Genomic DNA, 72,089 nt, shown 5'->3' with positions numbered 1-72,089 from the left:
GGAGCAGAGTGTGCTCCATGTTGGGAGTAGGAGTACCTGCAGGTAAGAACAGATCACAGCGAGTATCACTACTTACACCCGCTGTGATCGTCCTGTCTATAACAGAGATGGTGCGACTGTATATAGCGCTCGCATCCCTGCTCTGCACTGTACTCTGGGCCGGCCACTCGTTCATTCATATTTTCCTCAGAGCTGTAATTGGCTGCAACCATCCGGCCAATCACAACACTGGGTGGAAAGTATGAACGGCCAGTGATGTGAATAGAACATCACTCAGAGTACAGAGCAGAGGTGTGAGAGCTGTATAGAGCCGCTCCACATCTCTGCTATATTATGGACGATCGCATCAGGTGTCAGACTGACAACCGGAGTGATATGTCTATAGTACAGGTACTACTACTCCCAGCATGGAACAGTGTGTTCCATGCTGGGAGTAGTAGTACTACATAAAAAATTTGAAAAAAAGAGAAAAAAAGTTAAACACACACACACTTTATAAAAAAAAAAATATTAAAATTTTGTTATAAAACATATACATTTAGTTAAATACATTTTTATATCCCTACTGCATCCTACTTGCCAAAAAAGGCAAATTCCACACAAAGGTAAAAACGCCAGAAAAAACGCCAAAATGCAGGGAAAACTGTGGCAGTTTTTCTGGCGTTTTTATGCCACAAAAATCGCAGTGGAGTCCTAACCTAAGGCTAAGTTTCCACTTGGTTTTTTTTCTGGCAGTTTTTGGAATACTGCCACTGCAGTTTTTGAGCCAAAGTTAGAAGTGGATCCATAAGGGAGGAGAAGTGTAAGTTCTTCCTTTATGTGTCCTATTCCTTTTGAATACACATCTGGCTTTGGCTCAAAAACTGCAGTGGCAGTATTCCAAAAACTGCCAGAAAAAAAAAAAACAAGTGGAAACTTAGCCTAAGAGTAGGACACAGAACGGGATGCATAAAAAAAAAAAAAAAAAGTACAAGAAATAATAAAAAGAAAGAAATATAAACATGAAAAGGAAAAAATAAAAAAATAAAAGCTAAAAATGTATTTTAAAAAATAAAATAAAATTAATAAAATGTAAGTAAAAAAATATAATAAAATAAAACAACAAGAATCCGAACATTATTCACATGAAGAGTTTTAATCCAAAATAAATATTTAAACCATGGGGATGTAAAGTGTTGAGTGTATATATCCATTTAAGCTTTTTGTTTAAGTATTCTCTCCCCGTCTCCCCCTCTCCTAAGTGGGGGGACATGGTCAATAATACGAAACCTCAATTGGCTAATGATGTGTCCTAAATCATGAAAATGTTTTGCCACAGGCAAATCAAGTTTCCCCATCCTGATGCCCATTAAGGCGGATTCTGCATTCATTCATTGTTTCACCTATATAGTACAATCCGCATGGACACTATAACATATAGATAACATAAGATGACCTACACGTGCGCCTATCTTTAATGGTATATTTCTAGCCGGTAAGTGGGTGATGGAGTGTGTCTCATTTAACTATACTGTTACAATGACTGCAGTCCAAACAGGGAAAATTTCCCCTTTTGGACCCCAGCCATGTTTCTTTTTCAGTTTTTTTCAAATACCTTTGTCGGACTTAACCAAATGGTCTTTATAATTACAGCCCTTCCGATATGCCATTACAGGAAGATCATCAAGCATGGTTGATCGTTTCACAATATCCCAATTTTTCCTGATGATGTGAGCAATTTCAGAACTATGGGTTGAATAAGTGGAGACAGTCCAAAAATAAAACTATCCATTATTAGTGTTGAGCAGCATAGGCCATATTCGAATTCACAAATATTCGCGAATATATGGACGAATATTCGTCATATATTCGCTAAATTCGCATATTCGCGTTTTATTTTCGCATATGCAAAAATCAGCATATACGAAAATTAGCATATACAAAAATTAGCATAAACGAAAATTTGCACGCCAGTCTCACACAGTAGTATTAGAGCCTTCTTTACACCACACAAGCTGGAAGCAGAGAGGGATGATCACTGTGATGTGTACTGTGATAAAAAAATAAAATAAAAATTTAATAAAAAAATATGAATATTTGTAATTACGAATATATAGTGCTGTATTCGCGAATATGCGATATTCGCGAATAAAATTTGCGAGCAACACTATCCATTATATCCCTGAAAACACACTGCAGCCACTCTAGGTATGACATGTTTTTTCAGGCATTTTCAAATATAATGTATTGGGGCACAGTATTTTACAGTATTATATTCAGCAGCATAGTATGTGTTGGAATGGAAATCAGGGGCACCACAAGTGGTGGAATTTTAATCGGGCACCAAATTTGGCAGTATTGTTTTCAGTTGCATAGTATGTGGCTATATTGTTTTCAGGGGCACAGCATGTGGCAGTATTGTATTCAGGGGCACAGTGTGTGCCATTATTTTTAGGGTCCCAGAATCGAGAAGTATTATATGCATGGTCACAATCGCATAAAAGAGGAAAGGAAAAGTGCGGAGCGCTCACCGTTCCGGTATTCGGCAGACATGACCAGGTGAATCCAGGACCGCTTCGATCTATATGGAGACCCGGTGATCAGACATCCACTTCAGTATATGCAGGAGAGTGGCAGGTGGAACGGGGGAGTTCAGTATGTGCCAAAATTATATTAAAGGGTAGCTCTCATCAAATAAACTTTTGATATATTTTAGATTAATGAATGTTGAATAACTTTCCAATAGCATGTTATTGAAAAATATGCTTCTTTCTATTGTATTTTTCCCGATCAGTCCTGTCAGCAAGCATTTCTGACTCATGCTGGAGTCCTAAACACTCAGAGCTGCCAGCCTGCTTTGTTCACAGCCAAACAGGCAGTGAACAAAGCAGGCTGGCAGCTCTGAGTGTTCTCCTTTGTGAACAAAGCAGACTGGCAGCTCGTAGTGTTTAGGACTCCAGCATGAGTCTGAAATGCTTGCTGCCAGGACTGGTAGGGAGACCCCTAGTGGTTATTTCTTCAAAGTGGAAAATTAAATAGAAAGAAGCATATTTTTAATAACATGCAATTGTAAAGTTATTCTGCATACATTAATCTATAATATATCAGAAGTTTTTTTGATGAGAGGTACCCTTTAAGGGGCACTATTTGGGGCAGTATTTTATGTAGGGGAAGAAGTTATCCAGGGAGACAGGGCCCAAGCTGAACATTTGCATCAGCACCCATGAACCTTTAGCTTTGGCGCTGCCCCCATATACCTTACTGAGGTCAAAAGTTTGTCATTTTGACCTCTGTTCGGGAAAATGTTGTGGGGTCTGCTGGAAGTAATAGCGTTGTCCTCTGTGCTATTCCATTGAGCTTCATCCCATAAAGATTTTTTTTAAATACCACGCAGTATATATGGTTTTACTATGGGACACTATGTAGGTCTGATAGACACTGCTTAATGCAGTGTGAAAGGAGCCTTAGACTTAAAGGGGTTAGCCAGCAGTAGTTTTTTTCTTTTTCTAGAACAATGCTAATACTACAGTATGTAAAAAAATAAATCTGTACTCTCCAACGCTCCAGTAGTGTCCCCCGGTGTCCTGCTCCGGTCCCTGGTGTGATCTTCCTACTGAAAGAAAGCTAGACGCCTGGGAGCAGGACACCGGAGGCACAGCGGGAGCATTGGTGGTGAGTACAAGGTTTTTTTTTTTATATATATATTCTTTAGTTGGGGCACTGTTCTGAAAAGTGGCATGGTAAAAATATGAAGAAAAAAAAATTCCATGCGTATACCAAGGTATAAGCTTGGAATTTTTTTTCCCTAATATTGTGACATAACCAAGTGGCAACATTCATGATGTGACTAACGTTTAGAGGGGCGCAAGTACAAAAAGTGCCTAAGGCAGCATGAACGCTAAATATGGTCCTGCACATATTACTCTATACAGTGTTTGGGTGGGGGGTCACCATTTACTGTATATTACTGTATATTGTGACATGTCACAAACCTGTACACTGTAGTATTTGTATCCCCCCCCTGCACTATATTATACAGTGTACAAGAGGGTAACACATTTCTACTACAGTGGTCCCTCAGCATACGATGGTAATTCGTTCCAAACGACCCATCGTTTGTCGAATCCATCGTATATTGAGGGATCCGTGCAATGTAAAGTATAGGAAGCTGTACTCACCTGTCCCCGTCGCTCCAGACCAGGTCCTCACCGCTCCCGATGCTGTCCCAGGGGCTCCCGATGCTGTCTCGCTGCTCCGGTGTCTTCTTCGCGATCCTCCGGTGTCTTGCGCATCTTCTGCAGGGTCCGGGCCTCGCTTTCTGGTGACGTTATTACGCAGCTGCACCGGCGCGGCATGCGTAGTGACGTAATAACGACGCCGGAAAGCAAGGCCCGGACCCTGGAGAAGATGCGCAAGACACCGGAGGATCGCGAAGTGGACCCGGAGCAGCGGGAATAGGTAAGTGAACCTGCCAGGGATGCTTAAACTGCTATCCGACAGCAGCTTAAGCATTTTGCGCTGTTGGATAGCAGTTAATGCGATGGCCCCGACATATAAAAGCATCGTATGTCGATGCTGACATCGACATGCGATGGCCTCTGAGAGGCCATCGTATGTCGAATTTATCATATGTCGGGGACATCGTAGGTCGGGGGGTTACTGTATATGCAATAACATATCACCTGGTGGGGTATGATAGATGTGCATATATAATCACAACAATGCTGAAGAGGGCCAGGAAACGATAGGGGACAGATTGGCCTGAGGGCAACATAAACACAAAATACTCTAATAGTGCCCTTCCAAGACTAGACTCTGATCCATCCTTGTATCTATCTTACTGTTTCCCAATCAGGTTGCCTCCAGCTGTGGCAAAACTACAACTCCCAACATGCCCAGACAGGAAAAGGTTAAACCGGCATGTTGGGAGTGGTAGTTTTGCAACAAATGGAGGTAACACTGATATACAGAAATATATCTATCTATCTATATGTATATATATATGTATATATATATATATATATATATATATATATATATATATATATACACACACACACACACACATACATACATAGAGTGGTCCCTCAACATACGATATTAATTAGTTCCGGGATGACCATTGTATGTTGAAACCATCATATGTTGAATGCATATCTCTATGGAAACCTGGTAATTGGTTCTAGAGCCCCGGAACCATTGTATGTTGAGTACATATCTCTATGGAAAACTGGTAATTGGTTCTAGAGCCCCGGAACCATTGTATATTGAGTACATATCTCTATGGAAAACTGGTAAATTGGTTGAAAGACGACCATTGTATGTTGAGTGTGTGTAGGTCCATATGATTAAAATGATACCCAACTTATATAAGTTTGATTTTGTTTTACTTCTGTAAAAAATTTTAACTGTTTGCACTAAAACTGTATGTTTAAAAATGTCCTCTACTGACCTTTTTTTTTCCCCGTATACTGGGCTAAATGAGGGCGCATTTTTTGCGCCGTGGTCTGTAGTTTTTATCGGTACCATTTTTGTTTTGGTGGGACTTTTTGATCGCTTTTTTATTTACCAAAAATGGCCGATTTTCGACTTTGGTATTTTTTGATGTATACGCCATTGACCGTGCAATTTATTTTTATAGTTCGGACATTTGTGCACGCAGTGATACGACATATGTTCATTTTTATTATGTTTACATAGTTTTTGTACAGAATTTGGGAAAAGGGGATGATTTGAGCTTTTAAAGAAGGGGTTAATGTGGTTTTTTTTTTTTAAATGTTTTATTAACCCCTACAGGACCCATGACGTAACGGTACGTCCCGACACCCTGGGTCTTAAGGACCAGGGACGTACATTTACCTCATGGGCAGTTCTAGTCCCCGCCGTGCGCCGGGCGGGGTCGGAGCGGGATGCCTGCTGAAATCATTACGGGTCTATAGTGACCCGGAATAGAAGGGGGATCGCGGGTGTCTAAGACACCCAGGATCCCCCTGAAGCGATAGGAGTGAGGTGGCAGGATTGCCACCCCTCCTATCCCTGCTATTGGTGGTCTAGACGCGACCACCAATAGCAGATCGGGGGCGGGGGGGTTTACTTTCGTTTTCCCCGTCCTGCCCTCCCACAATAGGCTGGGCAGGACGAGGAAACGACGGGGACCGGCCCTGAAGATCCACTTACCGATCCGGGCGGGCGACTTAGGCTGCGGGCGATGGAGATCGGCGGGCGGCGATGACGTGCGGCTGGATCCGACGGAAGCCGGTGAGTTGCCTAGCAACATCTGGAGGGTACAGTTTGAGACCATTATACAGTGGTCTCTAACTGTAGCCCTCCAGATGTTGCAAAACTACAACTCCCAGCATGCCCAGACAGCTGTTTGGGCATGCTGGAATATGTAGTTTTGCAACAGCTGGAGGGCTACAGTTTGAGACCACTATATAGTGGTCCCTAAACTGTAGCCCTCCAGATCTTGCAAAACTACAACTCCTAGCATGCCCAAACAACTGTCTGCTGTCAGGGCATGCTGGGAATTGTAGTTTTGCAACAGCTGGAGGACCTCAGTTTGGAGATCACTTTGCAGTGTTCTCTAAAACTGTAGCCCTCCAGATGTTGCAAAACTGCAAATCCCAGCATGTCCAAACAGCAATCAGCTGTCTCGGCATGCTGGGAGTTGTAGTTGCGTACATCCAGCTATTGCATAACTACATCTCCCAGCATGCCCTTCGGCGATCAGTACATGCTGGGAGTTGTAGTTTTGCAACAGCTGGAGGCACACTGGTTGGAAAATACTGTTAGGTAACAGAACCAAACTGAAGGTTTTCACACCAGTGTGTCTCCAGCTGTTGCAAAAGTACAACTCCCAGCATGAACGGTCTGTCAGTACATGCTGGGAGTTGTAGTTTTGAAACAGCTGGAGGTTTGCCCCCCCATGTGAACGTACAGGGTAAATTCACACGGGCAGGCTTACAGTAAGTTTCCTGCTTCAAGTTTGGGCTGCGGCAAATTTTTCGCCACAGCTCAAACTTCTAGCGAGAAACTCACCGTAACCCGCCAGTGTGAATGTACCCTAAAAACACTACACTAATACATAATAAAGGGTAAAAGACTACATATACACCCCCTTACACTGTCCCCCCCAATAAAAATGAAAAACGTATTGTATGGCAGTGTTTCCAAAACGGAGCCTCCAGCTGTTGCAAAACAACAACTCCCAGCATTTCCGGACAGCCACTAACTGTCCAGGCATGCTGGGAATTTAGCAATAGCTGGAGGCACCCTGTTTGGGAATCACTGGCATAGAATACCCCTATGTCCACCCCTATGCAATCCCTAATTCAGTCCTCAAATGCGCATGGCGCTCTCTCACTTCGGAGCCCTGTCGTATTTCAAGGAAACAGTTTAGGGCCACATATGGGGTATCTCCGTACTCGGGAGAAATTGCACTACAAGTTTTGGGGGCTTTTTCTCCTTTTACCCCTTATGAAAAGGAAAAGTTGGGGCTACACCAGCTTGTTAGTGTAAAAAAAAAAAAAATTTTACACTAACATGCTGGTGTTGCCCTTTACTTTTTATTTTCACAAGCGTTAAAAGGAAAAAAAGACCCCCAAAATTTGTAACGCAATTTCTCCTGAGTACAGAAATACCCCATATGTGGGCGTAAAATGCTCTGCGGGCGCACAACAAGGCTCAGGAGTGAGAGCACACCATGTACATTTGAGGTCTAAATTGGTGATTTGCACAGGGGTGGCTGATTTTACAGCGGTTCCGACATTAACGCAAAAAAATAAATACCCACATGTGATCCCATTTTGGAAACTACACCCCTCACGTAATGTAATAAGGGGTACAGTGAGCATTTACGCCCCACAGGTGTCTGACAGATTTTTGGAACTGTGGTGCGTGAAAATTAAAAATAAAATTTTTCATTAGCACAGCCCACTGTTCCAAAGATCTGTCAAACGCCAGTGGGGTTTAAATACTCACTGCACCCCTTATTAAATTATGTGAGGGGTGTAGTTTCCAAAATAGGGTCACATGTGGGGGTTCCACTGTTCTGGCACCACGGGGGGCTTTGTAAACACACATGGCCCCTGACTTCCATTCCAAACAATTTTTTTCCCAAAAGCTCAATGGCGCTCCTTCTCTTCTGAGCATTGTAGTGCGCCAGCAGAGCACTTGACGTCCACACATGGGGTATCTCCATACTCAGAAGAGATGAGTTTACAAATTTTGGGGGGTCTTTTCTGCTATTAACCCTTGCAAAAATTTGAAATTTGGGGGGAAACACACATACATATGCAAAAGTCGTGAAACCCCTGTGGGGTATTAAGGCTCGCTTTATTCCTTGTTACGTTCCTCAAGGGGTCTAGTTTCCAAAATGGTATGCCATGTGTTTTTTTTTTTGTTTTTTTTCCTGTTCTGGCACCATAGGGGCTTCCTAAATGCGATATGCCCCCGAGCAAAATTTGCTCTCAAAAAGCCAAATATCACTCCTTCTCTTCTGAGCATTGTAGTTCGCCCATAGTGCACTTCAGGTCAACTTATGGGGTACCTCCATACTCAGAAGAGATGGGGTTACAAATTTGGGGGGTCTTTTCTGCTATTAACCCTTGCAAAAATTTGAAATTTGGGGGGAAACACACATTTTAGTGAAAAAAAAATTTTTTTTTTACATATGCAAAAGTCGTGAAACACCTGTGGGGTATTAAGGCTCACTTTATTCCTTGTTACGTTCCTCAAGGGGTCTAGTTTCCAAAATGGTATGCCATGTGTTTTTTTTTTTTGCTGTTCTGGCACCATAGGGGCCTTCTAAATGCAACATGCCCCCCAAAAACCATTTCAGAAAAACATACTCTCCAAAATCCCCTTGTCGCTCCTTCCCTTCTGAGCCCTCTAGTGCGCCCGCCGAACAATTTACATAGACATATGAGGTATGTGCTTACTCGAGAGTAATTGGGCTACAAATATAAGTATAAATTTTCTCCTTTTACCCCTCCTTCACTTTGCTGCTATTCCTGTGAAACGCCTAAAGGGTTAAAACGCTGACTGTCATTTTGAATACTTTGGGGGGTGCAGTTTTTATAATGGGGTCATTTGTGGGGTATTTCTAAGATGAAGACCCTTCAAATCCACTTCAAACCTGAACTGGTCCCTGAAAAATAGTGAGTTTGAAAATTTTGTGAAAAATTGGAAAACTGCTGCTGAACTTTGAAGCTCCCTGGTGTCTTCCAAAAGTAAAAACATGTCAATTTTATGATGCAAACAAAGTAGATATATTGTATATGTGAATCAAATTTTTTTTTATTTGGAATATTTCCTTACAAGCAGAGAGCTTCAAAGTTAGAAAAATGCAAAATTTTCAAATTTTTCATCAAATTTTGGGATTTTTCACCAAGAAAGGATGCAAGTTACCATAAAATGTTACCACTATGTTAAAGTAGAATATGTCACGAAAAAACAATCTTGGAATCAGAATGATAACTAAAAGCATTCCAGAGTTATTAATGTTTAAAGTGACAGTGGTCAGATGTGCAAAAAACACTCTGGTCCTAAGGTGTAAAATGGCATGGTCCTTAAGGGGTTAAACTTATTTTTTTACATTTATTAGTTGGTTCCCTTAGGGGACTTATAGGGTATGTTCATGTTACAGTGTGTGAACGGAATCTTGGCTCGTTGAATTCAGCGAGGGGAGATTCAGACTGGAAGCCGGCGGCGGCAGTAGGACCGCACGGCACTGAACTGTCACCATTAACGACTATGCAGTGCTCGCGGACTTCCGCGCAAAGAATAAACATGTTCTTTCTTTGCGCGGAACAATTTCAGCAACGGAATTGTCTGCCGCTGAAATTCCGCAGTGTGAACGAGTCTCGCGGAGACCCATTCACACTAATGTTAAGTTCACACCGCGGAATTCCGCCCGCAGAATTCCGTAGTGTGAACATACCCTTAGGAGGAATCATCAGATTCCTCATACAGATCAATGGAGTTCTATAGATCTGTGTTGTCTGTGCTCATATCTTTAAGTTTAATATAGTGGCCCTGATTTACTAAGAGTGGCGTGGAGTTTTCCTTGTGGATTTTTCAGATGTATTTACAAATTTTGTCACGGTATTTACAGATTTTTTTTAAATTTTTTTTTTACACACATGCTCTGAGCTCTTGGGTTCTCTCAGCTCAAATCCACCACATTTTCTGTGGAAACCTTAGTAAATATGTTAGGAAGTTTTTTTTTTTTTTTTTATGTCGGGCACATGCCACTTTTTTTTTTGCGATCACGCCTATTTTTCCAATGGCCAAGCCCCTTTTTTGAGTTTTCTGAGCAAAATGGAGAGTTTTTACATGGGTTTTACATTTTTGGGGCAGATTCTGGTACAGACACAATTTGTGGCGCAATGCACCAAACTCTGGCACACAGCCCAACAAAACAGGTCAGGTTTAGGCTAGGATTCCACTTGGTTTTTTTCTGGCAGTTTTTGGAATACTGCCACTGCAGTTTTTGAGCCAAAGCCAGAAGTGTATTCAAAAGGAATAGAACATATAAAGGAAGGACTTACACTTCTCCTCCCTTATGGATCCACTTCTGACTTCGGCTTAAAAACTGCAGTGGCAGTATTCCAAAAACTGCCAGAAAAAAAACCAAGTGGAAACCTAGCCTAATAATAGTAAATCATTAACAATGTATCATTTCTACCATAAAGTGCTCTGAGTAAAAACCAACTTTCTTATGAATTTCCGCCCACAAATAATTTTTAGGTTTTGCAGTACATTTTGTGGTAAAATGAGGTGTCATTACAAAGCACAATTGGTGATGCAAAAAACAAGCTCTCATATGGGTCTGTACGTGGAAAAAGAGAGGTATGACATAGACAGAAGTGTCAGCAGAGAGCACTGTGGTGAGACAGAAAAGAACTACACATCTTCCTATGGAGCAGCAGCTGATAAGTACTGGAAGGATTAAAGGGGTATTCCAGGCCAAAACTTTTTTTATATATATCAACTGGCCCCAGAAAGTTAAAGGGGTACTCCGCCCCTGGCATCTTATCCCCTATCCAAAGGATAGGGGATAAGATGTTAGATCGCCGCGATCCCGCTGCTGGGGACCCCGGGGATCGCCGCTGCGGCACCCCGCCATCATTACTGCACAGAGCGAGTTCGCTCTGTGCGTAATGACGGGCGATACAGGGGCCGAAGCAGCGTGACGTCATTGCTCCACCCCACGACATCATGGCCTGTCCCCTTAATGCAAGTCTATGGCAGGGGGCGTGACGACCACCACGCCCCCTCCCATAGACTTGTATTGACGGGACATCAATGCAGCCTTACTCGAGAGAAATTGGGTTACATATTTTGGGGGGCTTTTTCTCCATTTATCCCTTGTAAAAATAAAAAATATGGGTCTACAAGAACATGTTAGTGTAAAAAATTAAGATTTTGAATTTTCTCCTTCACTTTGCGGCTATTCCTGTGAAACACCTAAAGGGTTAACAAACTTTCTGAATATCATTTTGAATACATTGAGGGTGCAGTTTTTTACTATGGGGTCCATTATGGGGTATTTATAACATAAAGACCCTCAAATTCCCTTCAAAATTGAACTGGTCCCTGAAAAATTCAGATTTAGAAATTTACTCTGATTTCTTCCAAAAGTAAAAACATGTCAACTTTATGATACAAACATAAAATAAGAATATTGTATTTGTGAATATATATATATATATATATATATATATATATATATATATATATAATTTATTTGGTATGTCTATTGTCCTTACAAGCAGAGAGCTTCAAAGTTATAAAAATACTACATTTTCAAGTTTTTCATGCAATTTTTGAATTTTTCACAAAGAAATTATGCTAGTATTGACAAAAATTTGCCACTAACATAAAGTAGAATATGTCAGGAAAAAAAAACTCTCTCTAAATCAAATTCATAAGTACAAGCATCCCAGAGTTATTAATGCTTAAAGGGACTGGTCAAAATTGCAAAAAAAGCTCTGGTCCTTAGGGCCAAAATGGTCTCGGTCCCCAATGGGTTAAGTAACATCAGACGATTACACACAAGGTTTTATTCTAGTTTTCTCATGCTTTGTACAGGTTCCAGCCACCTATTTCTCAGCCTTTTCTAGGCAGATTCCCCATTCACATCACGTTTCAAGCATTTGAATGGGGCCTAACCTGCCCGCAGATGTGACGGGTTAATCAAACAAAAAAAAGGGGGGGAAACGCACTTCAAAAACCCATGCGTTGTTGTGGTGCGGTTTTTGGCCTCCCGTGACCCCAGCCTCATTTAGCATTCAGAGTCCGTCGTGGCCCGGTGTCTGTGGCCTCACGTACTCTCTCTCTTGTCAGCCCCGCAGTGTGGGAAGAGCCGTCTTCGTGTCCACGCTCGCGCCCGTCCTCCTCCCGCCTCCTCCGGAGCCGCGCTCTGGGCGTACCTTATATAGGCGGCTGCTCGGCGGTGCCGTCCCCACCCCAGCTCCCGTCCTGTGTCTCTGTCCCGGAGATTGTCAGCCACTACTCCCGCAGCCATGTATCGCTATCTGGGGGAACTCGTGTCCCGGAGCGGCGGTGTCCTAGCCGACACGGCTCTACCGGCCGCCGCCACCAGCCCTCTTCTCCGCCGCTACAGCCAGGCCGTGGATAAGGAGGACGACCCCAACTTCTTCAAGATGGTGGAGGGGTTCTTCGACCGTGGCGCCGGTATCGTGGAGGACAAGCTGGTGGAGGACTTACGGACCCGGGAGACTGAGGAGCAGAAGCGGAAGCGGGTGAAGGGCATCCTGCGGATCATCAAGCCATGTAACCACGTCCTGAGCGTCAGCTTCCCCATCAAGAGAGACAACGGCGACTGGGAGGTGGTGGAGGGCTACCGGGCCCAGCACAGCCAGCACCGCACACCCTGCAAAGGAGGTGAGTGACGCCGCAGCTGCTGCACAACTTCCCGGGCACCTACACTGTACACCGTGCCCAATGTGTAGACTGCCAGCTCCTCAGCCCAGGTTTATACTATAGCTCCTGGAAAGTTGGGTAAGCTCCCCTACAGTCAGGGGTAACACTGCAGCTTACCATTGAGGTAGGTCATGTTTTAGGTAGGCTCACGCGCTGCAGATTTTTACTTCCTTACTAAAGTGAAGTAGACAAGTCAGTGTGTGAACACATTTCTGTCTGGATACTGAGAAGTCCCATGGTGATGCCCTGTGCTAGCTCCTCAGGAGAGAAGCATATTATAGAGCTCTCCATTTATTTGACATGCTGCTTTTCTCTTGTTGTGAATGAGCACTACAATACCCAGTGAGCTACAGTGTTGCCTGTCTAATTGGGATGTTGTTTGTTGGAACCTAAAGAGTTTGGACGTGGTGAATGGTTGCAGTACTGAGGTCTTCTTCTAATGTTGGATCTTCAGTAGTGGAGCCCAAATCTCAGTATTTATGGGTACAAAGATAAGTAATGTCTTTGTATATCCCTTTGTCCCTGCCCCCATCCCAACAGAGAGCCCTTCATTGATGGCTTCTCCCACCAAGATCGATTAACATGCCAATAGGGATATAGCCGCTGGATGGGGGAGATCCTGCCGCTGCCTATATACACATGTGAATGGTTACACAGCATTAAGGCCTGCACAGTGTGTGTGTGTGTGTGTGTGAAATAAAATAAGAAATATATATCAGTGTTTCCCTACTTGGGTGCCTCCAGCTGTTGCAAAACTACAACTCCCAGCATGCCCGGACAGCCAAAGGCTGTCCGGGCATGCTGGGAGTTGTAGTTTTGCAACAGCTGGAGGCACCCTGGTTGGAAAACACTGATATACACTCACACTCAGGCTTCATTGGCCCTCAGGACACCAGGTGCATTGTCTGGATGTGTCAGGCATCCAGTCTCAGCTGTCAGTGTCCTAGTCTATGGGTGGGGGAAGGTGGTCAGTCATTTCCTATCCTGCTCATATTACTGGCTCTACTGACCCACTGAGGCTGAAACACCTCTGTTATAAACGGGCGTCATAAAAATCTTGAAAAAACGGCCGTTAGAAAATCCCATTATAGTCTAATAGCTGTTTTAACCCGTTATCACCCGTTATTATTAACGGTTGTTATTTTGTGACTGTCGATAGTAACAGGAAAAATAGTGCATGCAACATTTCTTCCGTTCATTCGCCCGTCCCAAAATAACGGCCTATAACGTGGTAAAGCGGCTATTAGAAAAATCCCATAGACTATAATGGGATTTTCTAATGGCCGTTAGGGATTTTTTTTTTTTTACGACCTATTTTCAAGGTTTTTATGACGGACGTTTATAACGGAGATATTTTTATAGTGTGAAAGCAGCCTAGGAATATGACTGCAAGATGATGGGGAAGCTTGTCAATACCAATGGGACTGTGTTCCCCAATCTTTAGCTCTCCAATCGGTTGCTTAAATACAACTCCCATCATGCCCTGAGAGCTCTCGGCTACTAGATGATGTGAGTCCTCATACTGCTGGCTGTTTGTACTCTTGACAACTATGCTTAAAAAAATATAGAATATATTGACGATATATTTGTATCTCTGTAAAAGCCCTGCGTTTCTTTCTGGCGTTTCCACCAGCTGTGTGTGACCATAGTCATTGGGGAAGATTTATCGAGCTGTCTTATAGTAAGATTCTCAGAGCGCAGATTTCCTTATACCTGAGAAATGAAAGCTGAGCTGTGATAGGTCCTATAGACAACAGAGCATCTTATTAGAAGACCACTTGATAAATCTCCCCCAACATCTTGCTGGATGAAGGAAATGCGGATTAGACTGGGGGGGTTCTGATTCATACAGACAGGCACGAGTCCCAGTAACTTCAGTGGCCCATATAGTTAGTCAGCTGCCAGTGACTATGGAGAAGATCCTGTAAGACCTGTGCTGAGGAAAATTCGACCAGTTGCCCATTGCAACCAGATTGCTTCTTTAATTTTTGGAATATTAAAGAAGCTATCTGATTGGTTGCTATGGGCAACTAGTCAACATTCCCTCAGCACAGGTCTTGATGACTCTTCCCCTAGGTTCGGGTCATTTCCCGCAAGTATATGCGTTTGTACACTATCTGAGCCAGAAACTTGTGTGAGACTACAGCATTCAATCTAAAGGTTCTGTGGAAGTCCCATGTAAGTCTCAAGCTTAGCAGCAGCGCAAAAGATGAAGAAAAAAAAAAATCCTGCCGCTCGAGCCATCATTGGTGTTGTGCTTTAAGTAGAGTGAAAGCATGTATGTTTTTGTAGGAAGTGACCCAAAATGTCTCTGGCTCACTGCATTTGGGCTATTTCAGTCAGTAGGGCTTGTGTGTGTGTGTGTATATGTCAGAATTATTTTTTGATAGTTGACCATCCTATAAGTGTCACGAACGGCACCATCTACATATTATGGGGTGACTGTAAATGAGGTACAATCACACTGTAGGCTCTCTTTCAAGCCACCAGTGACTAATTCTGTTGCTTTGCAGGTTTGAGGCTTAAAGCGTACCAATCAGATCCAACAAAAACATTTTTAATATATCACTCAGTACCTAATCCTGACCATGTACATCTAATTTGTGTCTAGCACCTTTATTTTTTTCACTTTTTTAAATTAGCTCACTAGTCTGAATTCCTCTCTGCCCCCTCCCTCAGTATGCTGTCTGTTCACATCTCCCGTAGCATTAGCAAAACTACAACTCCCACCTTGTCCTCACTGACAGTAGCGGGACACAAGGTGACAGTGGGAGGATTTTTCCTCCAACTATGAGCCCTGCGCTCACATCTGTCAATCAATCAAGGAAGTGTGTCCATGACATAGGTGATGATGCATGGACACAGCAGGACTAGTATATGCCCAAGCAGGCGGGGGGGGGGGGGGGGGGGGGGCAGTTGTTTGACTGGCTTTTTCAGTATGAAATACGGAAAATTTTCTAATGAAAGCAATTGCAAAACCTATTTGTTTGGCATGCCTTACAACAAACCTAAAGTTTTTGTATCTGACAGACCATTTAAGGTTTAGTCACCCCAGGAAAGTTCTGTGTGAAGGTGGTATGGTCCCCACATTGTGCTGCTTACCTCGAAGTCATTGTATTCCTGTGCAGTTTGTACTGGTATTACCGACATAGGGGAGATTACACACACACACACACACACACACACACACACACACACACACACACAAAATTTATATATATATATATATATATATATATATATATATATATATATATATATATATATATATATACCGTATAAGCCGAGACCCCTAATTTCAACCCAAAATCCCAGGAAAAGTTATTGACTCGAGTATAAGCCTAGGGTGGGAAATACCTCATCCCCCCCGTCATCATCCAGACCCGTCATTAACATCCTCATCATCATCCCCTTGTCATCATCCCACACATCCCCCCTTCATCATCCCCTTATCATCCCACACATCCCCCCTTCATCATCCCCTTATCATCCCACACATCCCCCCTTCATCATCCCCTTATCATCCCGCACATCCCCCCTTCATCCCCTTATCATCCCACACCCCCCCCCCTTCATCATCCCCACACCCCCCCCTTCATCATCCTCTTCTCATCATTCGCCCTCAGTGGTCTTCAACCTGCGGACCTCCAGAGGTTTCAAAACTACAACTCCCAGCAAGCCCGGGCAGCCATCGGCTGTCCGGGCTTGCTGGGAGTTGTAGTTTTGAAACCTCCGGAGGTCCGCAGGTTGAAGACCACTGCGGCCTTCAACATCATCCAGCCCCCCTCTCACCCCCTTTAGTTCTGAGTACTCACCTCCGCTCGGCGCTGGTCCGGTCCTGCAGGGCTTTCCGGAGAGGAGGTGGTCCGGTGGGGAGGTGGTCCGGGCTGCTATCTTCACCGGGGGCGCCTCTTCTCCGCGCTTCCGGCCCGGAATAGAGCCGTTGCCTTGACAATGACGCAGAATTACGTTGGCAATGAACGCACCTCTGCGTCGTTGTCACGGCAACGTGACTATTCTGAGGCCGGGCCCGAAGCGCTTAGAAGAGGCCTCCCCGGTGAAGATAGCAGCCCGGAACCAGTATCCCACCGGACCACCTCCTCTCCGGACAGCCCTGCAGGACCGGACCAGCACCGAGCGGAGGTGAGTACTCAGAACTAAAGGGGGTGAGAGGGGGCTGGATGATGTTGAAGGCCGCAGTGGTCTTCAACCTGCGGACCTCCGGAGGTTTCAAAACTACAACTCCCAGCAAGCCCGGACAGCCGATGGCTGCCCGGGCTTGCTGGGAGTTGTAGTTTTGAAACCTCTGGAGGTCCGCAGGTTGAAGACCACTGCGGGTGGGGGAGTTCACTCGAGTATAAGCCGAGGGGGGTGTTTTCAGCACGAAAAATCGTGCTGAAAAACTCGGCCTATACTAGAGTATATACGGTATTACAGATATAGGGGAAATCACCATTGTCAAGAGGAACTGATGACAATGGAGAAAATCTCTGTACAGTACTGTGGAATATGTAAGTGCTATGTAAGTAACAGAAAAGAATGCTTGCTGAAAGGTGACACTGCATGTGACTGATCCATGACATGTGTTGGTTGCACATATTCTGTGATACGTGAAACATGACTCCTGCAGGCTGAAGCAGTGCGACCAGCTGTTCTATAGGGTTTTTGCCTGTTGGGGATGGTGAACCCCTGCATGTGTGCCGAAAAAAGTGTATTATTAGAAAGTAAAAAAGAAATAGGTCCTGATTGGAATCTGATAAAGGACTGTAGGGGAGCTGGCATTTATGATAGTAGTCTACAATATTTCCTAATGTAGTAACTGGTGAAAATTCTCATCACATTTTTTTTTTATTACACAGAAGTATGCTACATATAATACCATGAGAGGCTGGAATGAGTTTTCCGCCATCGTTGTCTTAATGGGGTACTCCGGCCCTGAGACATCTTATCACCTGTCCAAAGGATAGGGGATAAGATGTCTCACCGCCGGGGTCCCGCCACTGGGGACCTCCGGCCGTCACGCCCCCACCCGTAGACTTGCATAGCAGGGGCGGGGGGTGATGTCACACGGGGGTGGAGTCGTGACGTCACGATACTCTGGCCCCGTGGTCGCCATCCGGCTGTTTGTGAGCTGGCACCGTGGCTTGCAGCTCAAACAGTGAGACATCTTATCCCCTATCCTTTGGATAGGGGATAAGATGTCTCCGGGCCTGAGTACCCCTTTAAGGGGTTTGCTCACTTTTGCATTTGTTTATTGCTCTATGCTTCTCAGCAGACAGGAGGTGACGGTAGGGGAAGCAGGGATGGGTGTGACAGGAAGTTACAGCTACCAGCCAGACATGTCAGCTGATAATGGAAGATCTGTGCAGTATGGCTAATATTATATTAGTAAGTTGCTTTATTACAACATGCACACGTTGTTTCTTTTGCTGGACAACCCCTTTAAAACTCTGGTACTAAGTTATCAGGGCCGAACCACCAGATGGTTTCATGTAATGTCAGTCAGGTGCCAAAAAAAGGGGTACTCCACCCCTAGACATCTTATCCCCTATCCAAAGAAAAAAATGTTCCTAATGCTGGGCAGCGGAGTACCCCTTTAAAGTAACTTTCACACTGCTGCTATGCTTAATCCTGTTAAGGGTCCTTTAGGCTTTTTTTTTTTTTTTTTTTTTTGAGCAGTTTCAGACTTGATTACCAAATATGGAGACTGTCTCATTCTTAAGTCACAAACAAACAGTTTGTTTATGATATCTATTTGAAAGTTATAGCATTTCCAGATAGGTTTCTGTTAAACCTTTTGGCTTTATTATTTGTGCAGTGTGTTGTTACACTTATTGCAGGGACAGTAGTGTCAGGAATTCAAAGACCAGCAAAAACTAGAATCCATGTGATGCTGAGTCCTGTCTTGACCCCCACACCCTGCAATAGACACAACCAGAGATCTTGTTTGTACTACGTCAGCTCTCATTGATGCCGATCCAGGACAGCCAAGTGGCTCCTAATGACATCAGCCAGGCACTATTAGCCAGTAAGGCTAGTGTGTATCTGCCATCATCAGGAGCTAGCAGGCAGTGCTTCACTGGCGACTATTAACAACTGTCACAGCTGATATTAGGATCTAAAGCGCACCTCCTTAAATGTAAGCCACACAGGTCTATCGCACAATGAGCGTTAAGCACCCATAAGCCTACTGCCAGTTCACTGGTTGTCCTTCTTTGGGCCACTTTCAGTAGCTGGCCACAGTTATTATGAATCGCAAGCTTCAAGCACTTGCCATAATCTAATACTTAAAAATCCAGTTCCCACTTGTACTTATCAGAATAGTGAGTTATCGCTGCATCCAGAAGTGCTGCTTGTAAGAGTGCCCTAATACATTACTAAAGTGTTATTGGTCAACTTTTAGATGATTTATATTTAAAGGTGTTCTCTGAGCCTAAAAATGATCTCCTATTGTGCTGGGGCCATCATGAAAATACTAAAACATAATCCACTACAAAGGAGTAACTCTGCACTGCAACTACTTTCCATGACCCACCTCCAAATTCCAGCCACCAGATGTCCCAATTACCGCAGCAACACATAAGGGTAGAGACTGGTGGTGCTCCCTCACAAGAAAGACGTCCGTAGATATCGTACACCTCAAAGAAATATGAAGAGGGCACTCACCCAAATTCAGCTTGCTTCAGAGTTCTTTATCAATTCAGGAGTACAAAAAGTGCAACGGACATATACACGGATGGACAAGCAAGCCCTGAAAGAACCCCCACCGCCCCTTGCTTGTCCATCTGTGTATCTGTCCGTTGCACTTTTTGTACTCCTGAATTGATAAAGAACTCTGAAGCAAGCAGCTTTTGGGTGAGTGCCCTCTGTTTCCCCCCTGTAAAATCTTCCAGTCCCCCATTAAACGATTTGGCTGTTGCTTCCGAGAAGGACATGTCTCGGCAGTGACGGCCCTCTCAGCCAATCGATGAGGCAAGATGCTGCTGCCGTCCCTGCTGAGATGAGTCGGTCTTGGAAGTAGTGGCCAAAGCATTTAGCAGGGAACTTCACAGGGGGTCCCCAAGGAGGGAGCAAGGTAGGTGAGTAAATGTGCTAAAAAAAAACACTTCTAGCTTAATTTAATAGAAGTATAAAAATCCTTACTGTTCTGACTCTTCTCAGTAGGTACAGATGCCATCTGTTACACGTAGCTGCCTGCACCGATCTCAGCCAACAGATGCAGGAGCCTTACACAGCTATCAATATCCCATAACCTCTGTATGTTTTTTGGGAAATGACGGATAATAATCAAAACTTGTGCAGGGAAAGAGGTGTAGTTGCCTTTTAGTGGTCGTTTATCAGCCTAAATCTATAAAAACCTATAACGCTTATTTTTCCTGCACACTGTGCTTGTATGTATTCTGGGCCCTAGATCTAGGTTTAACAAACGGTCTGTCTTATTTGCTCTTAGCAACCGATTTTTTTCAGATGACTGATTGGCTGTTAATGGCAAATAAGAAAGTTTGTCTGTTTTCATAAATCTGGGATTTGTATCTATTAGGGCTGGGCGGTATGACCAAATCTGCGTATCACGGTATTTTTGTAACTCTCGGCGGTTCCATGGTATATAATGGTATTTCCTCCTCCCCCCCCCCCCCCCCAACAAAAATGATCAGCCCAGCGCTGCGCTATTCTGCCCCCCCCCCCAACAAAAATGATCAGCCCAGCGCTGCCCCATCAGTGTAAATACTCACATGTCACCCGCTGCCCTCCTCGTGCTTTTTGTTGCCGCCGACGCAGACATGGGTAAACAAAATAAACTCGCGCATGTTCCGACGTCTGCCTTACGCTAGGGACGGGAACGTCGGACAGCCCTCAGCCTATCACCGGCCGCAGCGATGTTCCGCCTCGGCCGCTGATAGGTTGAGCCCACTGTCGTGTAAGAAGCTCTGGGCGGCTTCTTACATGACAGTGGGCTCAGCCTATCAGCGGCCGAGGCGGACCGACGGTGATAGGCTGAGGGCCCTCCGACGTTCCATTCACTAGGAAGCAGATGAGGCCGGTACTGGACCAACGGGAGGTGAGTTAAAGTTTATTTTGTTTTTTACAGCCTGGGCATAGGGATACCACACAATATAGAGCAGTGGTCTTGAACCTGCCAACCTCCAGATGTTGCAAAACTACAACTCCCAGCATGCCAACGGCTGTCCGGGCATGCTGAGTTGTAGTTTTGCAGCATCTGGAGGTCGGCAGGTTGAAGACCACTGGTATAGTGTCAGCGCCATCGGCCGCAACAAACATGAGGAGGGCAGCGCATGCGGGTGACATATCAGTATTTACCCCGATGGGGACAGCGCTGGGCTGATAATTAATTGGGGGGGGGGGGCAGAACAGCGCTTGTGGGCCACATATGATGAATTCCCCGATGTGGGGACAGCGTTGGGCTCATTCATTCCCGAGGGGGAGGGGCCCAACCGGTACTGCGGTATGGGTTACAATTCATATAGTGCAGCACAAAAATGTTGGTATTCGGTATGAACCGGTATACTGCCCAGCCCTAGTATCTAGTCTTGGCATTTCACACATACGTTGCCATCTTAAGTCTAGCAGTGCCGTAAAAATAAGGGCATCTGTTACCCATTTGCCACACTTTCTTTAAATATTGCTAGTGCAGCTTGTTTTTCCATGGTAGGAATGCAGATTGTTCTGTTACATTTCCTGTCTGAGGGAGTGGTAAAATGTAATCCAAGTATTTTAGTGTTCAGTGGAAAATGTTGTGTTATAAAAAAAAAAAGGGGGAAAAACAGTGAGTCATACAGTGAGTCATGAGCTGTACAGAGATTGAAAGGGTTATTGTTGGCTGCACTGTAGATTTAAGTTTTTGTAGTCAGGGCGTGTAAACTGGCCATTACAACTTTTTTTATTTTTTTACTGCGTGTGCACACTGTCTTGTAGTAGTATTTATATGTAGAGATGAGCGAACTTACAGTAAATTCGATTTGTCACGAACTTCTCTCTCGGCAGTTGATGACTTTTCCTGCATAAATTAGTTCAGCTTTCCGGTGCTCCGGTGGGCTGGAAAAGGTGGATACATTCCTAGGAAAGAGTCTCCTAGGAATGTATCCACCTTTTCCAGCCCATTGGAGCACCTGAAAGCTGAACTAATTTATGCAGGAAAAGACATCAACTGCCGAGCCGAGAAGTTCGTGACGAATCGAATTTACTGTAAGTTCGCTCATCTCTATTTATATGCTATAAATTTACTGCCCTCTCTTCCTGCCCCAGGGCTTCCCCCTTGGAGTATGCATAAAAGGCACATTTTTGGTGTTAGTAACTTTGTAACATAGTGTAATAATGTTGTTTTTTTTCCTAGGTATTCGTTACAGTACGGATGTCAGTGTGGATGAAGTGAAAGCCTTGGCGTCTCTTATGACATACAAATGTGCTGTTGTAGGTAAGCATTATAATCATTGAAGCCATGGCATTGATCTTCACTGTTTACATTGTCGCATACTAGGAAAAGGCTGGACACCGTGTATATACCAACAGTGCTATTTACACTTCTGTATAAAGCATTTCCAAGCAGCCACCACGGATCTATAGTCACTAGAAGAAAGTGGATAAGAGCTGCCAGGTTTTATTTTAAGTGCCTCTCTGGTTTAACAGCTCAAAGAAATTGGTTCAATATTTCTTTTAATAGGTCTGTAATAGACATCAGTATGTGTTTTTATAATATATGCGCCTACTAAACAGTACACACAGTGCATGATACCCAGCTCTTATTCATCACATAATTCAGCAGCTCTGAAGGGGACCAAGCTGCTTTCAGTTACTGGCTAATATAGTACTATTTTAGTATTTATTGTCTAGAGATAAGAGTGCTGTACTGTCTTTGGTCCTTCCATTGACAATGAATGGAATAGCTGTTAAAGGGGTATTCCAGGAAAAACATTTTTTTTTATACATATCAACTGGCTCCAGAAAGTTAAACAGATTTGTAAATTACTTAAAAAAAACAAAAACAAAAAAAAAAAAAATATCTTAATCCTGTCAGTACTTATGAGCTGCTGAAGTTGAGTTGTTCTTTTCTGTCTAAGTGCTCTCTGACACCTGTCTTGGGAACTGTCCAGAGTAGAAGTAAACCTCTCCTACTCTCTGCTCTTTTTCTTGCCCTCCTGTGCTGAGTATCTTGTCCCTGTTCCCAATACTTCTGGTTATCCCAGTACTTATGGTGATGGCGTATCGACATGATTGCTAAAGCCTATGCATTGTCTACAGCAGTCACATGTCAAAACAGTTTTTGTAAAGATCTACAGCTGTAAACTGAATCTGGCCTGGGTAGTTTTCCTATTTTACTTTTATATTCTATTCTGCATCTTTGATTTTAATGTGAATCTGCAAAATCCACAACACAAGGATTTACACTTACACTTCCTTGCTGAAATTAGCAACGGAAATCTGTAACAAATACTTGCTTTTTCCACAGAAAGGAAATTAATATGCTGTGAATAAAATAAAAAAAAACAAAAATAAAAAACTGGTTAACTTCCTTGTGGCAAATTTCAACAGCATGAGAATAAGATTTAACATCTTTGCTGCTATTTAATTTTGCTGTGGATTTTTTATCCACATATCTAGAGGGAAAATCTGCAATACTTAAATGGGCACTGTCATGAAATAAAAAAATGTATATGTTGTAGGGATCGACAGATATTGTTTTTTTAGGGCCAATACCGATAATCGGTGCAGGTTAGGGCCGATAGCCGATAACTTATACCGATATTCCGGTATAAGTTATCGGCTATTTACCCCCCCCTGCGACACCGCTGCAGATCATTGATTTAAAGCGGGCGCTTTAAATCAATGATCTACAGTGGCTTTTGTGGGGCCATAGGCTGCCGCCACCACCCGCTTCTCTCCCTCTACCTGTCAGGGTGGTCCGGGCCATCCATCCTTCCTTCCTGTTGTGTCCGGGGGCATTCCGGGTGAAGAGTGAACCGGTCCGGGCTGTCCTTCTTCTCCGGCGGTCATCTTCTCCACTCCGGGCAGGCTCCGGCCTAGTACACTGCATAGACGCCGCTGCGCAGTGACGCCCGTGCGCAGCGACGCACCTGACGTCACGGCGTAGCAGCGTCTATGCAGTGTACTAGGCCGGAGCCTGCCCGGAGTGGAGAAGATGACCGCCGGAGAAGGACAGCCCGGACCGGTTCACTCTTCACCCGGAACGCCCCCGGACACTACAGGAAGGAAGGAAGGATGGATGGCCAGGACCACCCCCATTACGGGTAAGTTTAATTTTTTTATTGACTCGGAGGGTGGGGGAGGGGCCCGACCGGTATAGCGGTATGGGCAAAAATCCATACCGGTATACCGCCCAGCATCACGGTGGGGGGTGCGACGCGGTGCAGTGGGTCGGGGGTGCGGTGCGGCGGGTCGGCGGTCGCGGTGCGGTGGGGGAGGTGCGGGGGGCATTATCGGCAAGGTAATTGCCGATACCGATAATGCCCAAAATCGTAATTATCGGCCGATAATATCGGCCATACCGATAATCGGTCGATCCCTAATATGTTGTGGTACTTAAGTACTACAACATATCTCTAATATACTTTAATTAAAAAAAGTGATTTTAAAACAGTTTAAAATCACTTTTAAATTCGGCCACTAGGGGTCGCCCTCCTAGTGGCCGGATGCATTCGGCAGTGACGTCACTAGTGAATTTCGACTCATTGAAGCCTGGCAATGAGTAGGAATTCACTCACTGTGGTGCTCGCTCCCGCCTGTCAATCAAACAGGCGGGAGCGAGCGCTGAGAACAGAAGAACGCATTGGCTCTGTTAAATAGCCGGTAACTCATACCGGAATATCGCTATAAGTTATCGGCTATCTGCCCTAACCTCCACAGATTATCGATATCGGTCGAGATGAGCGAACTTACAATAAATTAGATTCGTCACAAACTTCTCGGCTCGGCAGTTGATGACTTATCCTGCGTAAATTAGTTCAGCCTTCAGGTGCTCCGGTGGGCTGGAAAAGGTGGATACATTCCTAGGAAAGAGTCTCCTAGGACTGTATCCACCTTTTCCAGCCCATCGGAGCACCTGAAAGCTGAACTAATTTATGCAGGAAAAGTAATCAATTGCCGAGCCGAGCAGTTCGTGACGAATCAAATTTACTGTAAGTTCGATCATCTCTATTGGCCACATGAACAGTGGTTATCCTAAATAGGCAGTCGCTTTTTATGAACAGGTTTATTAAAACCTGTGTAGATGGAGTGGTGTAGTTGCCCTTAGTAACCAATCAAATGGCTTCTTTCATTTTTAAAAAAGCCTCTGAAAAATGAAAGAATCAATTCAATTTGCTTCTATACGAATCTGCACCAATTTTGATAAATCTCTGGAGTCTTTTTGGGACCAAAAAGTGCTACCTATTAGATAAGGGACACCAAAGATATTGACTGTTTTGTAATTGACATTTAGCTATATCTCCACTCTTACAGATGTGCCTTTTGGAGGAGCCAAAGCTGGCGTGAAAATAAATACCAGAAATTACTCTGTAAGTGTTCTTTGTTTTTGTTGAGATATATATATTCATTTGAATATGAATATTTAATTTTGTTTTTCTTACTGTTTATGTGAAATAGGATGCAGAACTTGAAAAAATCACAAGAAGATTTACTATAGAACTTGCCAAGAAAGGATTTATTGGTAAGTTAAATGGGCACTGTCAGATAGAAAAACTCTGTATATGTTGTACAACTTGGCAAAACAATAGTTTTTCTAATATACTTCTTTAAAATAATTTTCACATTTTATTAAAGAAAACTGCCTTTGAAAAATCCCACCGTAGGGGTCCCCATACCTCCTGGGACACTGAGTCCCACAGCAGCATGAGCATGTCCAAGGGTCATGGACACAAGATGGCTGATTGACAAGACTGCAGTAGAAACACAGCCTGCAGCAACACTGCTTTAACAGTTTTACCAAACATGTGCCTCCAGCTTTTGCAAAACAACTCCGAGCATGCCTGTGGATATCTGGGCATGCTGGGAGTTATAGTTTTGTTAAAGTTGTAGGCAAACAGCTGAAGGCAACACTGCTGTAAAAAAAAGTTATCCAAACACTGTACCTCCAACTATTCCAAAACTACAAGTCCCAGCATTACAGGACTTCCTAAGGAATGACACACATGATTACATGAAGATGTAAGTTATACACTCGCCATATTGCCTTTGGTAGAAAACAGGCAATCTCCAATAATCATTGTGTGTGTTTGTGTACAGCATGAAACCAGAGAGGAAAGGGTTACAAAGCGGGGCTTCCAGGCTCCTAAGAGCAGTGAGTCAGCAAAATGAGGGGAGGAGTTAGCACAACATGTCCCATCCCTTTGAGACAACTGAAGACATTGAGCAGCTTTAATATGCTATATTTTTTTTTTTTTTTGTATGTGAAATATGGGTGATGGAGACATAAAATTATATGTACATGATCAGGTACTGAGTAACAGATCAGTTTTTTTTTTGTTAGATTGAACAGGTACGCTTTAATATACAAATCATTAAATCTAATACAAGTTCACTTTTAGGTGTAATTCAGGGAATTTTTTATTCTTCTATTGTGCCTGGGCTTCTGCAGTTAAGAAAATAAACATTGACTTCCTGTCACTCCCCTGGTGCTGCTGGTATCGCGGTCTTGTTCTCAGGTTCGGTCATCTTCCTGCTACTGGGGCCCGACACATCACACTGTCACTCAGGTAATTACTGGTCACAGCAATGTCCCGCCTCGGTTAGTGATAGGCTGAGAGACAGTGTAATGTATCTGGCTCCTGAAACCTGGAAAAAGACCGGCGCTAAAAACATTACACTGCCACCAGCCGAGGCAGGACATTGCTGTGGTTGCCAATTATCTGAGCAGCTTAAAAGCAGGAAAAAGAATGCATCAGAGGACAAGACAGAGATACCAGCAGCAGGAGGTAAGTCATTGTTTATTTAAATTGCAACCGCCCGGGAGAAGAAAACATTTCTCCGGAGTACACCTTTAGGGTATGTTCACACCACAGGATGTCCGCACAGAAAATCTCAGTGCAGACTGCTAGGACCGCATGGGAATGCGCCATCTCATAGACTGCAATGCATGCCACGCGGAGTCTGCAGAAAGAATGGACATGTCAATTCTTTCTGGAGTTTCCGTGCCAGAAATTCAGATGTGTACACAGTGCAGCAGAATCCCATTGAAATCAGTGGGACTCAGATGCTGAGGAATTACACTCGGAAATTCTCACATGTGAACATAGCCTAAAGGTCAGGGGGAGATTTATTAAAACCTGTGCATAGGATTACACGGCTGGATAACCTCTTTAACAACTACCTGGTCTTTTGCTATATAATTTATTTAAAGGAGAACTCCAGAACATAAAAATTCTCCCCCCATAGTGCCGGCAGTAAAAAATGAAAGATGTACATACCTTCCTCCGCTCCCCCGGGGCCTCCGATAACCGGCTCCGGTCTCCACCGTGATCCACTTCCTGGTTGCAGGTGGTCGGAGAGTCTTACTGAGCTCACCCAATCACCGGCTGCAGTGAAGTCCCGACTCGGACGACGATAGGCTGAGCAGCAGTGAGACGTTTCCGGCCCTGGCCGCAGGTGCCGGTGTAGTGAAGAATTTTGTGTCCTGAAGAGTTTTCACACTGCCGCTCAGCCTATCGCTGGCCGAGTCAGACTTCGCTGCGGCTGGTGATTGGCTGAGCACAGTATGATTCATCCGACCACCGGCAACCAGGAAGTGGATCGTGGCAGAGACCGGAGCTGGTAACTGGAGGCCCCGGGGGAACGGAGGAAGGTATGTACATCTGTATTTTTTTACTTCCGGCACTATGGGCGACAATTTTTATATTCCGGAGTTCTCCTTTAAAAAGTATACCTTAGTTCCAAACAGATGCTTAACAGCCATTTCTAGTAAATAATCATATTGGGGATCCTACATCTGTTTACATCCTATAAAACAATAGGCCACTCTATATAATAACTTTTATACCAAGAAAAACAGAGACAAAATGACCATTTGGAGTAAAATAATCTTTATTTTAGAAAACCATTTTTACAATCGCTTACAAATATCACAAATCACAAAGAATTGGTTTGGTGAGAGAATCTGCAATACTGTATAAAGTGCACACAGGACAGCCAAAGGCTGTCCGGGCATGCTGGGAGCAGTAGTTTCACAACAGCTGGAGGCCCCCTGGTAGAAAAACCCTGAACTAAGTGTAAAAGTAAAAAGGAAGAAAATAAAAAAACCTTTTGCTCACCTAATCCCGGTCCCTGCAGATGTCGTTCCCCTCCGTGCGCTCTGGTCACTGCTCTATTCATCTTACAGGACCTTTCCCTTTTCAGCCAATCACAGGCCGCAGTGGTGTAAAGCCTGTGATTGGCTGAAGGGGAAAGGGCTTGTTCTGCAGCAAATACACTAGGTTTGAAATCTGCCCGGCAACCCTAGTGTATTCTGCTGCAGGACAAGACAAGGTGAGAAGGGGGGGGGGATGAATGTGACATAGGGGGGAATGTGACATGGGGGGGGGTGTGACAGGGGGGAGGGGAATGTGACATGAAGGGGGGAGGAATGTGACAAGGGGGGGATGTGACAAGGGGGGGGGGGGGAATGTGACAAGGGGGGGGGGAATGTGATATGGGGGGGGATGTGACAAGGGAGGGGGAATGTGACGGGGGGGAGATGTGGAATTTCAATGCAAAAAATTGCACCGCTTTTGGTACAAATTTCCAGACGGAATCATACCGCTAGGGAGGTTAATAGAGCCAGTTTATTTAACTGTTGCACTTGCACTGGTCCAGATCGGGGAATAGTTTACATGTTACCCCTATAGAGCTAGGAAATAGTCATATACTGGACTGTCATAGCATAGCTCTTCCCCAATGTACAAACCTGATATGAGTTATACCGCATAAGCACCTTTCTCCTGTGTGCACTTTATCTAGTGTTGTGGATTCTCTCACCAAACCCCAATTTAAGATTTGATATTGGTAAGGGATTTTAAAGATGGTTTTCTATAATAAAGATTATTTTACCCCAAATGGTCATTTTGCATCTATAGTTTTTCTTGGTATAAAAATAAAGTATATGGTTTCTATACTGTAATATGTGCATTTTATGTAGGGCCTGGTATTGATGTTCCTGCCCCTGATATGAGTACTGGAGAAAGGGAGATGTCTTGGATTGCTGACACCTATGCTAACACAATTGGGCACACGGTGAGTGTTCAGTTTTTCCTTATCCTTCCTCTGATTTACCACTGTTCACTTTATTAACCCGTCTAGGACACAGGGCGTACAGGTATGTCCTGGTACTAAAGGACCCAGGGCGTACCTGTATGCTCGTGGGAATTCCTGGATGCCTGCTGCATGTCAGTGTCCGGCGGGGGGGGGGGGGGGGGGGGGTGTTAGGCGGTCCTGATTCAGATCTGAGGTCTGTGGCGATTACGGGTCTCCAATGACCCGGAAAATAAGGGGGATTGGGGCTGTCGAAGATGCTCCCGACGATCCCCCTGAAGGGATAGGAGTGAGGTGGACCCCTCCTATCCCTGCTATTGGTCGGTCAGAAGCAACCAACCAATAGCAGATTGGGGGGGTGGGGTTAAAGTTTGGTTCCCCCTGTTTTGCCCACCCACGGTAGTCCAGGCAGTACGGGGGAGCTGTGCTGGGACCGACGCCTGGTCACCTACTGGCGGCGGGCGGCGCCAGTGCGGGTGTACCCTAAAAACACTACTCGAACACAAAATAAAAGGGTAAAACACTGCATATACACCCCTTACACTGTCTTCTTTCGTACGGCAGTGTTTCCAAAACGGAGCCTCCAGCTGTTGCAAAGCAACAACTCCTAGCATTTCCGGACAGCCACTGACTGTCCAGGCATCCTAAGAGTTCAGCAACAGCTGGAGGCACCCTGTATGGAAATCACTGGCATAGAATATTATTGGTTGCGCAGACAATCGTAATGTTTGCATCAGAGTCCACTCCTATGCAAATCCCTAATTTAGACCTTAAATGCGTACGGCGCTCTCTCACTTCGGAGCCCTGCCATATTTCAAGGAAACAGTTTAGGGCCACATATGGGGTATTTCCGTACTCGGGAGCAATTGTTACATTTTGGGGGTCTTTCTCCTTTTACCCCTTATGAAAAAAGAGAAGTTGGGGTCTACACCAGCCTGTTAGTGTAAAAATAGTATGGTGTTGCCCCATACTTTGTTTTCACAGGAGATAAAAGGAAAAATTACCCCCAAAATTTGTAACACAATTTCTCCGGAGTACGGAAACACCCCATATGTGGACGCAAAATGCTCTGCGGCGTACAACAGGAGTGAGGGTGCACTATATAAAGTTGAGGCCTAAATTAGTGATTTGCACAGGGGTAGATGATTTTACAGCGGTTCTGACATAAACGCAAAAAAAAAATACCCACATGTGACTCCATTTTGGAAACTACACTCCTCACGGAACGTAACAAGGGGTATAGTGAGCCTTAACACCCAACAAGTGTTTGACAAATTTTTGTTAAAGTTGGATGGGAAAATGAAAAAAATTAATTTTCACTAAAATGCTGGTGTTACCCTAAATCTTTCATTTTCGCAAGGGAAAATAGGGAAAAAGCCCCTCAACATTTGTAACCCCATTTCTTCTGAGTAAGAACATACCCCATATGTGGATGTTTAGTGCTCTGCAGGCAAACTACAATGCTCAGAAGAGAAAAAGCGCCAATGGGCTTTTGGAGAGAAAATTTGTCCCGAATTGAAGGCCACGTGTTAACAATGCACCCCTCCCACATATGACCCCATTTTGGAAACTACACCCCTCACAGAATGTAATAAGGGGTACAGTGAGCATTTACGCCCCACAGGTGTCTGACAGATTTTTGGAACAGTGATCCGTGAAAATGAAAAATTTAATTTTTCATTTGCACAGCCCACTGTTCCCAAAGATCTGTCAAATGCCAGTTGGGTGTAAATGCTCACTGCACCCCAAATTCCTGTGAGGAGTGTAGTTTCCAAAATGGGGTCACATGTTGGGGGTTGGGGGTCCACTATTCTAGCACCATGGGGGCTTTGTAAACACACATGGCCCCGACTTGCATTCCAAACAAATTCTCTCTCCAAAAGCTCATTGGCACGCCTCCTCTTCTGAGCATTGTAGTGCGCCAGCAGAGCACTTTACATCAACATATGGGGTATTTCCATACTCGGGAGAGAGAGCCCCCCCCCCCCAAAATTTGTAACCCCATTTCCTCTATTACCTTGTAAATATGTAAAATTTGAGGAAAACTCCATTTTAGTGATAAAAAAAAAACTCCGAAAAGTCGTTTAACACCTGTGGATTATTAAGGCTCACTGTACACCTTGTTACTTTCCTTGAGGGGTGTAGCTTCCAAAATAGTATGCCATGTTTTTATTTATTTTTATGTCTTGCTGTGCATAGGGGTTTCCTAAATGCGACATGCCCCCCCCCAACAAACTTTTTCAGCAAAATTCACTCTCCAAAATCCCATTGTTGCTACTTCCCTTCTGAGCCCTCTAGTTCACCCACAGAGCACTTTACATCCACATATGAGATATTTCCTTGAGAAATTGGGTTACAAATTTTGGGGGGCTTTTTCTCCTAATACCCCTTCTAAAAATTCAAAAACTGGGTCCACAAGCACATGCAAGTGTAAAAAATGAAGATTTTGAATTCTCCTTCACTTTGCTGCTATTCCTGTGACTCCTAAAGGGTTAACACACTTTCTGAAAGTCATTTTGAATACTTTAAGGGGTGCAGTTTTTTAATGGGGTAATTTATGGGGTATTTCTAATATGAAGGCCCTTCAAATCCACTTCAAAACTGAACTGGTCCCTGAAAAATTACGATCTAGAAAATTTTGTGAAAAATGTGAAAATTGCTGCTGAACTTTGAAGCCCTCTGATGTCTTCCAAAAGTAAAAACATGTCAACTTTATGATGCAAATATAAAGTAGACATATTGTATATGTGAATCAATGTATAATTTATTTGGAATGTCTATTTTCCTTACAAGCAGAGAGCTTCAAAGTTAGAAAAAATGCTATTGTACAAATTTTTCATGACATTTTGGAAATTTTTACCAAAAAAAAGATGCAAGTAATGCCGAAAATTTACCACAAATATAAACTAGAATATGTCACAAAAAACTCTCTGAATGAAATTGATTAGGACAAGCATCCTAGAGTTAAAGTGACAGTAGTCAGATGTGCAAAAAATGCTCTGGCCTTTAAGGTCATAATGGGCTGTGTCCTTAAGGGGTTAACTAATCATTTACATCAATTTGTGTTGCTTTAAAGATGCAGTTATGGGGAATTTTTACTAAATTTCTTCTAATTCTTTAAGGATATCAATGCACATGCTTGTGTCACTGGCAAACCCATCAGCCAAGGTGGCATTCATGGACGTGTGTCTGCCACAGGACGAGGTGTCTTCCACGGGATTGAGAATTTCATCAATGAGGCATCGTACATGAGCCAGCTGGGAATGACCCCAGGTTTTGGTGACAAAACGTTTGTTATTCAGGTGACTATTTTTACTAAGAGTTTAGTTTCATTTCATAATATTATATGGACCTGTGCTTTTATACCCAGGCTTTATGATCATTGTACCTGTGTGTATTACTAGGATTTGATCCATCACATAGTCTTTCAGTGTTTATTTTTTTTTCTTCAGGAAACTAATCCCTAATGTATTTTTTACATTTAACAGGGATTTGGTAATGTAGGTCTACATTCTATGCGTTATCTTCATCGCTTTGGTGCCAAATGTGTTGGCATTGGTGAAATAGATGGAACTATCTGGAATCCAGATGGCATTGATCCTAAAGAGCTTGAAGACTACAAACTGGTTAGTTTCATCTTGTCATCGGTTATAGCCTATGTTTGGCTTAGTGTGTACTAACCTTTTTGCAACAATTGGTATGTTCATGTTCTAGCAGTTAGTACCTTCTATAGCTAGAACTAGAAGAACAGTGTTTTGTAGTTCAATATGTCATTAGAGGGGACGTGAGGGGAAATGATCTGCTTATGATCACAAAAAATGCTAAAGAAGTGGTCGACCATGACAGAATTCACACCAGCATATAACAGACCAAATATTGTCACAGATAAACAGTTTTTGGTCTTCTAAATCTTGAAGGCATGCAGTGGTATATGTTGGCAGTAGCCTGACATACCTGTGGAATAGAACCCAAATGTAATGTACACAGCCCCTACCAAAGTGAATTACCTACAGATGAGTTAGTCAGGTTAAAAGACCAGTCGCACACAAGCTTTCTGTAAAACCTTCCACCTTTAACAGGGCTTAAAAATGTTGCCACAAGGTGGCATTGTGCTTTTGTTGCCTAAAGCAACCAAAGCTAGAAAACACTGTTCCTTCAACCCCTGAAAAGGCCTGGGCAGTAAGTCAGGTTTTTGGTTAGTTACAAATATCTTTAACAACCCCCTTTCAAAAAAAATACAGGTAATCTGGCATTTATGTGTTGGTCAAGCTACTGAAAAAAGTTGTCATTTGCTTATGTCACCGGGGTAAGGTTCAGGCTTGTAGTTTTCAATAGTTTAATACTGTATAACTTTCTGATTAATGAGTAACCATGTACATGCTGGGTTCAGCCCTCTAGAGTAGGTGCTTTTCTATATATTTAGTAGTAAATACATTTTTTTTATTGCTTTATTGACTTTAACAGCAACATGGAACAATTGTTGGGTTCCCCAAGGCCCAGGCATATGATGGAAACATTCTAGAAGCGGACTGTGACATCCTTATCCCAGCAGCCAGTGAGAAGCAGCTAACAAAGTCTAATGCACACAGAATTAAAGCAAAGGTACAGTAAAGCCATTACATTTTATGACATGTAATAGTGTAGATCTGAATTTATAAAAAAAAACCTTTTTTTCTTCTTTCTGTTGTCATTAGATTATTGCAGAGGGAGCTAATGGACCTACAACTCCTGAAGCTGATAAAATATTCCTTGAGAGAAATATCATGGTTATTCCAGTAAGTATTTGAGGGTACACTTCCACGATGGCCCCTCTGATCATACAGTCCTGTTTTAACTACTAACTACACCTTTATATTAAAATAGATGGCACTATGTACCACAGCAGGTACAAAGAACATGATTGCTACTAAAGTTTGGAGCATACATCTTTCCTTAACCCCTTAAGGACTAAAAAATCCACAGCGAAACGGAAAAAAAATTGTCAAAATTGAAGAAAAAATTTCATTTTGTAACTTTTGGGGGCTTCTGTTTCTACGCAGTTCATTTTTCGGTAAATATGACACCTTCTCTTTATTCTGTAGGTCCATACGGTTAAAATTATACCCTACTTATATAGGTTTGATTTTGTCGTACTTGTAAAAAAAATCATAACTGCATGCAGGAAAATTTATACGTTTAAAATTGTCATCTTCTGACCCCTATAACTTTATTTTTCCACATACGGGCTGGTATGAGGGCTAATTTTTTGCGCCGTGTTCTGAAGTTTTTATCGGTACCATTTTTGCATTGATTGGACTTTTTGATTGGTTTTATTCATTTTTTTTTTTTATGATATAAAGTGATCAAAAATACCATTTTGGATCTGGAATTTTTTTGCGCATACGCCACTTACAGTGCGGTTTAATTAACGATATATTGTTATTTCGGACATTAACACACATGCGATACCACATATGTTTATTTTTATTTACAGTTTTTTATGGGAAAAGGGGGTGGTTCAAACTTAAATGACCTTTTTATAAAAAAATACTTTTTTATTTATTTATTTTTTTGCAGTGTTATAGCTCCCATAGGGAGCTAGAACACTGCACACACTGATCTTTTACCCTGATCCCTGAAAAGCCATAGCTTTGCATGGATCAGCGTAATAGGGGGTTGATTGCTCAAGCCTGTAGCTCAGGCTTGGAGCATCAAACGCCGATCGGACGCGATGGAGCAAGGTAAGGGGTCCTCCGCTCGCATCCTAGCTGATCGGGACATTGCGATTTTATCGCGATAGTCCCGATCAGCCGGGAAGCTTTTACTTTCGTTTTCAACGCGGCGATCAAAGTTGAAGGCTGAAGGGTTAATAGTGCGCGGCACAACGTTATCATTAGCAGCCAGGACCGACCCCGGTGTGATGCGGGGTCACGGCGAGACCCCGTTTTAAACACTGGGCGCAGAGTGTACAGGTATGCCCTGCGTCCTTAAGAGGTTGAAGGCTATGGACACCTTTGCATGCACTTTTTTTTTGTTTTAATAATGTTATACAACACAAAAATTGATGGGCATTGCTAATGAATTCACTGTGTGTGCAGACACAGTTGTCAAAGTTAGACAATGCAAAAGAAAAGAAAAAGCTGACAACCTAAGTGAATTCACAGCAACCACTGTGATTATAATGAAAGAAATCAAGTTTTTATTGAAAAACAGAAAAAGAGGGGTACAGACACAATTAAAACCATTTAAATCACACAAAAATATACATAGTCTAGGAATATAATCCTATCTCTATACCCTGACTCATGCCAATAAGCAAATAAGGTGAAACTATTGAATACGTGTATATATAAGCAACCATATATGCACGTCAGAACCTCAAACTATAGCAGCAATTAATATGAGACCTGAATCCCTATATAAAGTGCCTAGTGCACCCAATCTGATAACATGTAAACATAGGACAAAAAAGTGCTAGTGATAAGTGCCTGTGTGAAAAACACCTATAAATGTCCACAAAAAATATATGCATAAAGTTCCCTAGTGGCCCCCCAAGATAAAGAGGTACGGTAATAAGCCATGAAAACCATGTAATAAATGTGGGCTCTGGCTGCAAAGAGTAAGAACTACAAAGGTAAGCAATGAGACATAAGGACATTTTCACCCAGTCAGGGGACCGGCTTGCTCCACGCGTTCCGCCACCCGAGCGGTGGCTTCCTCAGGAGTGACCACATACTCTACTCCCCCCCCCCCCAATGCCTTAAATATACTGATAGAAATAGCAAATCATTTACACCTGTAAAGGTCTGACAATTACCTGCCGCTCAGTAGATCCAACATGGCTCCTGTACACTCTCCCCATGCAGCACACCATGGGGCAATCGTAGTGTGTTGGAAGCTGCCGGAAGTGTGTAATTAATAATGGTATAAACATTTTTTCCTTAGCTGCTCTGTCCTGTTTACAGTGAAATTGGTCATACTGTCTGACGGCTCAGCCTTCAACCCCGCTCTCCTGAATGATTGTCTAAAGCGGTAGTATCACTGTTAGGAATTCAAATGATAAACACTATGGGGGACATTTATCAATGTTTGCTTATGTATTCCTTTTTTTAGTTTTTTCTCACAATTTTTTTTTTTTTTTTGCTTATGTGCGACTTATTTATCAACTGCTTTCAGCCTATTGATAAATTTCATTCACTTAAGCACTTTTTCTTTTTTTTATGCTTTGGTTGTGGCTTTTTCTGCTCCATGTCTGAGCTGGAGTAAATTTAGTAGTTTTTTTTCATGCAATGCGACTTTTTTTTGCGACTTTCGCACTTGATAAATCTGACCACTGCAAGTCAAAAATCACTTTTTGCTTTGGTAAGCAAGATTTTTATTTTTTGCTTAGGACACTGAACTTGCAAAACGTCGCAGAAAAAAGAGAGTAGTCGCACGTGCAACTTTTTTTGCGACAATTTTAAGCAAAAAAACTACTAAATGCTTTGATAAATGTCCCCCTATTTGGATAAAAGTATTGGAGCACTTACACCTTATCGGAGCTTTTAGGACATTCCATTCTAAAGCCATAAGCAGTAATATGGCGTTGATCTCTTTGCCGTTATAACAGCTTCAAATTCTTTGGTAAGAATTTCTACAGGATTTTGGAGTTTCTGAGATTAAGCCAGTTATCTAGAACAGCATTTGTGAGGTCAGATACAGATGTTGGAAGAGAAGTCATGGCTTGCAATTTCTGGTCTAGTTCATCCCAAAGATGTTTAGTGGGGTTGAGGTCAGGCCAGTCAACTTCTTCCAAACCATACTCTCCCATTTATGCCTCTTATGGTCCATATTTCGTGAATTGGGGCACAGTAATGCAGTTGCACAATGCCAGGTAACCTCATCCTGGCATTGGGCAAACCCAGACTTCTCCACAAGATAAAGCCAGATAAAGAGGCATGGTTCCTCACTTCTCTGCTGGGTTTCTACTGCTCCAAAGATACATTTGATAATGAAGGTAGAGCCAAATACTTTTCTCAATAACTTGCATCTTCCCAGTAGCAGCAGTTTAGAGCAAAGGTCTATGTCATCCTTCAACCAATAAAGGACTCTAATATGATTTAATGTCCTGGTAAACAGTAACTCAATTTGTCTGCAAAGCGGTCTCATCTCAAGCGGTGTTCAATACCTTTAATAGGGATTACTGCACGGTGAGACGCTGTGCCTTTTATGCACTGTTAGACATCCATTTAAACAAATTTCATTCCTGCAATGTGAAAACAGGAATTTTATTTCAGAAAGAAATGTTAGCAAATTTTTTTTTTTTTTTTTTTTTACTAAAATATTTCTAAGATTAGCCCTTTAGACGCCATGATCAAAATTGATTGCGGTGTCTAAAAGTCCCGAGATGTACTTCCGGTTAGCTCGGGGATGCTGATCGGGATCACCGCGGTGAAATCGCGGTGTCACGATCAGCTGTGAGGATGGCCGGAGCTCCCTTACCTTGCTTAGTGCATCTGATCGTCGCTCCTTTACTGCTGCCAGCCATGGCAGGCATTAGTAAAGGAGCGCCGATAACTGCTATGCTATGGCATAACATTGATCAGTGTGTGCAATCTACAGATTACATGTAATAGTCCCCTATGGGGACTTAAAGCGCAAATGAGTTCATGAGGTTTGGGGCATATAACATAACCACAGTGTGTATGGTGTGTAAAATGTGTCTGCAGCCTTGCTTTTATCCCTCTTATTATGGCTTTTCTTAGCTCAAAAAACACTTTTATATGCAGCCACTGACAGTCGCATAGGCGTGGCCAGGGTTTGCTATCACCTGTACACTAACGCTGGGACCGCTGTGTGATTAACACACAGGTCCCAGTGCATGCACCTCTTATCTTTCATATGTAAGCGCTGACCGACATTACTTTACGGAGCGAGCGCTCTGTCTGACACCTCCGTGCGCCCGGGCAATACTAGAGGCAGAGACTGAGTGCTCTCTGCCTCTAATGAATGCTGAAGTGCCCAGTGCATCTCCCGCATCAGGGAATTAAGAGGAGAAGACGCATAGAGGCGTCAGACGGTCGGCACTTACATATGAAAGATAAGGGGTGAATGCACAGGGACCTGTGTGTCAATCACACAGCGGTCCCAGCGTTGGTGTTCAGGGGCGGCCGTGGGGCATAGCGAACCCCTGGCCACGCCTATCCGACTGTCAGTGGCTACATAGAAGTGTTTTTTGACCTAAGAAAAGCCGTATTAAGAGGGATAAAAGCAAGGCTGCAGACGTATTATACACACACTGGTTATGTTATATGCCCCAAACCTCATGATAGTTGCACTTTAAAAAGTGGGGAAAAAAAATTGTAAAAAGTAATAAATGGGAATGAACTCCTCAAAAAATAAAAATAAAAAAAAAAGTCGAATCAACCCACTTTTAAAAAAAAAAAATAAAAAAAAAATTATTTAAAAAAGCACTCTCTTATAAAAACAAAACACCCCTTTTTTCCCCATTAACGTCTTAAGGACGTAGGGCGTACGGTCAATCCTGGTATTTAAAACAGGGTCACGCCGCGACCCCGTGTCATACTGGGTCGGTCCCGTCGGCTAATGATAGCCGGGACCCTGGGCTAATAGCGTGCGGCACCGATTGTTGTGCTGCGTGCTATTAACCCTTTAGACGCGGCGATCAAAGTTGATTGCCGCATCTAAAAGAAAGTGAAAGCTTCCTGGCAGTTCAGTCGGGCTGATCGGGACATCGCGATAAAATCGCAATGTGCCGATCAGCTAGCGCGTGAGCGGAGGTCCCCTTACCTTGCTCCATCATGTCAGATCGGCATTTGATTGCTCCAAGCCTGAGATACAGGCTTGAGCAATCGACCGCCTAGAACACTGATCCATGCAAAGCTATGGCTTTGCAGGAATCGGTGTAAAAGATCAGTGTGTGCGGTGTTATAGCCCCCTATGGGAGCTATAACACCGCAAAAAAAAGTTAATAAAGGTGATTTAACCCCTTCCCTAATAAGTTTGAATCACCCCCCTTTTCCCATAAAAAAAAATAAAGTGTAAAAAAATGTGGTATTGCCACGTGCGGAAATGTCCGAATTATAAAAAAAATTGTTAATTAAACCGCACAGTCAATAGCGTACGTGCAAAAAAAAATTCCATAGTCCAAAATAGCGTATTTTTTTTGGTCACTTTTTAGATCATGAAAAAATTAATAAACGATCGAAAAGTCCGATCAATGCAAAAAATGGTACAGAGATTACGGCTCCAAAAATGAGCCGTCATACCGGCCCATACACGGAAAAATAAGTTTTTGGGTCAGAAGATGAGAATTTGTAACGTACACATTTTCCTACATGTAGTTTTTTTTCAGAAGTACGACCAAATCAAACCTATATAAGTAGGATATCATTCTAACCATATGGACCTACAGAATAAAGATAAGGTGTACTTTTTACAGAAAAATGCACTGCGTAGAAACGGAAGCCCCCAAAATTTACAAAATGGCATTTTTTTCTTCAATTTTGTCGCACAATAAAAAAGATTTCCGTTTCGCAGTGGATTTTTTTGGGTAAAATGACTCACTGCAAAGTAGAATTTGTGGCGCAAAAAATAAGCCATCATATGGAATTTTATGTGCAAAATTGAAAGAGTTAAAATTTTTAGAAGGTGATGAGGAAAAAAATGAAAATTCGAAAACTGAAAAACCCTGCGTCCTTAAGGGGTTAAAAGTCCATTCACACGGGCGGATCAACAGCGTATTTTGACCGCTTCATGCTGCCTTTAGATGTGCCTGCTCGGAGCGGCAATACACCGCTACGAGCAGACACACTGAAGCGATGTGAGAGTATGCACGATGTACTCGCACACATTGTGGCTGCTCCATGAGTTAGGTTGAGAGCGTCCGCAATGTGTGAGTATACTTCGCATGCGCACTGCAACTTGCACATCGCAGTGTTTCTGCTCATAGCGGTGTATTGCAGTCCATTCACCGCAGTCATAGCTGTCCTTCAGCAGCAGATCCGCAACGTAAAATACGCTGTGAATCCGCCTGTGTGAACGTTCCCTTAAGGAACAAAAAAAAAACCCTGTCACATGACGCTGAAAAAAGTATCTGTACTTGGTCTTAAAAAAATAAATAAATGGTATCTGGACATGCAATGAATTCAGAGATGTCCATAGCCTTTTATTGGGAGATTGTGAAATTAATTTGCGATACCCTAAAGTGCCATTTGCTTTAAGCATAAAGTGCAGTGTTCTCGATAAATGGCAACAATATATCATGGCAGTGTGTATGAAGGTAAACAAAATTTTAAAATGAATAATCAGCCATGCTGTGTGATTGTGGTACCTGTTGGGTAACCCAAATATTACACTAACATTTGATAAGGTGGGGTCCTCCTGAGTCCAACCACCGCTGCTGCCCAACCCCCCCCCCCCCCCCCCCCCAAAGACCACCGCCGCCCGCTTCTCTCCCCCTTCCGGTCCTGAGTCCATCCACCGCCGCTGCCCCATTGCCTCCCCCTTCCCCGGTTTAATAATTACCTGTTCCCGGGGTCCGCGCTACTTCGGGCTCCGACAGCGTCCTGAGCTGTCACTGTGCGCACTGACTGTGACGTTGCGTTGAGGACGTCAGTCGTCATTGCGCAGCGCACAGCAATAGTGCAGGATGCCGCAGGAGCCAGAAGTAGCGCGGACCCCGGGAACAGGTAATAATAAAAGCGGGGATGGGGGAGGCAATGGGGCAGCAGCGGTCTCTGGGCAGGGGTGCGGTTTGGGGGGGGGCGGGCTTTATCGGCAAGGTAATTGGCGATACCGATAACTTTCAAAATCGGGAATTATCGGCTGAACAGATAATCAGTTGATCCCTACCTTAAAGTTGCGTGCCACGGCGCTGGAAATTATTAATAAAGGACATCTGTACTGATTAATTTTACATATTCCTGTGCCGCAAAAATAAACAAAATTAAACTTTGACTCGCCTTCCTATGTTCCCCCGTTGCTCCAGTATCTGCCTCCCTGTTCTCCACTGCAATCTTCACGCTGCTTCCTGGGGACGGGAACGTCACAGAGCAGTCAGCGTATCACCGGCCACAGCGATGTCCCGCCTCGGCCAGGGATAGGCAGAGCGCACTGTCATGTAAGATGCTGGACAGCTCCTTACATGACATGATAGGCTGAGCGCACTGTATTGTAAGGATCCGGCCGGCTCCTTACATAACTGCGCTCAGCCTATCACCGGCTCGAGGCGGGACATCGCTGTGGCGGATGATAAGCTGACAGCTCTGTTACGTATCTGTATGTGTACAGATATGTTTCACCGTAGATTTGTTGGTAACGAGTCATGTAATTACAAAGTACAATTGGTGACACAAAACAACAAACCCTTATGTGGGTCTGTAGGTGGAAAATTAAAAGCGTTGTGGCTATTAGGGCTTGTTCACACAGCCTTCTGCTGTGCATGTATTTTTTCTCCCGTCAAAAATAACGGAATAGAAACGGATATTAAAAATTTAACATTGAAGTCTATGGCAAACGAATGAGCATATAATGTCATCCGTTTGCACAGTTTTTAATTTTTCAACCGTTACTTCTGAGCATGATCAGGAGTGAAATCAGCAAACTCTTGCTGTGCTGTGGGATTACTACTACTCCCATCATGGAACAGACTTGTTTCTTTGATGGGAGGAGTAGTTTCCAGGTTGTGGGAGTCTGGGGAGGCTAGATTAATGCTTTTACTACTACCCCCATCATGAAACTGTCTGTTCCATGTTGGTGGTAGTAGTCCAGGGGCTGAGGGACGTCTGAGACCCCATGCAATCAAAAGTTGTTAACCAGGGGAGTGGGCGGCATGGTCCGCAACCCTGCGATGTATCGTGTGTGTGTTTTTACTTTCATTTTGAAATACCCCGTGGGGAGCCCTCAATGGCCCCTGCACATTTTTTTAGGTTATTATTACGAGGATTGTAATGTTGCACTGCACTGGATTCCCCATTTGCCCTGATGCACTGCAGGAGGGCAAGATCTATAGGTAGCACAGCAGTGGGCTATATGCATAGCTAGCGCAATGGGGGGACCAGACATATAGCGCTATATGTATAATTCCCCCCCCGCTACGCTAGCTATGTATAATGGCCACCGCTGCACCAGCGATGTATAATGCCCCCGCTGCGCTTACATAGGTTCCCCCCCCCCCAGCGAGCTCATACATAAATCCCTTGCAGCGCGATCTGTGAATAGTATACTATCAGCAGCATATCTGCTTGCCGGCCTGCAGCATGATGTGCTGCTGATAGTATACTATTCACAGATATCACTGTGAGGGACAGGTGTATAGAAGCGCTGCAGGGGGACAGTTAGATATCACTATATATCTGTCCCCCTGCAGAGCTTCTATGCACATATGTCCCTCACAGTGATATCTGTGAATAGTATACTATCAGCAGCACATCATGCTGCTGGCCTGGAAAGGCAGCGCAATGCCGCCCGCTTCCCGGCCAGCAGATGTGCTGCTGATAGTATACTATTCAGATAGAGCTGCAAGGGATTTATGTATGCGCTCGCCGGGGGGGCATTATACATAGCTAGCGCAGCGGGGGGCATTATACATGGCTAGCGCAGCGGGGGGCATTGTACATATAGTGCTATATGTTTGGCCCCTACTGCGCTAGCTATGTATATTGCCTACTGCGGCGCTACCTATAGATCTTGCCCTCCTGCAGTGCACAAGGGAAGCCAGGGAACGCAGCGCAATGCTTCCCCGGCTGCCAGTGTAGTGCAACATTACAATCCTCGCTAATGACTTTAAAAACCCAGCTGAGGGTATTTAAAAATGAAAGTAAAACACTCACATGATCTACATCGCAGGGTTGCGGACCATGCCACCTGCTCCCCTGGTTAATAACTTTTGATCACATTGGGTCTCAATGTGCCCCTGTACTACAACCCCCATCATGGAACAGACTTTGTTCCATGATGGGGGTAGTAGTACACGCACTAATTTAGCCGCCTGAAGACTCCCGCAGCCAGGGAACTACTACTCCCATCATGAAAAGTATGTTCCATGATGGGAGTAGTAGTAGTCCTGGCTGCAGGAGTCCGTAGACAGCTGATACGAACGGATGAAAAACTGATGCAAACGGGTGCCACTAAATAGCATCCCTTTGCATCAGTTTGCACCCGTTAATAGAATGGTCCGTTTAGGAGGCAGTAACGGACAAAATCTAGACGGAGGACAACAGCCGTGTGGACCTAGCCTAGAATGCGAGGAGGAAAAAAAGGGTGTAAAAATGAAATCACTGCGTCTTTAAGGGGTTAATCTTTCAAAGTTTAAAATTGTTGCCTTGTCTAGGTAATCTGCATAGTACCATAATGAAATAAACAGGCGAGCACCAGCTCATGACACAAATTATTTTTTTTTTCAATAGGACTTGTATTTGAATGCTGGTGGTGTTACAGTGTCTTACTTTGAGTGGCTGAAAAATCTTAACCATGTAAGCTATGGAAGGCTTACCTTCAAGTATGAGCGGGACTCCAACTACCACTTGCTTAGTATGTATTTGCTTCCTTTTTGTAGTAAAACAGCATTCAGGAGTATTCTAAATAGCAAACACATTTAACACATTTTTTTTTTGTTAATATTTAATTTTCAGTGTCAGTACAGGAAAGTTTGGAGAGAAAGTTTGGAAAACATGGTGGATCTATTCCTGTGGTGCCTACTGCGGAGTTCCAGGCTAGAATATCTGTAAGTGTTTCTTTTACATAGACATTGTACAGGAAGCCTCTGCTTTGTATGTTCTGGTGGTGCTTGGGTTATTGTAGTGTAGCATAAGTTACCCGGCGACTCCAATATGCAATGAACGGTGCAGGGCTTCCTTTCACATTCACTGTATACTGCAGGGTGCTGATCAGCGATTGATAGTTTAGCTTTTGGATAGACCAATAAAGTCCCAGAAAATCTATTTAACGTTCAACGAGCCCAATTTTCTGTGAATATCTTGCACAGCATTCATATTAATGTTCTAGTCCTAGCTTATTCATCCATCACATGTTTGTTTTTGTTGGCTTTGATATTTATGTGCTGTACTTCTTGCCCTCATTGTTTTGAAATCATAGAAGGCAATACAAATGTAAAGCTTGATAGAGAAAATGTTTTGGTTTTAGTTGCAATAGTTAACTTATGTAGGTTTTTTGTTTAGCATTGCTTAAAGTTTTATAGGTACAATAGAAATAGAAAGTCTAAGACTAATTTGAAAAGTCAACTTAGAATTAAATGCAGTCTTTTCCTTTCAGGGTGCTTCTGAAAAAGATATTGTCCACTCTGGCCTGGCATATACTATGGAACGATCAGCAAGAGTAAGTTGAAATAGTTATTTAGCTTCCTCTATCTACAATTCACTCTGGTTAAGACAACAAGGAGGTCTTCAACCCTGATTGACAAATCTCCCTGTACCTTTTGCTGCTATTTTATCCCCGGGTAGGTACTCGGGATAAATTCTGCACCTTTTCTGCTATAAGTGTACGTAGCCTTACAAGTAAGGTTGACCCTTCATGTTTATGCAGTCTTGTGCCGCAAAAAAAAAAAAAAACTTTGACATTACTGTGTAATGCTTGACTTGGCTTATTCTCTAAAACATGTTAAAATATAAAATGTATTTTTACTTTTTTACAGCAAATCATGCGTACTGCAATGAAGTACAACCTTGGTTTGGACCTGAGAACTGCTGCCTATGTAAATGCCATTGAGAAAGTGTTCAAGGTGTACAATGAGGCTGGCCTGACCTTCACATAAACAAGGAAGCCAGTTGGATTGTCCTTTCACCCTCCATATCAGAAAGATATATCACGCATAAGTTTACATATAACCATAAGACTTCATTTGTTTTCCTCCTCATAGAGGATCCTACTTCTGAATGCTTCCGTCCATTATTTTATTATTATTTTTTTTTTTTGTGAGACTTACATCACTGGTGTAGACATAAAACATGACCCTTGAAAAAAATCTTGAAGACCCTTAATAATACTGCCATAGTCAGTAGTTTTAGGGTTTCATTGCATTCTTTAACATTATTGGGACTTATAGGGGACATCACCACAAACTTCTTACTTCAACTGTTAAGTTTCTTTTATAGCCATTACAAATTGGGTTCAGTTAGCCATTTAATACATTTTAATTTTGCCAGGGCATTGTGTTTTAGTATCTGTGACAAAGAGTCTGTACCAAGTAGGACTGCATGTGTGGATCATTCAGTTTCTGCAAAAGCCTTTAACACAGTGCCCTTTTTAAGAAGAGTGGGAAAGGCCCTGGTTGGAGTTTTTCAGGGGAGTCTTTTAATGACTTATTTGCACATTAATCTCTGCTGGCCTCCTTTTAACCTCTTGCTGCTGAAATAGATTTTTTTTTTTTTTTTTTTTTTTTGTAAGTATGTTGCTATTGGGATTATTTCCTGTATATAGTCACTTACAGAAAAAACAACACTTTTTTTTATTTTATTTTTTTCTCTTTGCTTTTTACTTTACACCATTCTGTCTGCCCTTGGTTCATCTTGTTCCTGTTGTCATACACATTATTTCAGGACTGTCTAACAGTTTGAAGCTTTTATATTGCCATTTACCATGGTTAATGAAATTCTTTTTTTTTTTCTTTTTTTTTGCACTGAGCGGTCTTGTATTGCAGAAGTAGCAGTTAATAGCGATTGTTCTTACTCTTCAGTTGGTCTCTAGATCCATATGTCGAAGTATGAAACTTTATTTCTCCAAATATTTTTTAAGCATTCAAGGGCCTTGCATTAACCTGAAGGTTTTTATGAAAAACTGCCATTGTAGTCCCAAAGATATTTGTCACAGACTATAGAACTTTGTAACCGCATGACAGATGATCAAATACTATATTAAAAGTTCTCCTTTACAAAAAGTGTTTTGATTTGTTTTTCATTGACGTCAGTAAAATTGTTAAAACTTTTAAATAAATCAAAGTCTGGAGCTACGTGAAGATCTTTTACATCCATCAACCTGTGGAGCAGCGCCATTTCTCTGGTCATCCCTGGGCCTGTGTTTAGATCACCTCATGCTGCATTTTTTCAGCTGATGATTCGAGCACACAGAGGCCCTGGGGTGGACTGGATCACTGGTACTGGACTCTGCGTGGTGACTGTAGTGTATTTTATATTACACTACTAGTAGGCTATTATGTTAATGTCTAAATTTATGTCCTGGACTTTGTTGGAAATGCAACCGAACTTGTGCTAAAAAAAAACCAGTTTGGCGCAGTTTAACCCTTTAAGGACCGGGGTTTTTTCCGTTTTTGCATTTTCGTTTTTTGCTCCTTGCCTTTAAAAAATCATAACTCTTTCAAATTTGCACCTAAAAATCCATATGATGGCTTATTTTTTGCGCCACCAATTCTACTTTGTAATGACGTCAGTCATTTTGGCCAAAAATCTACGGTGAAGCGGGAAAAAAAATCATTGTGCGACAAAATTGAAAAAAAAAAACATTGTTTTGTAACTTTTGGGGGCTTCCGTTTCTACGTAGTACGTTTTTCGGTAAAAATGACACCTCATATTTATTCTGTAGGTTCATACGATTAAAATGATACCCTACATGTATAGGTTTGATTTTGTCGGACTTCTGGAAAAAATCATAACTACATGCAGGAAAATTAATACGTTTAAAATTGTCATCTTCTGACCCCTATAACTTTTTTATTTTTCAGTGTATGGGGCGGTATGAGGGCTCATTTTTTGCGCCGTGATCTGAAGTTTTTAACGGTACCATTTTTGCATTGATAGGACTTATTGATAGCTTTTTATTCATTTTTAAATGATATAAAAAGTGACCAAAAATGCACTATTTTGGACTTTGGAATTTTTTTGCGCGCACGCCATTGACCGAGCGGTTTAATTAATTATATATTTTTTATAATTCGGACATTTCCGCATTATATATGTTTGTTTTTATTTTTATTTACACTGTTTTTTTTTATTGGAAAAGGGGGGTGATTCAAACTTTTAATAGGGGAGGAGTTAAATGATCTTTATTCACTTTTTTTTTCACTTTTTTTTTTGCAGTGTTATAGGTCCCATAGGGACCTATAACACTGCACATACTGATCTTCTATGTTGATCACTGGTTTCTCATAAGAAACCAGTGATCAACGATTCTGCCGCATGACTGCTCATGCCTGGATCTCAGGCACTGAGCAGTCATTCGGCGATCGGACAGCGAGGAGGCAGGAAGGGGCCCTCCCGCTGTCCTGTCAGCTGTTCGGGATGCCGCGATTAGCCGCGGCTATCCCGAACAGCCCGACTGAGCTAGCCGGGAACTTTCACTTTTAGCCGCGCGGCTCAGCTCTGAGCGCACAGCTAAAGGGTTAATAGCGCGTGGCGCCGCGCACTATTGGAGGCAGGTCCCGGCTTCACTATGACGCCGGGCCCGCCATGATATGACGCGGGGTTACTGTGTAACCCCGCATTATATCAGAAGAGCAGGACCAAGGACGTACCGATACGCCCTTGGTCCTTAAGGGGTTAAGCCAACTTATTAGAGACTAGACTAGCATGGAACTGTGCTAGTGCTGGTAACTCATCATGTAATGTACTGAGCTGGCTTATAATAGAAAAACAACCAATTACTTCCAAAAATAGCTCCACACCTGTCCTCAGGTTTTGTGTGTTATTACAATTTTCTCAATTCACTTCAATGGAACAGAGTTTTCTTTCCCTAATTTTGGATAACTCCTTTTAATATAAATATGGTCCAAGGTAAACTAACCACTTAAGAACAAAGCCCATTTTGACCTTAACCCCTTAAGGACCCGGGGAACTGGCAGTAATCAAGAAAACCAATTATCACTTACCTCATCCAAACTCACCCTTGAAGAATAGTACAGAATACCAGAAACCACATAATAACATACCTTCCGTGTTTAGGTGCCAGGGGTGTACCAAAGCCTGTGTAACATCTGTTCGACTGGCTGTAAATGTTGCGTACTCATGCCTCATACTTTTGATAAAGCCACTGACTAATGGCGAAACGTTAAGGAGAGGTTCTCATGTTTTAATTCACGCTGTGCATTTGTTTAATTCCGCTGCCTAACTGCAGCAGGCAGCGGGAGATATTGAAATTATTGTGTAGTCTGTACGCAGACACTATCTCAATTGACAAGAATTCATTGTTCACAGCGTTAATACTTTTAAAGCACCACTGCCATCTAGTGGCTAATATGCACAACACTCTTTTGTTTTTTAATAGTGTGATTAAGGGTGCATTCCCACATGGCGTATTTTGCTGCGTATTTGGTGCTGCGTATTTTCCTACCCATTGACTTCAACAGGGAAAATAAAATACGCAGCAGCAAATACGCCGTGTGGGAACGTACCCTTAAAGTTATATTTTATTAAAGAGGGGTTCTTTAGTCAGGGTTTATTCCCTGAGGGGATTTATTTCCCTAGTGGATTTGTTTATATTAGTTGGCCCAGAGCCCCTGGGATTTTTTGTGTAGATCGTCTATAACAAAACTTCCAAAGATCCCTTAATTTTAAGTAAAGCATCAAACCTCAATTATTCCAACCTGAAGCAGCAACTCTCATCTATGGTACCACCTAAACACCGAAATCCTCTAAAGCGAATAGTATGAATTATGAACCTACGCACATTCTACGCTATAACGTAAACCCGGTATATACTGTAAACCTGAACGTGCTATAAATGGTAATGCAGCGTATGCACGCTATAGATGTAATGAAAAAATATACGCTATAACGCTATGAACGTATGGCACTGTAATTCTGTGAGTGTTTACATCCCGTACCTGTTACCAAAGAATATTTCACACCGACGATGCTATAAACATTCTAATGGCATGGAACACTTGCATATACTGCTATAACTATAAACATATATATATATATATATATATAACTGCTATTGAACATATGTATGTATATGCTACGACCGTATGTACTGTATAGATGCTATGAGCGTAGGGCTGGGCGGTATACCGGTTCATACCGAAAACCGACATTTTTGTGCTGCACAATATGAATTTTGGCCCCCACATCGGGGAACTAATCATATGTTGCCCGCGAGCGCTGTTCTGCCCCCAATTAATTATCAGCCTAGCGCTGTCCTCATCTGCCGGTGCTGACACTCTGTACCAGTGGTCTTCAACCTGCGGACCTCCAGATGTTGCAAAACTACAACTCTCAGCATGCATGCTGGGAGTTGTAGTTTTGCAACATCTGGAGGTCGGCAGGTTGAAGACCACTGCTCTATACTGTGCGGTATCCCTATGCCCGGGCTGCAAAAAAGAAACAAATTAAACTTTATCTTACCTCCCGTTGGTCAAGGTACTGGCCTCATCTGCTTCCTAGGGAATGGAACGTCGGAGAGCTGTCAGCCTATCACTGGCCGCAGCGATGTTCCGCCTCGGCCGCTGATAGGCTGAGCCCACTGTCATGTAAGGAGCTCTGGACGGCTTCTTACATGACAGTGGGCTCAGCCTATCTGTGGCCGAGGCGGAACATCGCTGCGGCCGGTGATAGGCTGACGGCTGTCCGACGTTCCCGTCCCCAGCGTAAGGCCGACGTCGGAACATGCGTTAGTTTATTTTGTTTACAGCACAAGGAGGGCAGCGCTAGCGGGTGACATGTGAGTATTTACCCCGATGGGGGCAGCGCTGGGCTGATAATGGGGGGGGGGGGGGGCAGAACAGCACAGCACTGGGCTGATAATTTTATTTATATACCGTGGAACTGCCGAAAGTTTAAAAAATACCGTGATACACACATTTGGTCATACCGCCCAGCCCTATATGAGCGTATGTACTGTATGAAACCTATGAATGTGTGAACAGTCTAAATGCTACGACCGTATGCTACTGCATATTACTGACACATTATGAGCGTATGAACTGAATGACTGCCATGAGCATATTTACTATATGATAAGTATAAAGCTATGCACTTAAGTACCGCACCACACTATATACCAAGAAACTGCTGTGGACATATGTGCCATATACTAGCTATGAAACGTGTCTGCCGTATGAAGCCTAGAGTTTGTGCAGTATGTGAGCTATGAGCGTACGTGCCAGATAATACCAAGAGCGTGCATGCAATATGAATTGTAAAACATGCAGTAAAATGCTGTGAGCGTATGAAATACTGTGAGCGTATGTGTAGTATAAAACAATGAACATATGAACAGTATAAAGCTATGAGAGTAGGTCCTGTGTAATCTTGTGAGCATACATACAGTACTGAGTTATGCGGGTACATGTAGCCCGTGCAATATAAACACTGAGCGTGTATGTCGTAAAAAGCTATGAGCGTATATGCAGTATAAATCTGTGAGCATATGTGCAATCTAAATGATATCACCGTAGCTATGAGCATGTGTGCAGTATAAATGCTATAAATGTAAGTGCAGTTTAAATGCTATGAGTGTGAGTTCAGTATAATGCTGTGGGCTTAAATGCAGTATAAATACTGAGACCCTACGAGCCATGAGAATACTGTGCGTGGATGTGCAGTACTAACGTGATAGGCGTGCGAACAGTATAACTGATATGAGCCATATGAATACTAAGTGAGTAGGGGCAGTATAATGCTAAGCACATGCGTATAGTATAAATGCTATGAGCGTAAGTGCTGTATGAATACTATAAGCTTAAAGGGGTTATCCAGGAAAAAACTTTTTTTTTTATATAGCAACTGGCTACAGAAAGTTAAACAGATTTTTAAATTACTTCTATTAAAAAATATTAATCCTTTCTGTACTTATGAGCTGCTGAAGTTGAGTTATTCTTTTCTGTCTAAGTGCTCTCTGATGACACCTGTCTCGGGAACTGTCCAGAGTAGAAGCAAATCCCCATAGCAAACTTCTTCTACTCTGTGCAGTTCCCGAGACAAGCAGAGATGTCAGCAGAGAGCACTGTTGCCAGACAGAAAAGAACAGCGCAACTTCAGCAGCTGATAATTATTGGAAGGATTAAGATTTTTTAATAGAAGTAATTTACAAATCTGTTTAACTTTCTGGAGCCGATAGATAGATAGATAGATAGATAGATAGATAGATAGATAGATAGATAAATAAAAGGTTTTCCTGGAATACCCCTTTAAGTGTAGTAACAATGCTAGGTGCGTGTGTGCAATATCAATACTATAAGTGCAATATAAAAGTATGAGTGTGCAGTATAAATGCTATGAGCAAATGTTCAGTATAAATGCCACGCCCGTACATGCTGTAAAAGCTGTACGTACATATAGTATGACTGCTGTGAGAGTGTAGGTGCACCTCACATACTAAGCGCATACGAAACAGTATTAATGCTATAGGTGTGCTTGCCGTATAACTGCTATAAGCAGTATATGCAGTATAAATGCTATGAGCGTGTGTGCAGTATAAATGCTATGAACATCCGAGCAGTATGAAGGCAGGCAGTGCAGGTGCACTGTAAAAGTGAAGAGCGAACGAACAGTATGAATGCTATAGGCGTGCATGCAGTATAAACGCTATGAGCGTGCGTGCAGTGTACCTACTATGAGCGTGCGGACAGTATAAATACTATGAGCGTGCGTACAGAAAAATGCTCTGTGTGTGCTGTATGATTGCTATGGGTGTACGTGCAGTATAAGCTATGCACATACATGCAATAAAACAAAAAGCATGCATGCAGAGTAAAAGCTATGAGCGTGCGTGCAGCATAAATGCTAAAATCATACATGCAGTTTGCCGTGTAGAGGCTAAGAGCGGACGTACAGCATAAATGCTATGAGCATGAATGCAGTATAAACCCTATGAGCACAGTATGATTGTTATGAGCATAAGAGCAGTCTAAACATAGTGACTGTGTACGAGCAGCTTAAATGCTATGCAGGTAACACGAGCCTACGTGCAGTATGAATACTCTGGGTGCATGTCTCCATTGCAATATAACTAACAGAATAGGGCAGTGGTATGAAAAGTAAAATAGAGTTGATCATCTACAATACAATCTATCAGTTTTTATTAACCATACTCCTACAGAAGCCAGAGATACTGCCACCAGTGAAATTTCTACCTGTGCGCAGTGATTTCAGCACCTGCCCATGACCCGGAGCCGTCATGATCACATCAACCGTGCCCTTACCGGCTCCAGCGAGCCTGCAGATATGACCGGACAACCGGTGTAACACAGAGCTAATATGACAGGGAACTCCGGAGCCAAGCAGGTACTAAAGGCCCAGCGGCCGCCGGTGTACGGAATAGCATGAATTCAAATGCCGCCGCAGGATTACGGCACGGACTGTGAGCCCGGCAGGCAGAGTATCCTGGCCGCAATACTGCAGCACCTGAATGCCAGAGACCGACACTTACCTCTCAGACTCCCCTATGCCCACGTGTATGCAGGGGAGCGTTATATACTCTCAAGCTCCTCCCACAAACTCAGCCTCAACATGCTTATTAAAAGGCTTAAAACTCTTCCACTGGTTGATGCAGCTTCCTTCAAGGACCCCCGTGGACAAGCGATTTGAGAATTTAGCAAAATTCGCCTTTTGAAGCAGTCGGCTCGTCCTTGCTTCCGGCATTCGCCTTAACTTGGGTATCCAAGGCCTTGTCAGTCTGTGTCTCTCAACTTCGCCAAGGCGTTTTATCCTGGGCTCCTCCAGATGATCTGGCTGACCTAGCCCTCCAGATCTCAAATGCTGGTGAAGATCGATGCTCATCGTCTTTGGAATCCGCACACTGTGCGGCCTTTGCTTCTGGCAACTTGGTGGCTATCCGCTGCTCTGTGGTTGAAAGCCTGGAATGCCGACGCAGCCTCCAAGAAATCTCTCACCGAGATTCCCTTTACTGGCGGCCAACTTTTTGGCAAACGCCTGGATAAAATCATTTCCGAGGCTACAGGCGGTAAGAGCGCTCTAATCCCTCAGAATAAGGTGCGTTGCACCGATTCTCGCCGCAAGTCCTCTTAGTTTCAGTCCTTTCGGTCCTTTACCTCAGGCCGCCAGGACAAACCAGCATCTTTACAGTCTCGAAAGCCTCCTACCTTCAAGACTGGCCCCTACTGGAAGCAGGATGGCCGTTCTGGACATTTCTCTGCCAAGCCAGGTACTCGCAACCCTACCTCCACCTGAAGGGGCACCCCCACCTGAGTCTTTCTCTCGACTGGGTGGTTGCCTGTCCCTCTTTCGGGAAGTTTGGTTGGCGCAGGTCCAGGAATCCTGGGTTCGGAACGTCGTTTCAGACGGCTGCAGAATCTAATTTGAGTCCTTTCCCCAGGATTGTTTTTTCCGGTCCCGGTCTCCCTGCTCTCTGGCCCTGGCTGCAGCTTTTCAGTCTGCACTCCACACCCTCCTTGCACATGGGTCATTGTGCCGATTCCGCCCCAGGAACATTTTATGGGCTTCTATTTGAACCTGTTCGTCGTTCCCAAAAAAAGGGAGAATGGTACATCTGTCCCTATAGCTGTAGTTAGATTGGGTATCAGACATGCGTGAAACAAACATATCAAAAGGTAATTATATTAAACTGTTTCCCATCCAATAGCATGGGGATAACTACATTCGACCTCCGATACCAGATTATTGATGCTGAAAATGTTGAGATGTGACAGGAATAATTGATAATTTGCCAACCGCATAGATTGCAAACAGGAGATTATATAAATGATGTAAACTATAGGCAGTCATTTAGCCCCCTTGGGAAAGTGTATCCAAATGATAAATCCACTGATCTACTTTTTGGAGTAACTATCTATCGATAACCCCCCCCCCCGGTTTAGCCTGATGACCTAAAGTACTTGGAATTATACTGCTAAAAGATTGGTGGAATGACATAAATGTATATGATTAGCTAGAGGCCTATCTTGGTGATGGTTCATATCACCTAAGTGCTCTAATATTCTGTGTCAAAACTCCCTTTTTGTTTCTGATATTGTGCCACTAGGGTGACGGGATTAGGTGTACTTTTTTGGCACAACTGTTATGTTTTTTCTGACCTGCCTCTCTATTTATTGTTTTGCTCCCTCACTTTACATCAGGAAGGGAACGTCATCGTGGTTGAGGCCACCCAAGGAGGTGGGCACCTCAAAAGGCAGGGACAATGTGGAGGGAGGCTTCGTATTAGAGTGCACATTACCCACTTTTCATCTCTGCAAATCAATTTTCCTGAATAGCATTGTGGGACTCTTACTATTGTTTATAACATTCTATCAATACCACTCCCAGCTTCTATACAAACATTGCCATCAACACTACACCCACCTCCATCCCCTTACCTAGTGGCGCAATTTTCGAAATATTTTTTCATTTTAAAAATTTTTTTGTGGTGAAATGCACACAATTAGTTTTGTATTTTTTTTAATTGAATACATAATAAAGGTTATATTTTAGTCTATCTTGTAACAATTGCGAGGTCTTGTTTCTAGACGGTGAAATGTTTTTACATCTCATAACCATAAAGTGCAGGGATGCACACCATCTATATCACACCATGATATATAATCTTAATTTAGGACAAATTCAGACGTACGTTGGTTTGCCTGCAGCTACCACTAGAGGGACCTACTATATAACATTATACATTAAACTAAGTAACTCATTGGTGTGCTGTCAGCTTTAGGCATCCATAGAGTTGTTGTATTTCTCTGTTCTGGAGATTTTGATCTCTGCACCAGAAAAACCGCTATGACAGCCAGCAAATCTGTAAAGAATGTTGGGCTTAAATGACACAAGAATTAAAGATGGAAGGTAACGTTTAAAGTGTTATTTAATTGGTCATAGACTTGTGATGTAGTACTCCTTTTCCCTTTCCTTTTCATGGAGGTTTTTTTTTTTACTTAAAAAAATCTACAAAAAATAGCTGCAGGCCCCATGTGTTTTGTTGTAGTTTTTTTTCTGTTTGTTATTGGAATTCATTTGGGGCCTTCAAAAAAAAAGAAGAAAAAAAAGAGGAAACACAGCAGATATGGTTCATATGAATGTATTCTAAATGGTTATTCCAATCTCAAAGTGGTGGAATATGGATGGGGCTAGAGTAACAGCACCCATCCTATTCTATTCACAATTTATCATTGGAATAGATCATGACTAATTGTAGGAGTCTAACATCTAGATCCTTCTTTGGGAACAGGCAGACTTAGTTTTAGCCACTCAACTCCCTAAATAGCACAAAAAAACAAAATATTTACACTCACTGGCCACTTTTTAATGAGTTTGAACCTGGCATGGTTGTTGATGCCAGATTGCTGTATTTCAGAAACTGCTGATCTACTGGTATTTTTCATGTGTACAACCATTTCTTGGTTTACAGTGTAATAGATGTATCTATTTTTTCCATGTAAAATGTTCATTTAGGAGGCCCCTCCCCCATCTCCCCCATCCCGTCCCCAACATCGTGTAGAGGAAGCTGACAATCCTACTTTCCCATCTGCTCCTTCCGGTCTCCCCCCTTCCATCGTGTGAAGTCTTTGAACAAAGAAGCCCGCCAACTGCTTAGGAAAGGCATATCTTTCCCCCTAGTAGGGGGGTGATATAAACAAGGGGCCTGCTTAATAAAGGATCAGAAGTACTTTACCACTGGCCAAGTGTGTGTCTGTGTGAATTACTTGCGGTGCATGCACTAAGAACTTAGTAAATTTGGACGGGCGTAGGATACTTACCAAGCTATCTGATTAAATCTATATCAACAGAGAATGGTCCAAAAAAGTAAAATTTACTCACAAATTTTTTCTTTCCATGAGTCCCGAGGCAGCACACAAAGGGGTAATCTATTTCTCTTTTCCTTCTGAACAGAAGATCAAGACCATTAATTACCATAATTAAACAATTAACCAAACCACCCTCCCTATAGAGGCATATAAAAAAAAATAACACCCAGACACAGAGGACACTCGTGACGTATGCTATAAGCAATAAGCGTATAATAAGCAATACACAAAACATGGGGGATTAAAGGAAAACTGTCAGCCTGTTCACCCACACTAAACCCAATACATTACAATATGTCCAGTAGGCCCTAAGATATGTCCAACAGAAGATCCACTGCTAAATTCAATAAATTGCATGCTAGAGGTGGAACCCCGCCATGTCAATTTACATATTCGTGGTCTGTGACTCCATGTCCTAGTGATGTGGAGTCGTTGGTCACATGAGTGCTCGGTCGGTGCATGTGCATACAGATTTTAAAGGGGTATTCCAGGCAAAACCTTTTTTTTATATATATCAACTGGCTCCGGAAAGTTAAACAGATTTGTAAATTACACTTATTAAAAAATCTTAACCCTTCCAATAATTATTAGCTTCTGAAGCTTCTGAACTGCACAGCTCCCAGGACGTGAGTCATCAGAGAGCAGTTAGACAGAAAACAACAACTCATCCGGCCGGATGAAGCTCGTGTAACGAGTGAAACAGAATCTGTCGCCTACTACTTTTACCCCCCCCCCCCCTGCACCGATCCCTCTCCCTGATTGCATTTCATGCTGTGAGTATGTTTGAATAAAGGAACCTTTTCTAAAGAGAAGACTGGTGAGTTGCCGATTCATTCTATTCCTTCATTGCCTTTTGTTAATTTACAAATCTGTTTAACTTTCCGGAGCCAGTTGATATATAAAAAAAAGTTTTGGCCTGGAATACCCCTTTAAACTGCACTACTATCTATAAGCCGAACAACAGAGCTTAGTGCACGCTGCATGTGTACTTGCTCACTGGCAAATTGCCATTAGTTAGTCTAACTAACAAGTATTAAATATCCTAACCCTGATTGGAATATTGTAAAATAAAGTGTAATTGTGCTGGATCCTTAAAATAAAAGGATAATAATCAAACACATACACTGTAAAACAGGGATTGGATGGACAATAGAATTCAAATAGATAGTGGCTGTGCTTTTAAAACCACTTATAAGCATATAGTTAATTAAATTAAAATAAAGTTTTATGGTGGAGGGATATATGAGGGATTAGTGCCATTTGACCACAGTCCATGAATATGTAAATTGAGCCGACGGGGCCTTGCCTCTAGCCCGGAATTCACTGAATTTAGCAGAGGATCTTCTGGGGGACATATCTCAGAACCTAATGGACGTATTTTAGTAGGTGACGCCTCATTGGACTCCTGTTCATCCACTCTATAACCCAGTTTATTGAGTTTAGTGTGGGTAAACAGGCTGACAGTTTTCCTTTTAGTACTTATTCACAGCACTATTTTTAGCACTTGTCTTCCAAAAGAGGCCTCTATGTTGGATGCGATATCCAGTTTATAGTTCCTGATGAACCTACTTGAGGATGTCTATGTAGCCGTTTTACAGATTTGGTCCAGTGATACCCAGATTCGCCCAGAAAGTAAACATAGCTCTAGTTGAGTGGGTCGGGAATGGTGTAGCAAAGGCAAAGCGTGTCTTTAATCCAATATGGATGCTCCACTCAACTGAATGTATAAATCTTCTGCTGAGCCGGTCTGCCTGCGTGTTCAGGGAGCTTCGGATAAGCACTGCTTGAATTTCAGCCAGATATTGTTCTGCCCAGGCCATCAACAAGCTGCACTCTTTGTATAATACATATAGAAGTGTGTCTGACTGCACAAGGACCCTGCAAGCTTGTACCAGAGAATAAAAGTGATCTAGGGCTAGATGTACAGCTGTCAACTCTCTTCATTTAGATGACAGGAATCTCCTGGTTTTTACCTTTTCCAGATGCAACAACCAGGACAAATCTATTTTTGCTACTGAAGATAATGTTATCTTCCTGTCCAAACCCCAGGGCCTCCTGTTGCACTGGGAAAGGATATCGAGCTGGAGATACCTCATATGAGCTTTCCCGCAGAGAACTGCATCTAGAGGAGACATCAAAAGGCCCAACATACTCATTGCCTTGACCATAATCTCTGAACGACTATCATTCTCACATTTTCCACTGTCAATTTGTTCAACGTCTTCCAACAGGAACAAGCTCATCGACCTCGAGTCTATATGGAACCCCAGAAATAAAGTTGTGGCAGTAAGATGAGGCTTCCGAGTGTTGAGAAGAACCCCATGTGCTTCTAGAACAGATATGGTAAAATAGAGGTTCTTGAGTAGATGATCTCTGGAGTGTTCTATGACAAGCCAATCATCTACGTAAGAAACCAGTCAAACCCCCTGAAGTCTCAGGTGAGCCACCAATGCCACTGCCACCTTGGAGAACACTCAAGGGGCTGAAGATAGAACGAAAGGAAGGCACATAAACTGGTAATGTTCTACCTGATGTCCTTTGAGAATGGCCACTCTCAGTAAACTGGAGTCCTTGAGGTCAATTGTAAATCTCCTTTCTATAAGACTGCTAGAACTGAGTGAATCAATTCCATCTTATTTCACTTCTTCAGTATGTAAGCATTCAGGAACTTTAGGCCTCAAAAGTCTCCATTCCTTCTTTTCTGGGGACATAAAACACCCTGGAGTACACTTCAAAACCCCTTTGAGAGAAAGGAACCAGGTCTAAAGCTTCTTTTTTAATTCATTCTTCAATGAGAGGTAAGACGTGGCAACCGTTTCTGTTGAAAAAGAACCAACTTGATGGTAGCTTCTTTACATGTAAAGTGTTGCCTCCTGAATGACAGGTGAACCAAGGGTTGGACGATATTAGCAACCAGACTGAGGGAAAGTAGGATAGTCTGGCTCCAAATTGAGGATTGGAGGGACTGGCATCAAAACCCCTTTGATTTGCCACTCTCAGTAGACTTCTTTTTCATGGGAGAGGCTTCAAAGCAAAACATCTGATGTTTCTGTCTGTCTTGTTGCATAAAGTTCCTCCTGTGTATATGGGATCTTCTAAACTGCCCTTTACTTGGGCAGAATTTAGGGTTTTTTGCTCCTTACAAAAAAGAAACCCCTTTTTTACTCTCTTAGATCTTCTAAGATAGGATCCAAACTAAACACTGGGTACTGGCACTCAAGATCTTTTAGATATAAGGACAAACAAACGAATAAAAATACTATTGGCTATTAAAAATCCAGGAAAAATATTTGATCTATTTCACCTGCAAGGCCCTTGCAGGTGAGGAGACAACCAACATACATAAAGATGATTGAATATATAAAATATATAATTAAAAAGAAGGAACCACCATAAGGAAACAGTATCATATAAATATAATGTGTAAAAAAGAATACTCCTGAAAAAAAAAATCTTGTGTTGTTTATACCTGTGAATAATGTTTGTGGTGTATACAAGCAGTCCCAGGTAGGTATTATACTGTAGAGTTTATAATTCTTTAATGTCACCTGCCATAGTCTTAGAATCCACTTGTAAGTATAATATCTATATATAATTATTGGATTCTAAGGTAGCACCCCTTTATATAGAACTGTCTGGTTTGTATTTTTATTCATTTGAGCGCCAGTACCAGTGTTTAGTTTTATTTTCTCCTTTCTGCACCTGGGGTATAGGCTTATTTCTGGCTTAATCAAGCTAACTACATTTTTGGGCAGAGAGCCATCCCATTACTAGTGTTTTATCATTTAAAGGGGTTATCCAGTGTATTACTTTTTCCAATCTTATCTGCGAGTCTCTAATGGCCATGCTAGTGAAGTATTCATGCTTGTCTTGTGGCTAGCAGACTGAGCTCTGTGTCTACCATAATGCTGCTGCTTCATTTTCTCTTCTAAGCTTTTTCCTGTTTAGTAACATAGTTCATAAGGTTGAAAAAAGACCTGAGTCCATCAAGTTCAACCTATATCCCTAATGAGTCCCTACTGAGTAAATCCAGAGGAAGACAAAAAACCCTCATTCTAGAGGTAAAAAATTCCTTCCTGACTCCAAATATGGCAGTCAGAATAAATTCCTGGATCAACGTTCTGTCCCTATAATTCTAATATACATAACCTGTAATGTTATTAATCTCCAAAAATGCATCAAGACCCCTTTTAAATTCTTTTACAGAGTTCCCCATGACCACCTTCTCCAGGAGAGAATTCCACAGTCTCACTGCTCTTACAGTAAAGAACCCACGTCTGTGCTGGTGTAGAAACCTTCTTTCCTCAAGACGTAGAGGATGCCCCCTTGTTATTGATACAGTCCTGGGTATAAATAGATCATGGGAGAGATCTCTGTACTGTCCCCTGATAAATTTATACATAGTTATAGGTCTCCCCTAAGCCTTCTTTTTTCTAAACTAAGTAACCCTAATTCTGATAATCTTTTTGGGTACTGTAGTCCTCCCATTCCCCGTATTACCCTGGTTGCCCGTCTTTGAATCCTCTCCAGCTCCACTGTATCTTTCTTTTACACTGGTGCCCAGTACTGTACACAGTATTCTATGTGTGGCCTGACTAGTGATTTGTACAGCAGTAGAATTATTTCCTTGTCGTGGGCATCTATGCCCCTATTGATGCACCCCATGATTTTATTAGCTTTGGCAGCAGCTGCCCGACACTGGTCACTACAGCTAAATTTACTGTTAACTAAAACTCCCAAGTCCTTTTCCATGTCAGTCATCCCAAGTGTGCTCCCATTTAATAAATAATCCCAGCCCGGATTTTTCCTCCCCATGTGCATTACCTTACATTAATCAGTGTTGAACCTCATCTGCCACTTCCCAGCCCAGCCCTCCATTCTATCCAGATCCATTTGTAACAGCACCCTGTCCTCTATTGTGTTTACCACTTTACAGAGTTTAGTATCATCTGCAAAGATTGCTACTTTACTATTCAACCCCTCTACAAGGTCATTAATGAATATATTAAATAGGACAGGACCCAATACTGACCCCTGTGCTACCCCACTAGTAACAGTCACCCAATCAGAATAAGTACCATTAATAACCACCCTCTGTTTCCTATCACTGAGACAGTTAGTTACCCACTTACACACATTGTCCCCTAGCCCGATCCTTTTCATTTTATGCACCAATCGTTTATGTGGCACCGTATCAAATGCTTTGGAAAAATCCAGATATACAACATCTAGCGATTCCCCTGGTCCAGTGTGGAGCTCACCTCCTCATAAAAGCTGATCAAGTTAGTTTGACAGGACCGATCCCTCATAAAGCCATGCTGATATGGAGTCATACATTTATTTGTATCAAGATATTCCAAAATAGCATCTCTTAGAAAACCCTCAAACTATTTACATACAACAGAGGTTAAACTAACAGGTCTATAATTTCCGGGGTCACATTTTGTCCCCTTTTTAAAGGAGTAGTCTGGCGCGCACTTTTCTCATTTTATCCCGTCTGGGCTGCAAAATAAAATAAAACAAACTTTCTCTTACCTGCCTACGCTCCCCCGGTGCTCCGGTACAGGTGTTCGGTCCCCGGGCTGTATTCTTCTTACTTCCTGTTAGCCCGGCACGTCACACAGAGCTTCAGCCTATCACTGGCCGAGGCAGGACATCGCTGCGGCCGGTGATAGGCTGAAGCTCCGTGTGACGTGCCAGGCTAACAGGAAGTAAGAAGAATACAGCCCGGGGACCGAACACCTGTACCGGAGCTCCGGGGGCTCGTTGGCAGGTAAGAGAAAGTGTGTTTTCTTTTATTTTGCAGCCCGGATAGGATAAAATGAGAAAAGTGCGCGCCGGACATTTCCTTTAAATATTGGCACAACATTTGCCATGCGCCAGTCCTGGGGAACAGTCCCTGCTACTATAGAGTCCCTGAATATTAAGAATAGAGGTCTTAAATCCTTTAAAACATTACTTAAATCCTTTAGAATTCGGGGGTGAATGCCATCTGGACCTGGTAATTTGTCTACTTTGATTTTTTGTAGGCGGCACTGTACTTCTTCCTGGGTTAGACAGGTGACCTGTAAAGGGGAGTTTACCTTATATCGCAGTATTTCACCTGGCATTTCATTTTCCTCGGTGAACACAGTGGAGAAGAATTTGTTTAATATATTTGCTTCTTCCTGATCCCCGTTTATAATGTCTTCTTTCTCATTTTTTAAAGGGCCTACACTTTCATTTTTGACCTTTTTGCTATTTATATAGTTAAAAAACATTTTGGGGTTAGTTTTACTCTCTTTGGCAATGAGTCTTTCTGTCTCTATTTTTGCGGCTTTTATTTATTTATTTTTACATATTTTACATTTTTCTCTATAGCTTTCTAATGCTTCTTCACTGCTGTCCTGTTTTAGTACTTTAAATGCTTCATTTTTGTCATTTATTGCCCCCTTAACATTTTTATTTATCCATATATACATCTTACAGTGAGAGTTTAAGAAATGTTTAAAAGTCTCTCATTTAGTGTCAGTATTCTTGTTTTTGAGGACATTGTCCCATTTTATATTGTTAAGGGATTCTCTGAGTTGGACAAACTTTGCCTTCCGAAAGTTCATTGTTTTTGTGGCCCCTCGAGAGATCCCTTTATTGAAGAACACTTTATAATATATTATATTATGATCACTATTTCCCAGGTGTCCTTTTACCTGCACATTAGTTACTCTGTCAGGTCTGTTGGTTAATATTTAAGGGGTATTCCAGGCAAAAACTTTTTTTTATATATCAACTGGCTCCAGAAAGATAAACAGATTTGTAAATTACTTAAATTAATTGTAAATTACCTATAAAAATTTTTTAATCTTTCTAATAGTTATTAGCTTCTGAAGTTTTCTGTCTAACTGCTCAATGATAATGTCACGTCACGGGAGCTGTGCATGATGGGAAAATATCCCCATAGGAGCTGAACAGCTTCCGGGACGTGAGTCATCAGAAAGCAGTTAGACAGAAAACAGCAACTCAACTTCAGAAGCTAATAACTATTGGAAGGATTAAGATTTTTTAATAGAAGTAATTTACAAATCTGTTTAACTTTCCGGAGCCAGTTGATATATGAAAAAAGTTTTTGCCTGTAATACCCCTTTAACCCCTTAAGGACCAGGCCATTTTACACCTTAGGACCAGAGCGTTTTTTGCACATCTGACCACTGTCACTTTAAACATTAATAACTCTGGGATGCTTTTAGTTATCATTCTGATTCCAAGATTGTTTTTTCGTGACATATTCTACTTTAACATAGTGGTAACATTTTGTGATAACTTGCATCCTTTCTTGGGGAAAAATCCCCAAATCTGATGAAAAATTTGAAAATTTTGCATTTTTCTAACTTTGAAGCTCTCTGCTTGTAAGGAAAATGGATATTCCAAATAAAAAAATTTTGATTCACATATACAATATGTCTACTTTATGTTTGCGTCATAAAATTGACGTGTTTTTACTTTTGGAAGACAACAGAGGGCTTCAAAGATCAGCAGCAATTTTCCAATTTTTCACAAAATTTTCAAACTCACTATTTTTCAGGGACCAGTTCAGGTTTGAAGTGGATTTGAAGGGTCTTCATATTAGAAATACCCCACAAATGACCCCATTATAAAAACTTCAACCCCCCAAAGTATTCAAAATGACATTCAGTCAGTGTTTTAACCCTTTAGGTGTTTCACAGGAATAGCAGCAAAGTGAAGGAGAAAATTCACAATCTTCATTTTTTACACTCGCATGTTCTTGTAGACCCAATTTTTGGGTAAATTTACAAGGGGTAAAAGGAGAAAATTTATAGTTATATTTGTAGCCCAATTTCTCTCGAGTAAGCACATGCCTCATATGTCTATGTAAAGTGTTCGGCGGGCGCAGTAGAGGGCTCAGAAGCGAAAGAGCGACAAGGGGATTTTGGAGAGTACGTGTCACGATGCCGGCTGGCGGGTAGTGGATCCTCTGTGCCAGAGAGGGATTGGCGTGGACCGTGCTAGTGGATCGGTTCTAAGTCACTACTGGTTTTCACCAGAGCCCGCCGCAAAGCGGGATGGTCTTGCTGCGGCGGTAGTGACCAGGTCGTATCCACTAGCAACGGCTCAACCTCTCTGGCTGCTGAAGATAGGCGCGGTACAAGGGAGTAGACAGAAGCAAGGTCGGACGTAGCAGAAGGTCGGGGCAGGCAGCAAGGATCGTAGTCAGGGGCAACGGCAGGAGGTCTGGAACACAGGCTAGGAACATACAAGGAACGCTTTCACTGGCACAATGGCAACAAGATCCGGCAGGGAAGTGCAGGGGAAGTGAGGTGATATAGGGAAGTGCACAGGTGAAGACACTAATTGGAATCACTGCGCCAATCAGCGGCGCAGTGGCCCTTTAAATCGCAAAGACCCGGCGCGCGCGCGCCCTAGGGAGCGGGGCCGCGCGCGCCGGGACAGGACCGAGGGAGAGCGAGTCAGGTACGGGAGCCGGGGTGCGCATCGCGAGCGGGCGCTACCCGCATCGCGAATCGCATCCCGGCTGGAAGCAGAATCGCAGCGCCCCGGGTCAGTGGATCTGACCGGAGCGCTGCAGCGGAGAGAGTGTAGCGAGCGCTCCGGGGAGGAGCGGGGACCCGGAGCGCTCGGCGTAACAGTACCCCCCCCCCTTGGGTCTCCCCCTCTTTTTAGGGCCTGAGAACCTGAGGAGCAGACTTTTATCTAGGATGTTGTCCTCAGGTTCCCAGGATCTCTCTTCAGGACCACAACCCTCCCAGTCCACTAGAAAAAAAGTTTTCCCTCTGACCTTTTTAGAGGCTAAGATCTCTTTGACAGAGAAGATGTCCGAGGAGCCGGAAACAGGAGTGGGAGGAACAGATTTGGGAGAAAAACGGTTGAGGATGAGTGGTTTAAGAAGAGAGACGTGAAAGGCATTAGGGATACGAAGAGAAGGAGGAAGAAGAAGTTTGTAAGAGACAGGATTAATTTGACACAAAATTTTGAAAGGACCAAGATAGCGTGGTCCCAACTTGTAGCTAGGGACACGGAAGCGGACATATTTAGCGGAGAGCCATACCTTGTCTCCAGGGGAAAAAACGGGAGGAGCTCTTCTTTTCTTATCCGCGAACCTCTTCATGCGTGATGAAGCCTGTAGGAGAGAATTTTGGGTCTCTCTCCATATAATGGAAAGGTCACGAGAAATTTCATCCACAGCGGGCAGACCAGAGGGCAAGGGGGTAGGGAGGGGGGGAAGAGGGTGACGGCCGTACACCACGAAAAATGGGGATTTGGAGGAAGATTCAGAGACTCTGAAGTTATACGAGAATTCGGCCCATGGAAGGAGATCTGCCCAGTCATCCTGGCGGGAGGAAACAAAATGTCGCAAATAATCACCCAAGACTTGGTTAATTCTTTCTACTTGTCCATTGGACTGGGGATGATATGCAGAAGAAAAATTTAATTTAATCTTGAGTTGTTTACAGAGAGCCCTCCAGAATTTAGACACGAATTGGACGCCTCTATCCGAGACGATCTGCGTAGGCAATCCGTGAAGACGAAAAATGTGTACAAAAAATTGTTTAGCCAACTGAGGCGCTGAAGGAAGACCAGGAAGAGGGATGAAATGTGCCATTTTGGAGAATCGATCAACGACCACCCAAATAACAGTGTTGCCACGGGAAGGGGGTAAATCAGTAATAAAATCCATACCAATCAGAGACCAAGGCTGTTCGGGGACAGGCAGGGGATGAAGAAAACCAGCGGGCTTCTGGCGAGGAGTCTTATCCCGGGCACAGATAGTGCAGGCTCGCACAAAGTCCACAACATCCGTCTCCAGAGTCGGCCACCAATAGAAGCGGGAGATGAGTTGCACAGATTTCTTGATGCCCACATGACCTGCGAGATGGGAGGAGTGACCCCATTTGAGGATTCCGAGGCGTTGGCGTGGAGAAACAAAGGTCTTTCCTGGAGGAGTTTGCCTGATGGAGGCTGGAGAAGTGGAGATCAGGCAGTCAGGTGGAATGATGTGTTGCGGAGAGAGTTCAACTTCTGAGGCATCCGAGGAACGAGAGAGAGCATCGGCCCTAATGTTCTTATCGGCAGGACGAAAGTGAATCTCAAAATTAAATCGGGCAAAGAACAGAGACCACCGGGCCTGGCGAGGATTCAGCCGTTGGGCAGACTGGAGGTAGGAGAGGTTCTTGTGGTCGGTGTAAATAATAACTGGAAATCTTGATCCCTCCAGCAGATGCCTCCATTCCTCAAGTGCTAATTTAATGGCTAGAAGCTCTCGATCCCCGATGGAGTAGTTCCTCTCCGCCGGAGAGAAGGTCCTAGAAAAAAAACCACAAGTGACAGCATGCCCGGAAGAATTTTTTTGTAAAAGAACAGCTCCAGCTCCCACTGAGGAGGCATCAACCTCCAATAGGAAGGGTTTGGAAGGGTCAGGTCTGGAGAGCACGGGAGCCGAAGAAAAGGCAGACTTGAGTCGTTTAAAGGCGTCTTCCGCTTGAGGAGGCCACGACTTGGGATCGGCATTTTTTTTGGTTAAAGCCACGATAGGAGCCACAACGGTAGAAAAATGTGGAATAAATTGCCTGTAATAATTGGCGAACCCCAAAAAGCGTTGGATAGCACGGAGTCCGGAGGGGCGTGGCCAATCTAAGACGGCAGAGAGTTTGTCTGGATCCATTTGTAGTCCCTGGCCAGAGACCAAATATCCTAGAAAAGGAAGAGATTGGCATTCAAACAGACATTTCTCAATTTTGGCATAGAGTTGATTGTCACGAAGTCTCTGAAGAACCATACGGACATGCTGGCGGTGTTCTTCTAGATTGGCAGAAAAAATTAGGATATCGTCCAGATATACAACAACACAGGAGTATAGCAGATCACGAAAAATTTCATTGACAAAGTCTTGGAAGACAGCAGGGGCGTTGCACAGGCCAAAGGGCATGACCAGATACTCAAAGTGTCCATCTCTGGTGTTAAACGCCGTTTTCCACTCATCCCCCTCTCTGATGCGGATGAGGTTATAGGCGCCTCTTAAGTCCAATTTAGTAAAGATGTGGGCACCTTGGAGGCGATCAAAGAGTTCAGAGATGAGGGGTAGGGGGTAGCGGTTCTTAACCGTGATTTTATTAAGACCGCGGTAGTCAATGCAAGGACGTAGGGAGCCATCTTTTTTGGACACAAAGAAAAATCCAGCTCCGGCAGGAGAGGAGGATTTACGGATAAAGCCCTTTTTTAAATTTTCCTGGACATACTCAGACATGGCAAGAGTCTCTGGGGCAGAGAGAGGATAAATTCTGCCCCGGGGTGGAGTAGTACCCGGGAGGAGGTCGATAGGGCAATCATAAGGCCTGTGAGGAGGTAGAGTCTCAGCTTGTTTTTTGCAGAAAACATCCGCGAAGTCCATATAGGCCTTAGGGAGACCGGTTACTGAGGGAACCACAGAGTCACGGCAAGGGTTACTGGGAACCGGTCTTAGACAGTCCTTGGAACAAGAGGGCCCCCAACTCTTGATCTCCCCAGTGGACCAATCCAGGGTTGGGGAATGAAGTTGAAGCCAGGGAAGTCCAAGGAGAATTTCCGAGGTGCAATTGGGGAGGACCAAAAGTTCAATCCTCTCGTGATGAGATCCGATGCTCATTAGAAGGGGCTCCGTGCGGAAGCGTATGGTACAGTCCAATCTTTCATTGTTTACACAATTGATGTAAAGGGGTCTGGCGAGACTGGTCACTGGGATGTTGAACCTGTTGACGAGAGAGGCCAAAATAAAATTTCCTGCAGATCCAGAGTCCAAGAAGGCCACGGTAGAGAAGGAGAAGGCAGAGGCAGACATCCGCACAGGCACAGTAAGACGTGGAGAAGCAGAGTAGACATCAAGGACAGAGGTTCTCCATGCGGCGTCGTGTCCTCTCTTGAGGTGTCAGGCGAGACCGGTCGACCTGCATAGCCTCCACGGCGGGAGGCACAGGAACAGATTGCAGGGGACCAGAGGAGAGAGGAGCCGAGGAGAAGAAACGCCTCGTGCGAACAGAGTCCATATCTTGGCGGAGCTCCTGACGCCTTTCGGAAAAACGCATGTCAATGCGAGTGGCTAGGTGAATAAGTTCATGTAGATTAGCAGGAATTTCTCGTGCGGCCAGAACATCTTTAATGTTGCTGGATAGGCCTTTTTTAAAGGTCGCGCAGAGGGCCTCATTATTCCAGGACAATTCTGAAGCAAGAGTACGGAATTGTACGGCATACTCGCCAACGGAAGAATTACCCTGGACCAGGTTCAACAGGGCAGTCTCAGCAGAAGAGGCTCGGGCAGGTTCCTCAAAGACACTTCGGATTTCCGAGAAGAAGGAGTGTACAGAGGCAGTGACGGGGTCATTGCGGTCCCAGAGCGGTGTGGCCCATGACAGGGCTTTTCCGGACAGAAGGCTGACTACGAAAGCCACCTTAGACCTTTCAGTGGGAAACAGGTCCGACATCATCTCCAGATGCAGGGAACATTGGGAAAGAAAGCCACGGCAAAACTTAGAGTCCCCATCAAATTTATCCGGCAAGGATAGGCGTAGCCCAGGAGCGGCCACTCGCTGCGGAGGAGGTGCAGGAGCTGGCGGAGGAGATGACTGCTGAAGCTGTGGTAGTAACTGTTGTAGCATAACGGTCAGTTGAGACAGCTGTTGGCCTTGTTGCGCTATCTGTTGTGACTGCTGGGCGACCACCGTGGTGAGGTCAGCGACAACTGGCAGAGGAACTTCAGCGGGATCCATGGCCGGATCTACTGTCACGATGCCGGCTGGCGGGTAGTGGATCCTCTGTGCCAGAGAGGGATTGGCGTGGACCGTGCTAGTGGATCGGTTCTAAGTCACTACTGGTTTTCACCAGAGCCCGCCGCAAAGCGGGATGGTCTTGCTGCGGCGGTAGTGACCAGGTCGTATCCACTAGCAACGGCTCAACCTCTCTGGCTGCTGAAGATAGGCGCGGTACAAGGGAGTAGACAGAAGCAAGGTCGGACGTAGCAGAAGGTCGGGGCAGGCAGCAAGGATCGTAGTCAGGGGCAACGGCAGGAGGTCTGGAACACAGGCTAGGAACATACAAGGAACGCTTTCACTGGCACAATGGCAACAAGATCCGGCAGGGAAGTGCAGGGGAAGTGAGGTGATATAGGGAAGTGCACAGGTGAAGACACTAATTGGAATCACTGCGCCAATCAGCGGCGCAGTGGCCCTTTAAATCGCAAAGACCCGGCGCGCGCGCGCCCTAGGGAGCGGGGCCGCGCGCGCCGGGACAGGACCGAGGGAGAGCGAGTCAGGTACGGGAGCCGGGGTGCGCATCGCGAGCGGGCGCTACCCGCATCGCGAATCGCATCCCGGCTGGAAGCAGAATCGCAGCGCCCCGGGTCAGTGGATCTGACCGGAGCGCTGCAGCGGAGAGAGTGTAGCGAGCGCTCCGGGGAGGAGCGGGGACCCGGAGCGCTCGGCGTAACAGTACGTTTTTCTGAAATGGTTTTTGGGGGGCATGTTGCATTTAGGAGGCCCCTATGGTGCCAGAACAGCAACCCCCCCCCCATGGCATACCATTTTGGAAACTAGACCCCTTGAGGAACATAACAAGGAATTAAGTGAGCCTTAATACCCCACAGGTGTTTCACGACTTTTGCATATGTAAAAACAATTTTTTTTCACTAAAATGTGTGTTTCCCCCCCAAATTTCACATTTTTGCAAGGGTTAATAGCAGAAAATACCCCCCAAAATTTGTAACCCCATCTCTTCTGAGTATGGATGTACCCCATAAGTTGACCTGAAGTGCACTACGGGCCAACTACAATGCTCAGAAGAGAAGGAGTCATATTTGGCTTTTTGAGAGCAAATTTTGGTCGGGGGGCATGTCGCATTTAGGAAGCCCCTATGGTGCCAGAACAGCAAAAAAAAAAACACATGGCATACCATTTTGGAAACTAGACCCCTTGAGGAACGTAACAAGGAATAAAGCGAGCCTTAATACCCCACAGGGGTTTCACGATTTTTGCATATGTAAAAAAAAAAAAAAGTATTTTTCACTAAAATGTGTGTTTCCCCCCCAAATTTCACATTTTTGCAAGGGGTAATAGCAGAAAAGACCGCCCAAAATGTGTAACCCCATCTCTTCTTAGTATGGGAATACCCCATGTGTGGACGTCAAGTGCTCTGCTGGCACACTACAATGCTCAGAAGAGAAGGAGCGCCATTGAGCTTTTGGGAAAAAAAATTGTTTCGAATGGAAGTCAAGGGCCATGTGCGTATACAAAGCCTCCCGTGGTGCCAGAACAGTGGACCCCCCCACATGTGACCCTATTTTGGAAACTACACACCTCACAGAATTTAATAAGGGGTGCAGTGAGTATTTACACCCCACTGGCATTTGACAGATCTTTGGAACAGTGGGCTGTGCAAATGAAAAATAAAATTTTTCATTTTCACGGACCACTGTTCCAAATATCTGTCAGACACCTGTGGAGCGTAAATGCTCACTGTACCCCTTATTACATTACGTGAGGGGTGTAGTTTCCAAAATGCTGCCACATGTGGGTATTTATTTTTTTGCGTTTATGTCAGAACCACTGTAAAATCAGCCACCCCTGTGCGAAGCACCAATTTAGGCCTCAAATGTGCATGGTGCACTCTCACTCCTGAGCCTTGTTGTGTGCCCGCAGAGCATTTTACGCTTTTCCTTTTCATAAGGGGTAAAAGGAGAAAAAGTCCCCCAAAATTTGTAGTGCAATTTCTTCCGAGTACGGAGATACCCTCTATGTGGCCCTAAACTGTTTCCTTGAAATACGAGAGGGCTACGATGTGAGAGAGCTCCATGCGCATTTGAGGACTAAATTAGGGATTGCATAGGGGTGGACATAGGGGTATTCTACGCCAGTGATTCCCAAACAGGGTGCCTCCAGCTGTTGCTAAATTCCCAGTCAGTGGCTGTCCGGAAATGCTGGGAGTTGTTCTTTTGCAAAAGCTGGAGGCTCCGTTTTGGAAACACTGCCATACAATACGGTTTTCATTTTTATTGGGGGGGGGGCAGTGTAAGGGGTGTATATGTAGTGTTTTACCCTTTATTATGTGTTAGTGTAGTGTTTTTAGGGTACATTCGCACTGACGTGTTACGGTGAGTTTCTCGCTAGGAGTTTGACCTGCGGCGAAAAATTTGCCGCAGCCCAAACTTGAAGCAGGAAACTTACTGTAAACCTGCCTGTGTGAATGTACGTTCACATGGGGGGGGGCAAGCCTCCAGCTGTTTCAAAACTACAACTGACAGACCGTGCATGCTGGAAGTTGTACTTTTGCAACAGCTGGAGACACACTGGTTGGAAAACCTTCAGTTAGGTTCTGTTACCTAACTCAATATTTTCTAACCAGTGTGCCTCCAGCTGTTGCAAAACTACAACTCCCAGCATGTACTGATCGCCGAAGGGCATGCTGGGAGATGTAGTTATGCAATAGCTGGTGGTACGCAACTACAACTCCCAGCATGCCGAGACAGCTGATTGCGGTTTGGACATGCTGGGATTTGCAGTTTTGCAACATCTGGAGGGCTACAGTTTTAGAGAACACTGCAAAGTGATCTCCAAACTGTGGTCCTCCAGCTGTTGCAAAACTACAATTCCCAGCATGCCCTGACAGCAAACAGTTGTTTGGGCATGCTAGGAGTTGTAGTTTTGCAAGATCTGGAGGGCTACAGTTTAGGGACCACTATATAGTGGTCTCAAACTGTAGCCCTCCAGCTGTTGCAAAACTACATATTCCAGCATGCCCAAACAGCTGTCTGGGCATGCTAGGAGTTGTAGTTTTGCAACATCTGGAGGGCTACAGTTAGAGACCACTGTATAATGGTCTCAAACTGTACCCTCCAGATGTTGCTAGGCAACTCACCAGCTTCCGTCGGATCCAGCCGCACGTCACCGCCGCCAGCCGATCTCCGTAGCCTGCAGCCTCCGTCGCCCGCCCGGATCGGTAAGTGGATCTTCGGCGCCGGTCCCCGTCGTTTCCCCGTCCTGCCCCGCCTATTGTGGGAGGGCAGGACGGGGAAAACTAAAGTAAACCCCCCGCCCCCAATCTGCTATTGGTGGTCGCGTCTAGACCACCAATAGCAGTGATAGGAGGGGTGGCACCTCTGCCACCTCTCTAATATGCCTTCAGGGGGATCGTGGGTGTCTTAGACACCTGCGATCCCCCTTACATTCCGGGTCACTATAGACCCGGAATGACCCGGAATCGCGCAAATCGCAAGTGTGAA

At 43.6% G+C, this 72,089-nt stretch overlaps 1 protein-coding gene across 1 annotated transcript; it reads left to right on the top strand.

Annotated features, from left to right (window-relative positions):
- Positions 1 to 12,263: 12,263 nt before the first annotated feature.
- LOC130282529 (glutamate dehydrogenase, mitochondrial) lies at positions 12,264 to 45,098 on the top strand. The gene is made up of 13 exons (XM_056530825.1): positions 12,264 to 12,888; positions 22,280 to 22,360; positions 25,402 to 25,457; positions 25,546 to 25,609; positions 29,069 to 29,163; positions 32,304 to 32,483; positions 32,670 to 32,807; positions 33,646 to 33,783; positions 33,876 to 33,956; positions 43,569 to 43,692; positions 43,794 to 43,885; positions 44,434 to 44,496; positions 44,813 to 45,098. The coding sequence occupies exons 1-13, from the start codon at positions 12,507 to 12,509 to the stop codon at positions 44,930 to 44,932; spliced, it is 1,614 nt and encodes a 537-aa protein (XP_056386800.1). The 5' UTR covers positions 12,264 to 12,506; the 3' UTR covers positions 44,933 to 45,098.
- Positions 45,099 to 72,089: the final 26,991 nt, after the last annotated feature.

The sequence above is a fragment of the Hyla sarda genome, chromosome 7 (genome assembly GCF_029499605.1).
Source record: "Hyla sarda isolate aHylSar1 chromosome 7, aHylSar1.hap1, whole genome shotgun sequence".
NCBI classification, from domain to species: Eukaryota; Metazoa; Chordata; class Amphibia; order Anura; family Hylidae; genus Hyla; species Hyla sarda.
Note: the sequence above shows the minus strand (reverse complement) of the source record. Positions and strands in the feature narration are given on the sequence as shown.

Coding starts and splice junctions, on each gene's coding strand:
- LOC130282529 (XM_056530825.1), top strand. CDS start 12,507: ATGTATCGCTATCTGGGGGAACTCGTGTCCCGGAGCGGCGGTGTCCTA. Junction 33,957..43,568: donor GAAATATCATGGTTATTCCA/GTAAGTATTTGA, acceptor TTTTTTCAATAG/GACTTGTATTTGAATGCTGG. Junction 44,497..44,812: donor CTATGGAACGATCAGCAAGA/GTAAGTTGAAAT, acceptor ACTTTTTTACAG/CAAATCATGCGTACTGCAAT.